Source organism: Bos indicus x Bos taurus, chromosome 2 (genome assembly GCF_003369695.1).
Source record: "Bos indicus x Bos taurus breed Angus x Brahman F1 hybrid chromosome 2, Bos_hybrid_MaternalHap_v2.0, whole genome shotgun sequence".
NCBI lineage: Eukaryota > Metazoa > Chordata > Mammalia > Artiodactyla > Bovidae > Bos > Bos indicus x Bos taurus.
In genome coordinates, this window is record NC_040077.1 from 92041244 (window position 1) to 92113332 (window position 72089).

The window sequence follows — 72089 nt, forward strand, 5'->3', positions numbered from 1 at the left end:
TCATTGTGGGAGAAGAGATAACACATTAAGTCCTAGCATGCCAAGTCCTCGCTTAGAAGTGGAGGTTTATCCCAACATTTGGTAGGATGGGCAGTAGTCCAATCATCGTCTAATTCCCCAAAACATCTGACAAACAAATGCACTGACAATTCTGTTGCCCCAGATGATGGATCTGGTGGCATATATTGATGGTTAGATAGGCAAGAAAATGGCTAAGTCACCTGAGGATTTATATATATATAAGTTGTAGCTTCATGATATTAACATAATGGATTGATTTGGTTTTCTTGATCTGATGGAGGAGACTTTTTTCCCTAGAAATCTTTACTTTAGGAGTCTTGGAGGTGAGTGTGTTAGTTTGCTAGGGCTGCCATAACAAAGTGCCATAGATTGAGTGGCTTAAGCAATAGAAATTTCTCACAATTCTGGAGGCTAGAAGTGTAAGATTAAGGTGTTGGCAGAATTGGATTGATCTGAAGGCTATGAAGGAGGAATCTGCTCCAGGTTTCTCTCCTTGTCTTATAGATGGCTGTTTTTTCCTCTGTGTCTTCACAGGTTCTTTACTCTGTGCTCTAATTTCCTCTTCTTATAAGGATGCTGGTTATACTGGATTAAGGCCCACCCATTTGACCTCAGTTTACCTTAACTACCTCTTTAAAAGCCCTGTCTCCAAATACAGTCATGTTCCGAGGTGTTGGGAGGTAGTAGAGAAGAGATGCTTAGCTTTAGAGCTAGCTTTCTAAATTACAATTTGAAAACGTTTGTCTTTGGTATACCCATAGTCTTTTTATTTCTGAGTCCTTTCTCCACTATGTTGTCATCATCTTGTTTATACTAATCAGACTTTCTGCCTCACTGTTCTATCTCTCTTCATTTAATGCTATGCTATCTCTGGAGAAAGAATCTGATATAATGAAGCAATTTTAACTCAGAGCAATTTGCATGGTATGTCATCTCCAGATAGTGTAATGAAAGGCTTTGTCTCCACTTAAAGGAAATTCACCCTTCAATGAGTACATCAACAGCTGTGTGTGTGGTGAGTGTGTGAGATTTTTTTTTCCTTGTCTCACCCCTGAAATAACAATAGGTAGCAAGGCACCTACTAAATTCATCTCTTTACAAGATTGGTTTTCAGATCAATGGGGGCATCACCCCACCCCCCACAAATCCCCCAACAGACACACAAGGGAAATAGGCAATGAACTCAAGCAAGAGTAATAGGGGAAAGTTTAATAAAGAGACTATTTGCGAAGGTGTAAGCAGGGTTAAAGAAAACCATTAGAGATGGAGAAATATCCCAGGGCAAGCAACAGCAGGAAGCTATTACCACCTCTAGATCTGAAGGTCAAGGGGAAGGAGTGCTCACCAGAACCCAGCAGAGCTAGGGTAGCTGGGGGTAGCTGTGGGAGGGCTCCCAGACAGAAGCTATGGGTTTGAAGGGAGGTAGTCTAGGGAATAAGTACTAAGCTTCACTTTCCTCCCACCCTCCTGTTTCCCCCAGCTGCAAGCAATTGGAAGCCAGAAGTTGAGGAAGTTGATGTGGTCTGTAGGGTCAGCCTCCCAAAGCTCAGAGCAGGGTGAAAAAGTCATTCTCACTCCACATGTTTCATTTCTTATTGCATATGAGGTAACTGGGACTCTCCTGGTGGTTCAGTGGTAAAGAATCCACCTGCAATGCAGGAGACATGGGTTCAATCCCTAGGTTGGGAAGATCCCTGGAAGAGGGCACGGCAACCCACTCCAGTGTTCTTCCCTGGAGAATCCCATGGACAAAGAGCCCGATGGGCTATAGTCCATAGAGTTGCAAAGAGTCGGACATGACTGAAGTGGTTGAGCACACACACACATGAGGCAAACTATTCAAGGCCTCGGAACAGTCAAAGGATGAGTGCTAATCCTACACCCCCATTTTTCTCCTTCTCTATTTTGACTGATGAAATGACTTAAGAAAAAGCTTCTCTTAATCACTGTCAATTATTTAGTCTAAAAGTTTTGTCATATATCCTACCACAGTGAGTTTTCATACTGTGTCTTGGGCATTTACTTTATTTCCAGCATCAAGATGTAGGAAGAATGTTCCTGTTTGTGTCTGTGCAGACTTCAGCTGTTTTTGTCTGACCTACATTCCTCTTCCTCTTTCCTGCTAACAGTACCTTGATTTGCCTTTGAAAGTGAAAGTGAAAGTCAGTCGTGTCTAACTCTGCAACCCCATGGACTATAGAGTCCATGGAATTCTCCAGGCCAGAATACTGGAGTGGGTAGCCTATCCCTTCTCCAGGGCATCTTCCCAACCCAGGGATCGAACCCAGGTCTCCTGCATTGCAGGCGGATTCTATACCAGCTGAGCCACAAGGGAAGCGCTTGTGATGAGCCTTTAGGGGCTGCTGCTGCTGCTAAAGTCACTTCAGTCGTGTCCGACTCTGTGCGGCCCCATAGACAGCAGCCCACTAGGCTTCTCTGTCCCTGGGATTCTCCAGGCAAGAACACTGGAGTGGGTTGCCATTTCCTTCTCCAATGCATGAAAGTGAAAAGTGAAAGTGAAGTCGCTCAGTCGTGCCTGACTCTTCGCGACCCCATGGACTGTGCAGCCTACCAGGCTCCTCCGTCCATGGATTTTTCCTGGCAAGAGTACTGGAGTGGGGTGCCATTGCCTTCTCCAGGGGCTATTTTTCCCTAACTCTTGGTTTAAGTGGTGGGGATGGGGCTGACCTTGTCCCTGGGCTCCAGGAATAGGCACATGACTAAGCTTAGCCAAACAGAGCTCTGCATCTCCTTTGCTAAAGGGATTATGTCAAAAACATTCTTGTGTTCCATAACAGCCTCATGCATAAGATGTAGGGCTTCTGCTAGTACAATATAGCCTTTATACGCTGTCAGGTTTGCAAGGTTTACAAACACAGGTTTGTAAGCTCAGTGTTCCTTGGAATAACTGCTTCATAGTGAAGCCAACACAGGAAACAGCAGAAAGGGGATACAAATAAAGATAGATTCTTGGATCTAGCTGTACCTAAAGTTCCCTTGAACTTAGTTTTAGTTTCATTATGGCTTATAATTTTCACATAAGCCACAATTCCTTAAGTCAGTTTGAGTTTCTGTCACTTATAATGGAAATTTCTGGCAAACATATTTGTTTATGTTGAGTTCTACACATCTTGTTTATCATCAAGTGGCATGGATTCAATTCCACGTTGCACTGCAGGCGTGGGTAGATTAGCATCATTGAAAATACGTTTGTTAGCAGAAAAATAAGATACTTTACAGGCTGCGAGCTGGCACTTTTTTCTTGAGAATAGATGTCACCTATCAGTTATAAAGAATATCACTTATTTGCTAAAATAATGCAAAATTCAGTTATGGGCCATCCAGAGAAATATGTAACAAATAATTTTTAGGTTTTTTTTTTTAAAGAATATCAACAAGGCTACTGGAGTGATGAAAGATACAGTGTGCTTAGAAATTGCTCTTGTTTCCTATAAATCTTTAAGCTACATTAACTGTATTCCAGAGCCTCATTCACTCAGTCTGGGAAGGATACACAGAATAGTTCCTGTTACATTTTCTATTCGTTTTGCTATTATTTTCTTTCAGGCCATAAATGTGTTTCCAAGGCTATTTCCAGAGCAGATTTTCAAAGATGAAGTAGGTATATATTGTGCCACATTATTGTTCAGGATTTTTCCACCCAACACTAAATAATTAAAGAATAAAATTCATCCAATCATTTGGCTGACTATATTGATACATGGCTATGAAGACATAATTTATAATGTAGATGCACATCTGTATTTGGATCTGGAGTCCACTGTAGCTTCACTGAGGGTCCTGACCTGTTGGGAAAGGTCTCATACAATGGAAGAGGAGGCTTCCTGGAAAGATGCTGGTTGAGCATGGGATTGTGTGATGCACTTTAAGACCTGATTTTTATGATCAAATTGCCCTTCAGAAGGTTGTGTCAATGCTCACTTCCACCAGCTGTGGAAAAAGTGCCCATTTTCTTACCAAAACTGAACATTAGATTTTATTTAATACCTTCAACATATTATTAATATCTTTTAAAAATTATTTAAATACTTTTTGAAAGTATTTTGTACTACTGGGTAGAACAAAAGAGTATGTCATGGTTTCACGTATCTTGTTTTTCTTTGCTTACTAGTAAAAGAACCGACAAATTGGAAAAGACCCTGATGCTGGGAAAGATTGAAGGCAGGAGGAGAAGGGAATGACAGAGGATGAGATGGTTGGATGGCATCACCAACTGAGTGGACATGAGTTTGAGCAAACTCTGGGAGATAGCAAAGGACAGGGAAGCCTGGTGTGCTGTAGTCCATGGGGTCACAAAGAACTGGACACAACTTAGTGACTGAACAACAACAATAAATTAATTCGGAGGGAATTCCTATTTTTATCACATTGAGTCTTCCCAGTCAGAAGGATTGTGTGCTGTTCCATTTATTCAAATGTTTTGTTATGTTTTAGTAAGTTTCATAGCTTTCTTGATATAGAATGTATGTATTTATTGTTATTTTTCCCTTGAAGTTTTCAAACATTCATTTTTTTCTCATAACATATAGAAAGCTATATGTTTTTCTTATGTTCATTTTGTTCTTGGCTGCCTTACTAAACTTTCTTATTAATCAAAACACCTTTATAGTTTATTCTCTTGGATTTTCTTAGTAATCAGTTATATTGGAACATATATCTGATGATTGTTTCTCCTCTTTTAAAAATATATAGCACTTGTTTCTTTCAAATGTCTTACTGAATATTGAAAACCCATGGGCATATTGTTTTCCTCCAAACTTTAGGGGATTCCTTCAGCTTTTTTGTAACTAAGATGATAATGTCTAGTGATATGAGGCAGAAACTTTTCATCTGGTTAAGAAGCATCCTTCTAGTTTTGCTTTAATAACATGTTTTTCTTTTTAAAAACATGAATCCATTGAAGTTCTTTTCAGCATCTTTTGGGATGATTGTATATGTCCCCCTTTTAGTTAATGAGATTTAGATTTCTTAATATTAAGAAATTCTTGCATTTGGGGAGTAAATCCCAATTGGTGAGTTATTCCTTTAATAAACCACTGGGTTAGATTTCTTTAGTACTTAGCTTGGAGCATTTGTATTGATACTCATAAATGAGATTTGGTCTGTGGACCTTGCTTGAGTTGATTTTGTTACCAGCATTCTCTCAGTTTCACAAAATAAACTGAAAATCTTCAGTCTGTATCTCAAGTGGTCCAGAGCTTGAGCGTTATCTACTTTTTAAAGTCATTGAACAGCTTGCTTGTACAACAGATGGGGTTCAGCCCTTTTGTACAGGCTAGTCCCCTGGTTGCATTTTCCTTTTCTTCCAAGGTTATAAGTCTATTCAGTTTTCTATTTGTTCCAGTTTCCTGAATCCCAGAAAACTGGCCATTTGAACCATATTTTAAAAAGGTACATGTCTTAGATGAATTTTCTTTAAAATTAAAAAAAAAAAATCTCATCTGTATCTGTCTTTTCTTCTAACATTGTGTACATATGTTTTCTTTTCCTCATGCTAAGATAGTCTTGCTCAAGTGAATGTTTTTTAAAGAATAAAAATAGAACTTTTATGAATTATTTACAATTTGTTTGTCTCTTCATTCAGCACTTTTTTCTGCTTTAAAATACGTATTAAATTTTTATATTCACAAGTGCCTAGCTCTGGATATGTACTCTTTTCCATTGAATTGTCTACCTTTGTACCTGTGCCAGTATAAAGTGATCTAATTGTTATAACTTAATAGTATGTTTTAATATATGGCAGGTCTAGTCTAAAAACATTTCTTCTTTTGGATGAACTTTAGTATCACTCTGACAACTTCCTGATAGTCCTCACCCCTGCTTCCTGAAGATTTTGATTCAGTGTGCCATTTGAGGAAACTGCTCATCTTCCGGCTGAGGGAGGGTTCAGACTAGGTTCACAGTGTCTGGATAATAAACCTAGTGTAACTGTCATGACACAATTCTAATCATTTAAGTTGGGAGTTTTGATAATAAAATGTAAAATTAATTTTTATGGCTTTATAACCACCCATCAAAACTTTGCTTTTATTTTTACATCAAATTGCTTATGAGAAGCTAACATCAAATACATCTGGACGTGCCAGTGAATCTATAATCTGGCAAATAACCAGTGGTTTTGTGGGGGTCTGGTGGCTCAGACAGTAAAGAATCTGCCTGCAATGCAGGAGACCTGGATTTGATCCCTGGGTCAGGAAGATCCTCTGAGAAGGGAATGACTCCCCACTCCAGTATTCTGGCCTGGAGAATTCCATGGACAGAGGAGTCTGGCAGGCTACAGCCCTGGGGTCACAAAGAGTCGGACACGACTGAGTGACTAACTCTTGTGAGATGAGGCTGAGACCAAGATTATTTATAACTGCATTCCTTAGGCATCAGAAAACATAAAGTCTGAGAGACTGAAATAGAATGAAGATTCCAGAATAATCTTCTGTAAGGCCTATACTTTTGTTTCTCTCTTTCTTTCTAAACACAAGAACACTAATCTAATTATATGATTAATTATATGAGTTGGGTTTTGACTCTGGCTTAGAGAATTTGGACAAAGCATTTAACTTCTCTGAGACTCAGGTTTCCATTCCTACAACACGGGAATGATGACTATTCTCAGCAAGTCATTGGTTTTTAACATATAAAGCGTGTGTAGGTATCAATATTGGGCTTCCCAGGTGGCACTAGTGGTAAAGAACTTGCCTGCCAATGCAGTAGACATAAGAGACACAGGTTCAATCCCTGGGTTGGTAAGATCCCCTGGATGAGGTCATGGCAACCCACTCTAGTATTCTTGCCTGGAGAATCTCATGGACAGAGGAGGCTGGCGGGCTGCAGTCCATAGGGTCGCAGAGAGTCAGATACAAGTGAAGTGACTTACCTTGCATGCAAACTGTACCATACAAATGTGAATTAACATATTTTCTGTCTCTTATCTCCTTTACCTACTTTAATCATCAAGGTATTCACTTCATCTTATCCATCAAATGTTTTTTGCCATCTCTGATTTTTCTTGATTTATCCTGAGTCCAAAACAGCTACTCATTTGCCTATCTTAGTTATTGTTGCTCTTTTAATTTTCTGTTGACCCAATTAGCCTTTGCAATATCTTTGCCCCCTTCTCAAGTAGTTCAGCTCTTAAGAATGGGGAAAACTCTTGTCACAAATTAATTTCTTATAGTCACCGAGGTTAACTCAAAACATGAAACAGTAAATTAAGAAATAAAGATGAATATTGATAAGAAATTTGGGATTAGTTTTATATCTGTCAAACTTTCTTTTGACTTTTAAAATAAAATGGTTTATGAAAGCTTTGAGTTGCTAGGCTATAGGATGCTCCCAAGCTCAGAATGAGGAACACGGAAGTCTGAATACCCAATCCTGTATGAAGTCAAAATTCCAAAGGAATTTGAGAGGTGGGGAGGTTAGACAGGGAGAACTTGTAAAAATTTGACAATGACCCTCAGCTTCACTTGGAAAATCACTTGGGATATTTTAAAAAAAGAAACAAATCAGAGGCCTTGCCTGGCCAAAATTTACAGCTTTTTATTAAGATTTTTAATCACTTTCATCCTTTTTGTCTTAGGCATTTTGTTTTCTCATACATGAAGTAATTTCATAAAACTTTTAGGAAAGAAACAATTATACACATACACACACACACATATATACACACACACTGTGCTTGTTTATTTCTGTTATGTGAATGATATACGGTCATAGGAGAAATTTGCAAAAGTGCAGAAAAACACAAAGGAAAATTAATCATTTGTAATACAAGCAAATTAACATTCTAGTGCCTATCCTTTCAACTTTTAACATATACTTTCTATTTTTTTCTTTGTAAATTTTTATATAAAAATGTAAACATTAACTTTGTACTCCTGTAATACATATATCTTGCTTTTTTCACTTACTCTAAAAACATTTTCTCATGATTCTATGGAATCCTTGACTTGTACTTCTGGTAATTACATTTTGAAAGTGTTGAACTCTAATGGATATAGTTTTCTTTTCATTTCTTTTCTTCATTTTGGCTTAAATGGTGAACATTTATTTTAGTTCTTAAAAAGAAAAAGCAAATTTTCAGTTTATACCAGTAGGTGTCATCCATTCACACAAAGCCCAACCAAGGAAAACTAATGTAATTTGACTTCTTTGTAGTGTCCATTAATATCAAGCTCCATTGTTGTATTCTGGCTTAGCTGAGCCCCTTGGGTGAAGGGTATTTAGGTTTTAAATAGAAACTGGAGAAGAGGTGACCTTTGCCCTTAAGTGAAAGTGAAAGTCACTCAGTTGAGTCGGACTCCTTGTGACCCCATGGACTATACAGTCCATGAAATTCTCCAGGCCAGAATACTGGAATTGTAGCCTTTCCCTTCTCCAGGTTATTTTCTCAACCCAGGGATCGGAGTCAGGTCTCCTGCATTGCAGGTGGATTCTTTACCAGGTGAGCCTCCAGGGAAGACCTGGTGCTTACAAAGAAAGCTCTCAAGGTGCTTACAAAGAAAAAAGAACAGTTTTGAAATGGAATGAATTTCATAAGCTTTTAATATTCTAAAAATATATCAATTACTGGGAAGAGGTTATTAAAATCTTACTCTGAGTTAGCCATTCAAAGAAGGTCTTATTTTTTTGAAAGAGGGTCAACAATCCAGATCCTATGTATAAGAATTCAAGATGAGTCAAAATATGATATATTTAAAAAATATCTAACACTTATGAAAAAGTTATGCCATTTAAAAATTGTAATAACTAGATTTTTTGGTATCATGTAACAGTTCTTAAGAGCGTTTATATCCATTATCTTTTTCTCACAAGAATCCTCTGAGGTTATAAATTAGTAAACTTGTGTTCAAAAAGATTAGGCCTGTTGCTCAGGGCCACACAGTTATTGAGTGACACATCCAGGTCTAGAACAAGTCTTCTGACTTGGTATGCCTGGGTTTATAGTGCGAACTGAGTGTTATCCTTTAGAGGAGGAGTTAAACCAAAGTGGATCTTCAGATATGTATTGTTTGCCCCCTCACCCCGCCCCCAGAGTGCTCACTCACAATGGATTTTAAATTTTTTGAATAAGTTGCAAAATTTTAAAACTGGGACGTTTCCTACAAAGACTGGAGTTTCATACATATATTTGGAAAAAAGCAGGAGCTATGGCTACTGGAGTTGTATTTCCTTGTAGCAATGGATCTGATTGGCTGCTTCTCCCACGTCCTCTCCTGTGTGGCCCAGTTTCCATCACTCCCTGTTGCCTTCTACCAGGCCCACTTCATTCATTTCTTTTATCTGCCGGCCTCCTTGTATACACATGAGCTTGCAAATCTTTTGAATTTCAGTCTTTCAGGAAAGACTATGTACTCCTTTCAACAATGCTAGCCATGTGAGGACAAGGGGCAGAGACAGGAGTGATGGAACTGTGAGTCAAGAACACCAAGGATACAGGCAACTGCCAGAAGCCAGGAAGAGGCAAAGAAAGGTTCTACTCAGAGCCTCAGAGGGAGCATGGCCTTGCTGACACCATGATTTTAGACTCTTAGCCTCTGTAACTGGGAGCCAATAAGTTTCTATTGTGTCAAGCCACTCAAAGAAAAAAAGTCACACAAGAAAAATGGTGCTGGTATGTTAGCCCATTTAACTTTTAAAATAACAGTGACATTATCTGCTTGGTCATTTAGGTGGAGTATTTCGAATGAAGACAGCAGAGGATGAAGCTCAAATTCTGGGGACTGTCAACATCAACATCAACATTGAGGAGGAGAGAGGAATTAGAAGGACTGGCACAGGAAAAAAGGGTCTGAGAGATGGAAGTTAAAAAGTAAGGAGCAATGATCTGACCAATCACTTTGAGGCAGACCACAGGTAGGCTGTGATGACCTGTTTGAAATTAGGAAGGTTAAAGTTTCCTTCTGAGAGTTAGACCTTATTCAACACAGAATATATCAGAATATTTTTAGTTCTGATAATTCCATCAGGACCAGATGGTACCGTTTTCAACATAAAGTAAGTGTAACATCAACACAAAGTAAGCATGGCATCAAATGATTCAGAGAGGTCAAGGAAAGGAAGGAGGGAGAGTGCTCTTTGGAGCTGGCAATGTGGAGGTCAGGGGTAGGCTTAGGGAGAGCAGTTCCAATGACATGATAAAGACAGAAACCAACAAACAGTGGATTGAGGAACATCTAGGAATTAGTGAAGGACAGGGACTGAGTGAGTCTGAGTGAGGTCTTTTTACTAAGAAAGAAGAGAGAGAAGTCAATGGCTGGGGCTGTATGGTCAGAAGAAATGTGCACATATATGTTAATGGTTGAAGCGATTCTAGCACACTTATAAACAGAAGGGAAGGAGCTATAGAAGGCCACCCAAGAGTGAAAGGTGGGACTGAGAGAAATATAAGCTTGGAGATTCTGGAGGAATTGGGATCTAGAGAAGTGCTTTGTGATGTTTGGGACAATGGCACCATTATCAGAATGGAGGCCAAAGTGACTAAGTGGGTTTTTTTTGTTGTTGTTGTCAAAAATATTGATTATATCACATTATAGTCACATCTTGGGCTTGCCTTGAGGCTCAGCTGGTAAAGAATCCGCCTGCAATGGGGGAGACCTGGGTTCGATCCCTGGGTTGGGAAAATACCCTGGAGAAGGGAAAGGCTACCCAATCCAGTATTCTGGCCTGGAGAATTCCATGGACTGTATAATCCATGGGGTGCAAAGAGTTGGATATGGCTGAGTGATTTTCACTTTCACTAGAGTTGGATATGGCTGAGTGACTTTCACTTTCACAGTCACATCTTACACTGATTTTTTTCGCCATTAACTGAAATATACTTTTAGTTTTCAGGGCTTTAGGGATGAATTAGTAACTTTTAAATGAGAAGCTATTATTTTGCTATTAAAATGGAATGTTTATTTGTTTAATGATTAGGGATGGACAAATGATCAGTTAAAAGAGATAAATCAAGATGATTATTATATTACTGAGTTAATTTCAATGTGAAATACAAACACATCTTGCTAACTTTCTGCTCTCAGATAATCATTCTAAGAGCAATATTGCTGATGGTTCCTGAGGTAATATAGTTTCTTCAAAAGTCGAGGATTCTTCAAACTCTCACTCATTCAATAAATAGTTATGGAGCATCTAGTCAGCTCCAGGCACTGTGTGAGACCATGAGGATATGGCTGAAGACAATATATCTCAGTCCTTGCTCTGATGCTGCTCACAGTCCAGCAGGGAAGCAAACAGGCCACTGCACTAGTGTAATGAGTCTTGGGATGAGGGATACAGAGGGAATTTAGGCAGATGCAGAAAAGCCACCCAATGGACTCTAACTATGGAGTAAATGGGTCAGGAAAGGCTTCTTTGATAAATTGATGGACATGTAAGCAAAGACTTGAAGTTTGGTAGGATTTTGGCAGAAGAAGGGAGGCTGGGGTGGGAACGAAGGAAGTGGGGACAAGAAGAGGCTCCTGGTGGTTGGAGGAAGAGTTTGCTGGGGAACTTGGAGAATGATATGTCATTTAGTGTGGCTGAAGCACTGAGTGCAGGAGGAAGAAAGAAGACACGTGGCAAGGCTGCACTGGAACCCTGTTGTAAAGGGTATTGTAAGGAGCCTGGGCCTTATCTAAGGCTGGCAGGAGGCTAGGGGGGGAGTGAGAATCAGGGAAGCAGCTGTATCAGATTTACATTTTACAAAGATGGCTTACTCTGGGTATAGTGTGGAGACAGATTGAAACCAGGCAAGAGTGGGACAGAAAGATCCAGAGAGAGATGCTGGAGACAAGCGAGGAAGAAAAACAATGTGGAAGAGAGCAAGAAAGTAGAATAACTGGGCTTGTTGGTGAAATAGTGGAGCAGAGAGGGCTGACATGCAGGTTCCCAGCTGACTGTACGATGGCGTTGCCCAACAACTGGAGACACAGGAGGAGAAATAATTTCGATTAGGAAGAATGCTTCTCTTCCAGTGCTTTTCTGTTTCAGATGAGCAAGCCAAGTTCAAATGAAGCAGAGATACTTTGGGGGTCCTTTTCAGCCCCACTGTTCAGATTCACTGGCCTTGGTGTGTGGGCTGTCTTACACCTGTGATTGTTGCTTTCAATAAGTTTCAAGCAAAGCAAAAGAAAGGTATTCACCTGCAGAACTTCAAACAAGCAAGCACATAGTCTCCCCAACCCCAGTGCTCTCAAAGCAAGTAATAATAAACACGGCACCTTTAATGTAACAGACTTTCCATTCCCACCCGCATGCTAGGCATCTGCACACACAAATCAAAACCCTCTTAAGTCATGGAATGAAAAAGTGAAAAAAGTAAAAGCAAACAAAGAGTTCTTCCTGTGGGGTGAATGGAAATTTCTGCCCAGTTTGTTTTCCAGGCACTTGAAAAGTAGTTCTGAATAATTAAAACCACAAGTAATTATTTTCTGAACTGAGATTTTTGAGATGAGGAGGTGAGGGAAAGATCCCTCAGAGGGGCCTTTGATATGAGTACCGTCTACATCGTTGATGCCGCGCCTGCTTTGCTTCAAGCTCAGTTTCAATCAAGAATCTTAAAACAGAGAAGTCAATTGGTTGGGAAAAAGCAAACAGATTCCTATCAAATGAAAATATGCATATTCAGTTGAACTAAAGCAGAACCCAACCATAGTTTGGGTAACTTTTCTCCCCTTGAGATAGAAACATTGCATCTCAATTTTTATAGGAAATCTCTTTTGCATTCAGATATTTGGGAACTTCATCAAGGACCTAAGTGTGTGTCTTCCACCAAAATCTGAAGCCAAAAATTCATGTTACCAGTAATTTCTGGCCAGATAAATGAAGACCAGCATGTGAGCCTATTGTGGTAATTAAGAGTATAGAATTCAGGATTTTGTTGTCTGTGTTTGACCTGACTCTATTACTTATCAGCTGTGTGATCCTGGACTACTTATTTAATCTTTCTAAATCTCAGTTTCTTCATCTGGGAAATGGGCATAATAATGAGATATACTTTAGAGAATAGTTGTGAGATAATTCATGTGGCACACAGTGTCTGGTACATAGCGTTGGATTGGCTAAAAGATTCATTTGGGGGTTTCCCATAAGATTTTATGCAAAAACCCAATGAACCTTTTGAACCCAATGAACTGAATACTTACTGTTTGTGCACATGTTCAATCATGTCCGACTCTTTGTGACCCCATGGACTGTAGCCTGCCAGCCTCCTCTGTCCAGGAGATTCTCCAGGCAAGAATACTGGAGTGGGTTGCCATTTGCTTCTCCAGGGGATCTTCCCAACCTAGGGATCGAACTCATGTCTCCTACATCTCCTGTATTTGCAGACAGATTCTTTACCACCTGGGAATTGAGCCACCTGGGAATCCCCAGCTACTCAATAAATGTTCATTATTAGATCCCCCACCCCCATTTTCCTCTGTGCAACTGCATCTGAACTCTCGAATTTGTAGCAGCTTTTATCAAATGAAGTAAAGTCTCTCCATTCTTAGTTCCAGAGCAAGGCCACAACTAGGTTGGAAAAGAAAGTGAAAGTGTTAGTTGCTCAGTCCTATCCAACTCTGTCGGAGAAGACGATGGCACCCCACTCCAGTACTCTTGCCTGGAAAATCCCATGGACAGAGGAGCCTGTTGGGCTGCAGTCCACGGGGTCGCTAAGAGTCGGACACGACTGAGCGACTTCACTTTTCACTTTCATGTATTGGAGAAGGAAATGGCAGCCCACTCCAGTGTTCTTGCTTGGAGAATCCCAGGGATGGCGGAGCCTGGTGGGCTGCCGTCTATGGGGTCGCACAGAGTCGGACACGACTGAAGCGACTTAGCAGCAGTAGCAGCAGCAATCCAACTCTGTGCGACCCCATGGACTATAGCCTGCCAAGCTTCTCCGTCCATGGAATCCTCCAGGGAAGATTACTGGAGTGGGTTGCCATTCCGTTTCCCAGGGGATCGTCCCAACCCAGGAATCAAACCTGTGTCTTTTGTGTCCTCTGCGTTGACAGGAGGATTCTTTACCACTGTGCTACCTGCGAAGCCCCAGTAAACCGTATCTCCTTCCTTTCCTTTCTCTCTGTCCTTGACAGCATCAAGAGTCCCACTGACATTGTACTGGAGTCCTTGCCCTCAGAGACAGCAGGGAAGAATAACTGACTTTTTCTAACTTAGTTGTGGTCTTGCTCTGTGGCTCAGACAGTGAAGAATCTGCCCGCAATGCTGTCTGGGATAGAGAGAAGGGAAAGGAAGGAAACAGGGGTAGCAGATTCCCAAGATACCTGTGGCCCCGTTGGTGCTAATCAGCTTCGAATAGCATCTTTCATACCCACCATGGAGGCTCAGGGGCCCTGAAAAAGGTATCTGGGAAGCCTCAGCAGCTTGGAAATCACTATAGGAACAGCCTCCTACCTTACCTTTAGAACCCCTTGACTCTGGTCCAGTATCCTTAATTGCTTTCTTATAGTCTATCCTGGATTCTGCTTCAGAGCCTGGACATTTGGATTGACCCCTTTGTTGCCCTGCCCAGCGGATTCCAGCACCTCACTTGGGTGTCAACTCTGTAGACTGAGGGTTGATCCTGCCCTGTTACTCCCTAGAAACCCAGCCTGAATCCAGCGTTCTGGAAGCTGGTTCAGACCTCTGAGTGTTAAGCTTGGCAGGCCTTGGCATGACTGGGTTCACCTGCTTGGTTAAGAGTGAGAATTCTGGAGCCACAAGCTCCAAATCCTAGCACTGCCACTTACTAACTAAATGACTTGGGCCACGTATTTTACCACTCTGTGCCTCAGTTTTCTTCATCTGTACAATGGGAGGATTAGTGTGAATGTGAATGTGAATGTGAAGTCGCTCAGTCGTGTCCGACTGTTTGTGACCCCATGGACTGTAGCCTACCAGGGTCCTCTGTCCATGGGATTTTCCAGGCAATAGTACTGGAGTGGATTGCCATTTCCTTCTCCAAATAGTAGTCCCCATCTAATCGGATGGTTAAGAGGATTAAATGAATTAATACATGTGTAAAACATTATATAAATATATAGCAAATAATCCACATAAATCAATGTGAAAAAACATAATATTAGCTGTATTTACATATTTTATACATATTAAATACATATTTTACATTTAATTTTATATGTTTTGCATTAACATGCATTGTTTCATACAAAGGGGCTTCCTGGATGACTCAGCAGGTAAAGAGTCTACCTACAATGCAGGAGACTAGAGAGATGCAGGTTTGATCCGTGGGTCGGAGAGGCCTCTGGAGGAGGTAAAGGCAATCCGTTACAGAATTCTTGCCTGGAAAATCCCATGGACAGAGGAGCCTGGCAGGCTATAGTCCTTGGGTCACAAAGAGCTGAACATGACAGAGCACATGTCACATTTCATATAAACATTTATATACATATAAACATAACTCTTTATATTATTATAACTGTTGTCTACTCTATCTCCTTGCACAGACAGACACTATGGGAAGGCTCTTCAGCTTTCTTGTCTTCATCTGAGGCCATAGATTCAGAATCCCTTTTCTCTACAGACTCTGCTGGGGCTTCCCAGGTGGCACTAGTGATAAAGAACCCACCTGCCAATGCAGGAGACATAAAAGATGCGAGTTTGATCCCTGGGTTGGGAAGATCCCCTGGAGAAGAGCATGGCAACCCATTCCAGTAATCTTGCCTGGAGAATCCCATGGACCGGGGATCCTGACAGGTTACAGTCCATAGGGACACAAAGAGTCGGACACAACTGAAGCAGCTTAGCACAGACTCTGCTATATTCTGCAAAACAAGGTTTCAGTTCAGTTCAGTTCAGTCGCTCAGTCGTGTACGACTCTTTGCGACCCCATGAATCACAGTACGCCAGGCCTCCCTGTCCATCACCAGCTCCCAGAGTTCATCCAAACTCACGTCCATCGAGTCGGTGATGCCATCCAGCCATCTCATCCTCTGTCGTCCCCTTCTCTTCCTGCCCCCAATCCCTCCCAGCATCAGAGTCTTTTCCAATGAGTCAACTCTTTGCATGAGGTGGCCAAAGTACTGGAGGTTTCAGCTTTAGCATCAGTCCATCCAATGAACACCCAGGACTGATCTCCTTTAGGATGGACTGGTTGGATCTCCTTGCTGTCCAAGGGACTCTCAAGAGTCTTCTCCAACACCACAGTTCAAAAGCATCAGTTCTTTGGTGCTCAGCTTTCTTCACAGTCCAACTCTCACATCCATACATGACCACTGGAAAAACCATAGCCTTGACTAGATGGACCTTTGTTGGCAAAGTAATGTCTCTGCTTTTGAATATGCTATCTAGGTTGGTCATAACTTTCCTTCCAAGGAGTAAGCGTCTTTTAATTTCATGGCTGCAATCACCATCTGCAGTGATTTTGGAGCCCCCCAAAATAAAGTCTGACACTGTTTCCACTGTTTCCCCATCTATTTCCCATGAAGTGATGGAAGCAGATGCCATGATCTTAGTTTTCGGAATGTTGAGCTTTAAGCTAACTTATTCACTCTCCTCTTTCACTTTCATCAAGAGGCAAGGTTTAAGTTAGATTAAAACTGACTCTATCACTTGGAAAATTACCATCTACAATGAATGCCATAAAAAATATTCTTTCTTAGATTTCTGTGTTGCTGCTCCTTCAGATATCATTATTTAAAGTTCTGTAGTGCATGCATGTGTGCTTAGTTGCTCAGTCATGTCTGACTCCTTGTGACCCTGTGGACTGTAACCCACCAGGCTCCTTTGTCCATGGGATTCTCCAGGCAAGAATACTGGAGTGGGTTGCCATGCCCTCCTCCAGGGAATCTTCTTGACCCAGAGACTGAACCCATGTCTCCTGCATTGCAGGAGGATTCTTTACCATTGAGCAACCAAGGAAGCCCGAAGTTTTGTAGTAATTTTATGTATTTCTTGTCCTACTTCAAAGGTTTTCTATCTCTGGAGCAAATAGCATAAGATAGAAATGCATCAAAATACATGCTATTTATCATATGGTTAATTTTAGGTCATGCTATACCCAACAACTATTCATTCAGAGGGAATAGGGTGGTTCTGAAAATAGCAGGTGTTGTCTCTTTCATTTGTTTTCTTGGAATTGAAATGAGGGCAAAGTTTTCCTTTGTCTTCCAAATCATCAATAATCCATGGAGTAAGGGGCTTCTCTGGTAGTCCAGTGGCTAAGAAGCCATGCTGCTAATATAGGAGGTACCCAGGTTCAATCCCTGGTCAGGGAACCAGATCCTATGTGCTGCAACTAAGATCCTGTGCAGCCAAATACATAAATATAACAAATTATAATAATCCATGAATTAAACTTAACCTCCATGAGCAATAATGCCACTGACATTGACATCACTTCAGAGACACCTCCTTGCCTTGATGGTAAGTGTGACACGACATCAACCCCCACCAAACCCACTTCCTTTCCAGCAAATAGAAAACAGTTAAGGACGTGAATTCACTGTCAGGCTTAAACACTGAAGGAGAAAACTGCATTTGCTTCTGGCAAACATGAAGTCAGACCTCCGGTATTTCTTTCTCTTCTGCATCCAAGTTGAAATTCTAGCAGGTAAGTGACTTATTGAATATGCATTATTAAGTTATAATTCAAGTGAACATTAAGAAAAATCAAAGGTGGAAAAGTTAGGCACCAAATAGAAAGTTTTTGTTTGTTTTTTAGAAAGTAAGAACAATTACAGAAAAGCCCAAGCCCATGGCTAACAGCATTTATGTCACTGTTTTAAGATGAAAAATGTCTCATCAGATCATTAAAATTTTAAATTACCTGCTTGAAGTTAACTTTTAGTGGATAAAATAGAAGAGTGGCTTACTGTTCTCAGAGGAAGATGAAAGGCAAAATGACTTGTGTCAACAGAATGAAAATTAAGTAGGCCTGGCATTTGACTGGGAGAAAATAAAATGGAAGGGCTTTGAAAAGAAGGAGTTTTATTTTAATCTTATCTGGGTGGTCTTGTCAGAAATGCCCTGGCTGCCACAGGGATTTTTTAGCACTAATGTCAAGGTCCTTGTGAAAGGCCAAGGATCAATGGACAATGTAAAACAGTCCTTAGCCTCTGAAGACACTAAAAAAAAACCATTCTGAAGTCCTCAATTCTTTCTCTTATATGGTGTATATCAGACTCTATTTGAATATTTTAAATAATGCTACCAACGATGAAATTAATATGTGTTTCTTCTACTTCTTATTGGGTATGTTTTCAATTATTTTCTTTTTATCTTTAAGTCTGGGCCATGTTCCCAAGGTTGGGAAAAAACAAAGTGAAATTATATTACTTTGGGAAGTTTTACTAACACTAAAAGTGCAGGCAGAATTTTGGTTGGTATACTTTTATTTAGAAATGTTTTGCAGTGGTACCAAAAGCAGACTTTATTTTTATCTTCAAAGAAAAAAAAAAGTGTATTGATCAAATATTTGAGCTTGTGGTGGCTCAAGGTGGCTCCGAAGCTCTTAAGAGGAATGAGGAATTATTTATAGGTCCCAAGGGTAGTTTGGGACCACAATACCTTTTCTACAGCCAGTGAAATCCTTTAGCTGCACAAGCAACAGGGAATAGCACAGGGATCGATGTTCATTCATTCATTCACTCAGCCGTTCATTCATTCAGCACCAAGAACTTGCCATGTAGGCAGTACTGTGCTGGCCTCTGTGTGTGTAATGATGAGCAAAACCAGGTTAGTCCCTGCTCTCATGAACCTAACTGAAAGGCTGGAGAGAGGCAAGTCAGATAATTTTGTGAATGAAATGACAATTACAGACAGAACTCAGTTCCATCAGGGGATGTAACAAAAAAAACTTGTGTAGACTGGGTGGATATGGAGGTGCAGGTGGGGGGGTGGGGTTCATTCAAGTCTTTTAAGTGGTCCTTGAGCTGAGATTTGCAGGATAAATAAGAATAAATGGGGAGAATGGTGGGACATTCATATCATGGACATTTCATATCATGAGAAGAGTAAGTGCAAAGGTCCTGTGTCAGGAAGGAATGAAGTAAGTCAGAAAGCAGGAAGAAGATGGATGTGCCTGAGGACAGAGAGGGAAAGAGTTGGCGATGGTGCAAGATGAGGCTGGAAGGGAAAGCAGAAGCTAGACTATTCAGACCTTATGTGCCACATGAAGGATTGTGGATTTTCTCCCAAGAACTTTGGTTCAAGTCATTGAAGGGGTTGTTTGTACTGTTAGAAAGTGTCCCAGTACGCCAAACCCGACTGGGTACTTGTGGTGATATTATGCTCAGGAGATTCAAATTAACAATGGTGTTACCACTGTGGAAGGATCGATCCAGCCTAGGTGGAATTATTTCCAGTTGTCAGACTAAGCTGATTAATACATTGTACTTCTGGAATGATATATATCTTAAATTTTGATGGAATAAAATCAACATTCCCTCTCATCACACAGAAAACCATGCCACACGACAAGCTGTTTTCCTATTTGGTGGCAAAATTGGAGCATGAATGGCTAGATGGAGATAGTAAACTGCTTAACAATTTTTTTTTCTAGCTGTGTTTTGCTCCTTTAATTTATATAATTGATTCAGCTGGTTCAGGGATTTACCATTGGTAAGGCATTCCTTATTAAATGAACTTGAGCATCTATGCTCCTAATTTAAGGCAATCACTATGCCTTTCTTGCAGTTAATTCTTGTTGGAGTATAGTCGCTTTACAATGTTGTGTTAGTTTCTGCTGCACAGCAAAATGAATCAGCTACCTGTATGCATATATCCTCTCTCTCTTTTTTTTTTTTTTTGGATTTCCTTCCCATTTAGGTCATCATATCCAAAGTATTATCACAATCCATTTATTCAGCAACTACTGTTTTAAAGACTCTAAATGCAAAGTAAAGACCAAAACTGCAGTCAACTAAGTTCTTGCAGCTCCCTTCCTTTGGCATATTTTTAATCCTCCCAACTAGGTAGGCTTTCTCATCCCACGAAGAGGTAGGCATTCTTAGATAATGTTTGAAGAATCTCAGGAAAGGCTAAGTGTTTGGTTACCTAGTATTTAGTGGCAGAACCAAGATTAGAATTCAAATACATCTGATTCCAATATCCACTATCTTTCTGTACCATGTTGAAGTAGTGGAGAAATAACATGAATCTCAAATAAGAGAAATTACCAGTTTTGTTATTTGGTTGGTGAGTTAAGAGGGAAAGAAATCTTGGTGATTCTCAGTCTTCTATTGATCTCAATGTAAAATTTAACAAAACCATCTTCTTTTAATGATTCTGGAACAATAGGAGGTTCTTTGTTGTAGAAGCATTTGGGAAAAGTGGGACCTTCTGTCTACATTTAGAAGACGTTCTTTCCAGAACTTATGGGCAATGGAGACCATGTGGGTGATCTGATGAATTCTGGTTTTGGAAAGACCACTTTGAAAGCAGTGAAGTGTGAATGGGCAAGATCAGGTGGTGTTTAATAAATGTGCATGTCTCATGGTGTGTTCTGGGTGGAAGCTGGAAGGGGAACCCTCAGGCTCATTTTGAGCCTTGATTTTGTCACCTAGGCATTGAAGCAGTGGTTCCTCAACTCCATCATCTGAGAGAAAAACCATCTCTTTGGTGTCTCCAGCATCTGCTCCTCCCCAGTGTTCAGGGGAGGAGTTGAGGCAACCTTTGAGCCTCCTCCTTCCAGTGTTTGTGCTACATTTAAAAAATCCAAATTGTCCATTTTTCTTTCAGTAGTTGAATTCACGCCATTTTCTCACTCAGTACAATAACTCTATGTTGATTTAGTGTGTTTGTGCTCAGTTGTTCAGTTGTGTCCAACTCTCTCTGATCCCATGGACTGTAGCCCGCCAGGCTCCTCGGTCCATGGGATTTGCCAGGCAAGATACTGGAGTGGGTTACCATCTCCTTCTCCAGGGGATCATTCCAACCCAGGGATCAAACCTGAGTCTACTGTGTCTCCTGCATTGCAGGCAGATTCTTTACTGCTGAGCCACCAAGCAAGCCCTATATTGATTTTACTCCTTCAACATTATGTTTATTTTGATTTTCCTTGGTTGTGGTATTTTCTTTTATTTTTGTTGAAATGAGGAAGTTTCTTTTACAGACTACAGAGGAAGTCTTCCCTCTGTAATTTGAAAGGTCTGCTACACTTCTTGGTTGACTAAGTCACTGTCATATTCAAAGCATCTTAATTGAATATCTATTTATTATTGTAAATAATAAATCATAATTTAATAATGAAATGATAAAATCATAATAAAATCAATAATGACAATAGGCTTGCTTGACATGTTTATCCCCCACCCCCTGCAGTGACATGGGAACTTCACGATGTTCTCTTTTCACTCTTATATTTTCTGTTTAGTGCACCCTTGCCCCTTACATGGGGCTTCCCAGGTGGCATTAGTGGTAAAGAATCCGCCTGAAAGTGCAGGAGACACAGGAGACTTGAGTTCGATCCCTGGACCAGTAAGGTTCCCCTGGAGGAGGACATGGCAACCCACTCCAATATTCTTGCCTGGAGAACCCCATGGACAGAGAAGCCTGGCAGGCTACAGTCCATAGGCTCACAAAGAGTCAGACATGACTGAAGTGATTTAGCATGCACACCCCATATGTGGGTTTTGTTGAAATAAATGAAAACTTGTAGTTGCAGATCATTGCTAAGTTTTCTCTAACAGAAATTCTCCTCTGATTGAAGGATTCTCTCCTTATACTCACATCACCTCTTTTCAATGGCAGCATCAGTCTTGCCATCTGCTCCTGCCTTGTCATCCCTGTTCTTATCCAATGTTCAGAAGACTTCTATTATTTTCTTCAGATACCTTGAAGTCTCTGAATTCCAGCATGGGTAAAGATGTTTTCCTTTTACTCTGATGAATAACTAATATCTTTCCTGGGAATAAGATTCCTGATCTGTCCTCTTTTCTCTTAAAATCTGTGGATATTCATTCACTGTCTGCTGGCTTCTAGGGTTGTGGGTAAATAGTTCCATGCTAGTCTGACTCTCATTACTTTGCAAGTAGCTTAAAAAAATTTCTCTGGAGTCTTGTTGCTTCCCCGGTGGCTCAGACGGTAAAGTGTGTGCCTGCAATGCGGGAGACCCGGGTTCGATTCCTGGGTTGGGAAGGTCCCCTGGAGAAGGAAATGGCAATCCACTCCAGCACTCTTGCCTGGAAAATCCCATGGACGGAGGAGCCTGATAGGCTACAGTCCATGGGGTCACAAAGAGTTGAACACGACTGAGCGACTTATTGGAATCAGGAATTCCACTAGGATATGCCTAATTCTGTGAGTGTTTTCATTAACATTGTTTGAGACTGAGTGAGTCTTTTCAAACTGAAGATTTCAGTTCTTTATTTTAAACTTTTGGGATATTTTTTTCTTCCCGTGGTTGTTTAGTCATATCTTTGTCTTTTTTTCCTTCTTTCTAGAAATGCTTATTACTTTCATGAAGGTCTTGAGATCCTTGTTGTTTCATAATTAGTGAACAAAATGACTTTCATAACTTGCAATTGGTATTAACAACTTCCTCAGATGAAATGGAATATTTTGGTTTTTAAATTGCTTGCAGAATATTCCAATTTCTTAGTAGAAACAAAATGCGAGTGTGTAGGGAGGATTTCAGTTCTCATCTAAGCTTTGCTCACTGTAGTATCCATAGACTTGCTTGACAAAAAAATTGGCCTCAGTATTCACAGTTGTAAACTGAACAAAACCCATAGCTTATGCTGACTCCCTATCCTAACAGCGTGACTTTTATACATAAAAGATGCAAAAGATAAAATTTCAAAGCTCAGTATATATATAAACATATGTATACACGTACATATACATATACACACGTGTATATACACATACACTTACACATCATTTCGGAGAAGGCAATGGCACCCCACTCCAGTATTCTTGCCTGGAAAATCCCAGGGACGGGGGAGCCTGGTGGGCTGCCGTCTATGGGGTCACACAGAGTTGGACACGACTGAAGCGACTTAGCAGCAGCAGCAGCACACATCATTTGCTGTCTTCAATGCCTGAATAAAAAGCCACGTTTACTCCATAAATGGCATCTCTGTGCTACTTCTATTCTAATAAATTGAGTCTATTAAATGACACATTTTGGTCATTCTAAGTAAAATAAGAATATGGCATTCAACACCTTTTAAGGAAAATTCAAAATTACACTTTGGAGTTTGTAACTTAAGTATGCAAAAAATATGTAACACAAATGAGAGCTGTTAGTCAACAAGTGATTTTTCCCATTAGTCTGGCCTGTATGGTTGATTGAAACAGACAGGCAAGTTTAGAGAGAGGCAGAAACCGGGATATGAACCTCCTCTGACTCTTGCAGACATACTGATGTCTGGATCTACTTTGCATGAAGAAAAGCCAAGAAGAATCAGGTTGTCTTTAAGGAAAGTAATGGACTCAAGAATTTTGAGTCAGTCAGCCACTAGTTCTGATAGTGTCTTTTGTTTGTCTGAGTGTACTGCCATAGACATGGCACTTCCAACAAGCAACAGACGATCACTTAGAAGGAACCTCTTCAAGTGTAAGACATCCAAGTTTTTACAGCCAGCAATTATACTCTCCTATGACTTAGAGCCAAAAAAATTCATTCATAAAAAACAACAAGAAACAGAAATAAACCTCCGCTGCTGCTAAGTCGCTTCAGTTGTGTCGGACTCTGTGCGACCCCATAGACAGCAGCCCACCAGGCTCCACCATCCCTGGGATTCTCCAGGCAAGAACACTGGAGTGGGTTGCCATTTCCTTCTCCAATGCATGAAAGTGAAAAGTGAAAGTGAAGTTGCTCAGTCGTGTCCGACTCTTCGACTCTTCGTGACCCCATGGACTGCAGCCTACCATTCTCAAATTCAAGCTTTGTTCATTTTGTACTATTTAGGACTGAAGCAAAATCTTCTTGGAGTTCCTGTTTGCACTTATTTAACTATGAGAGTTTCTTATAGATGTGAATATATCTGTTTACTTTTCTACAGGCAAGTTATTTACAATACTTATCAAGAATTTAGACCTCATTAGAGCAAGGACCCAGACTTTGTTGCAGGTTCAAGTACACAAGGCAGCTCAACACACAATGGTTTAAGGCTGTCTAGGGAAATGAGTGTATTAAACACAATGTAATTTCATATACAATAAATAATTTTATGTATTTTTTGGTGTATAATAACCTTTTCAATCATATAAAACATACGTGGCACCAACATCAGTTCAGTTCAGTCGCTCGGTCGTGTCCGATTCTTTGCGACCCCATGAATCACAGCACGACAGGCCTCCCTGTCCATCACCAACTCCCAGAGTTCACCCAAACTCATGTGCATCGAGTTGGTGATGCCATCCAGCCATCTCATCCTCTGTCGTTCCCTTCTCCTCCTGCCCCCGATCCCTCCCAGCATCAGAGTCTTTTCCAATGAGTCAACTCTTCGCATGAGGTGGCCAAAGTATTGGAGTTTCAGCCTCAGCATCAGTCCATCCAATGAACACCCAGGACTGATCTCCTTTAGGATGGACTGGTTGGATCTCCTTGCAGTCCAAGGGACTCTCAAGAGTTTTCTCCAACACCACAGTTCAAAAGCATCAATTCTTTGGCACTCAGCTTTCTTCACAGTCCAACTCTCACATCCATACATGACCACTGGAAAAACCATAGACGGACCTTTGTTGGCAAAGTAATGTCTCTGCTTTTGAATATGCTATCTAGGTTGGTCATAACTTTCCTTCCAAGGAGTAAGTGTCTTTTAATTTCATGGCTGCAATCACCATCTGTGGTGATTTTGGAGCCCCAAAAAATAAAGTCTGACACTGTTTCCACTGTTTCCCCATCTATTTCCCATGAAGTGATGGGACCAGATGCCATGAATGTTACTTTTCTGAATGTTGAGCTTTAAGCCAACGTTTTCACTCTCCTCTTTCACTTTCATCAAGAGGCTTTTTAGTTCCTCTTCACTTTCTGCCATAAGGGTGGTGTCATCTGCATATCTGAGGTTATTGATATTTCTCCTGGCAATCCTGATTCCAGCTTGTGCTTCTTCCAGCCCAGCGTTTCTCATGATATATTCTGCATAGCAATTAAATAAGCAGGGTGACAATATACAGCCTTGACGTACTCCTTTTTCTATTTGGAACCAGTCTGTTGTTCCATGTCCAGTTCCAACTGTTGCTTCCGGACCTGCATACAGATTTCTCAAGAGGCAGGTCAGGTGGTCTGGTATTCCCATCTCTTTCAGAATTTTCCACAGTTTCTTGTGATCCACACAGTCAAAGGCTTTGGCATAGTCAATAAAGCAGAAATAGATGTTTTGCTGGAACTCTCTTGCTTTTTCAAAGATTCAGCAGATGTTGGCAATTTGATCTCTGGTTCCTCTGCCTTTCCTAAAACCAGCTTGAACATCTGGAAGTTCATGGTTCACGTATTGCTGAAGCCTGGCTTGGAGAATATTGAGCATTACTTTACTAGCGTGTGAGATGAGTGCAATTGTGCAGTAGTTTGAGCATTCTTTGGCATTGCCTTTCTTTGGGATTGGAATGAAAACTGACCTTTTCCAGTCCTGTGGCCACTGCTGAGTTTTCCAAATTTGCTGGCATATTGAGTGCAGCACTTTCCCAGCATCATCTTCCACGATTTGAAATAGCTCAACTGAAATTCCATCACCTCCACTAGCTTTGTTCAGTCATGCTTCCTAAGGCCCACTTGACTTCACATTCTAGGATGTGCGGCTCTAGATCAGTGATCACACCATCGTGATTATCTTGGTCATGAAGATCTTTTTTGTACAGTTCTTCTGTGTATTCTTGCTATCTGTTCTTAATATCTTCTGCTTCTGTTAAGTCCATACCATTTCTGTCCTTTATCGAGCCCATCTGTGCATGAAATGTCCCCTTGGCACCAACATAAACACCACTTTAAGTATTTGGAACAATTATATACCTAATACATCTTGAAGGAAAAGAAATACTTGAAAATAACTTCTAAATCTAGGTTAATGTTAAGAACTTCTTTTTCTTCCTTTTTCTCAGCAAGTCTCTTTAGCTTCTGTGCTTCAGTTTCTATAAAATTAGGGAGTTGGGCTAGATTATTGGACTAAGGGGCTCTTTAGGAAGGGTGACTCTGGTTTCAGATTGTCTAGGTTCACATCATGGCTCTACCTCATTTTGGGCCCATTATTCAAGCCTCAGTTTCCTAATCTGTAAAATAGGGATAAATATAGAAAATCTGATGTCAAATACTGTTATAAACATCAAATGATATATTGAATGTAATGTATCTAAAACCTTAATACATGAGAAACATGCAATGCTTAGAAGTTGCAATTATCATTATTGTCATTTGGAAGCTTTGGAAGACTTAGATATTTGTATAACTCCAGAACCACTGGGCTTCAGAGAACTGGTTGGGAGTCATTCAGTCTGAGCCTTTGCCTTTGGACTTGGAAATAAGTGTTCTCCATTATCTAGTAAATAGGCTCTTTTGCTCTGTTTTCCTTGGTCACCTCCTCACCCTAATGAAGGACACTTACCAATCATGCTCATTTTTCATATCCATCTGCTCATTCATTCATTATTATTGAGTATCTAATATACTCCAGGTCCTGGGATTATTTAAGTGACCATGGTACAATCTTTATACTTGTAAAGCTATTGGTTAAATGAGGAAGATAGACAAAAATAATTATGATCTAAGCTTATACATATTATAAACATATCAATGTAAACAAAGATTAATTGAGAGCATAGAGATGGGAATCTTTGTCTAGGGGTCTCTGAGACCAGTTTAAACTTGTTCTTAAAGGATGAACAAGGATTTCTAAGCAAATAAAGTGGTAATAGGCTATTCTAGTCTATGGGGATAGAGGTAACCAAGTTAAAGGAATGGCCAAAATGTACAGTGCAGCTTGAAGCTATATGGTCCTTAATATCATGAAAGGGTTTTGTATCATGCCAAGAAAATTGGTTTTTTTAACCTCATAAGCAACAAGGTAATGGATATTTTTAACCTGGGGAGTAGCATGCTTTTTAGTAACACAATTTTGGAAGCAGGCATAGAGGCTAGATTTGGAGGGAGTGAGGCTGTTGAGAATGCCAGTCAAGAAGATGCTTCCACACATGAGGGAAGTTGTGAAATAGTCCTGGATTGGTGATAGGAATACAGAAGAGCAACTGAATTTGAGAGCAACTGGACTTGGTGACTAATAGGATCAGGACAGTCAGAGAGGCAGATCAGAGAGAGGGAGACCTGAGGAAGACTGAGGTCCTAACTCCTTAAAGGACAGGACTTGTTTGGGTTTGGTGAGTGAATGCTGAGTTCAGTCTGGAAATGTTACTCTTGATGTGTCAGGCACATCCTGAGAAAGATGTTGAAAGGAAGCCGGAAAGAAGGAACTAAGCCAAGGGAACGGTGGGCTGGAGATAAAGGTTACTGAGTAGAGAGTAGAGTTTATTTTAATCACTTGTAAATATCACGACAAAGTTTATAACATCTCTGGGATTTTCCCATCAGTTTTTACTAGAAGAAAACCAATCTTTCATTTAAAAGCATTACACATTTTGGAACACCAAAGGTTATTTTACCTCCTCTACAGAGTTCCTTGGAGAAAAAAGCAATTCACACAATCTATGCTTGTGTCAGTATGCACGCGCGCGCGCACACACATATACACACACTTTTGGCTTTTTAACTTTCTCCTTTTTTTCTTAAATTTTTTTACTTCCTTTTCTTCAAATGTTAAGACTTTGGATTGGGCTTATTTTGCCTACCCTTGCTACTGATTTAAATCTCTACTTTAGATTATGGATGCCTTTGAATAATAAGGTAAATATTGGAGAAGGCAATGGCACCCACTCCAGTACTCTTGCCTGGAGAATCCCAAGGACGGAGGAGCCTGGAAGGCTGCAGTCCACGGGGTTGCTGAGGGTCGGACATGACTGAGCAACTTCACTTTCAATTTTCACTTTCATGCATGGGAGAAGGAAATGGCAACCCACTCCGGTGTTCTTGCCTGGAGAATCCCAGGGATGGGAGAGCCCGGTGGGCTGCTGTCTATGGGGTCACACAGAGTCGGACACGACTGAAGCGACTTAGCAGCAGCAGCAGCAGCAGCTGTTTTTCTGGAGAAGGCAATGGCACCCCACTCCAGTACTCTTGTCTGGAAAATCCCATGGACAGAGGAGCCTGGTGGGCTGCAGTCCGTGGGGTCGCTAAGAGTCAGACACGACTGAGCGACTTCACTTTCACTTTTCATTTTCATGCATTGGAGAAGGAAATGGCAACCCACTCCAGTACTCTTGCCTGGAGAATCCCAGGGACGGAGGAGTCTGTTGGGCTGCCGTCTATGGGGTCGCACAGAGTTGGACACGACTGAAGCAACTTAGCAGCAGCAGCAGCAGCAGAAATAATGCATATATAAAAATCTGCTAATCAGGATTCTAAAAGTTTTAGCTGGTAGGTGTATAAGAAATGACAGTGTTCTTATGAGTGGTTTAAAAAAAAGTGGTAGAAAGCATATTTTATAAATGCTAGAATTTCTTAGTAAAAGCCCAAACGTAACAAAACCTTAACATAAACATTGCCGTTTTTAGCACTTTGCATCTTATGTCACATTTGTGTGCTATGCTAAGCTAAAGATTATCGTTATTGGATTACAGAAAATATTTTTAATAAGCCTATCAATAATTGCATACTCAGGAGTTCTTATCTTTCTATCACTCAGATCTTTGTGGAGGTTTGTGGTTAAAAGTCTGAGTTAAGGAGAGTTAAGTCAAATTGCTGATCTGTCTTGCACCCTCTGCACTGTGTGGGTTTTTAAAGTGTTTTTGCCAAAAGACTTTCAAACAAGCATAATATGACTGCTTATAAAGAGTCCTGGCAGAACGGGTTCTAGCAAGACAATCTGACACTGAAGAAATGAAATAGTTCAGATATTAAAAGAATCAGTTTGCAAATAAACTTCTGAACCATAGTGCAATTCTCAGGTGAACTTTTTTTCAGAGCTTTTTCTTAATAGCTGCCCCTAAAAGAAGATGCAAATGATTTTATCTTTTGAAATGTTTGAAGATCTAAAGAAATCATCTAATACAAAGATTTTGATTTTACTGTTAAAACCTTAGTCTACTAATATCAATGATAATGTTATAAAAATCATAGTTAGCAGCAGTGAACAGGTTTGAACCTCTGTTGCAAAGACTGAACCCTTTAGACATGGTGGTCAATGTGATTAAGTATAGTATCTATATTTTAGAGTACTGATAATCTAGGAGTAGCAACAAGAAGTGAACAGATATGGTAGCAAAACAAAAACGAAGTCTTATTATCCAGATTTTAAAACTCATCACCAGAGTTCAAGAGAGCATTATCCTATTTGTGTTTTTAACAATGCATTAAGTGCTAAATGTGATAGCATTGTGTTTCTATTACAAATATCTTCCCTGGTGGTTCAAATGGTAAAGCATCTGCCTATAATACAGGAGACCCAGGTTCTATCCCTGGGTTGGGAAATCCTCTGGAGAAGGAAATGGAAACCCACTCTTGCCTGGAAAATCTCACGGACAGAGGAGCGTGGTAGGCTACAGTCCATGGGGTAGCAAAGAGTCGGACAGGACTGAGTGACTTCACTTTCTATTACAAATCACTAACAGGCTCTGGTTATGAAACATCTGGGTGTATTAGAACAGTTATTGGTTCAGAGGCACCTATCATAGACATCCATTGGGCAAATTTAATGATTCTGCCCTCTGGAGGATACAAAAATAACCAGGTTTAAATCTGTCTTCCTCTCTGTAGATACAAGAACCAAGAGAATAGTCAACCATCTAAACAAATCTCTGGGCTTCCCAAGTGGCACTAGTGGTAAAGAATCCACCTGCCAATGCAGGAGTCTTAAGAGACTTGGGTTTGATCACTGGGTTGGGAAGATCCCCTAGAGGAGGGCATTGCAACCCACTCCAGAATTCTTGCCTGGAGAATCCAATGGACAGAGAAGCCTTGCAGGCTCGGTCCATAGGGTTGCACTGAGTTGGACATGACTGAAGCAACTTAGATGCACACCTACAAATAAGTCTTTATGAACCTGGTAGATATTTATAGTACTTAAAGAACATGCTTCTTTAATACTCAGGTAATATTCATTAGAATCTGACATCCCAGTTGAGGAGGTATCTTCTGTACTTGATTGTGTATTTGCATGTACTTGTCTGCAGAGGAAAGGCAACCCTAGGATCATGTCCCAACTATGAGCTGTGTAATCCTGGGTAATATACTCACTTTTCTGACCCCAGTTTGGCTTGATAAATTTAAATTTAAAATGAAAGGGTTAACTGGATCATTTCTAAGAGCCTTTTTGGTTCTTTAATATTCTATGCTTTATCTCCCTAGATTTATTATATCTCTGAGCTCTACATATTCATCCATCCATCCATCCATCCAATATTTATTGTGACTTACTACATACCAGGTGCTATTGTAGATACTTGCGATGGATCATTGGATAAAATCAACAAGGTCTCTGGTTTTAAAGCTTACATTATTGGGTAATAAACAAGTAAACAAACAAATCAGATAATGATACTTTATCTCAGGTAATATGCTAGAACATGACTTGGAATGGGGCTTCCCTGGTAGCTCAGATGGCAAAGAATTTGCCTGCAATGTGGGAGACCTGGGTTCAGTCCCTGGGTTGAGAAGATCCCCTGGAGAAGGGAATGACCATCTACTTCAGTATTCTTGCCTGGAAAATTCCATGGACAGTGGAACCTGGAGGGCTACAGTTCATGGGGTCAAAAAGAGTCAGATATGATTGAGCAACTAACACTTTCACTTGGATTGAGTGGTCAGTGGTTGCTGGAGAAGTAAGAAGCAGCCATATGAAAATAAGAGATAACATTTCAGACAAAGAAACAAGAAATTTAAAGCCCTGGAGTCCAACTTCTCATGTTTGAGGAATAGAAAGAAGAGCAGTGTGATTGCAGTGTAGTGAGTGACTGGTATTAAATAGTGTTAGCAAGACAGGGTAGATCATGCAAGTCATGGAAACCAGTGTAAGGAGTTAGATTTTCTTCTAACTGAGATGGGAGGCCCTGGATGCTTTGTTAGCAGGGCAAGTGCTCTATCGGATTATGTACATAAGAAGATTATTCTGGTTTCCCTGAGGAGTATGGATGGTGAATGTGCACGAGTGAGAACAGAAAGTTTGGAAGCTCTCGTCATGCCAGAGAGAGATGTTGCTAATTTGGACCAATAGCAGTTTAGATGGAGAAATGGGTAGATTCTATTGGATTTAAAACAGAGGTGCAGGAAATTAGGCTTTCTTCCTGTAGACAGATTTCAACAGTGATCCTCTAAGACTCAATATGAAGTGATCACTGTAAAGCTTCTTGTGGTTGCCTGCTTCCATTATACTTTCTCTGGTTGCTGCTAGTGGCACTTCAACCTCAGATTGTACCCCAAATCTTTCATGTGCCCAAGAGGTTGTGTGACCTTAGACAGACAATCTAATCTGTCTGGGTCATCAGTTGACTGTAAACGGAAAAATTGGACTTGCTGTATGATTTGTATGTTTGCTAGGTTTGACTGTGTCTGATACTGGGCAGACGTTGAATCATGTTACAGGAAACACAAGTGTGAAGGTGGAGCTGTTTACAGGATGCCTGAAACATGCGCAGACAGTGAATATGAGAACTTATGCATACTGGGGAATGGAGACGGTGATTTAGCAAGTGTGAGGAACATATCAAAGAGAGTGTAAGAGACTATTTTAGAGGATGATTTTATATTAAAATGTGGTATGTGAGAAGAAAGACATTGATGAGGAAGACGGTCACAATTTTCCACCACTGGCATGGCAGGAGAACTGACCAAAGAGATGTGATGCCCAATCAAAGCAGACACTGACTATAAAACTTGGTGCTATTGTACCAGTACTCCTGGTTGAATATCAGACTTGAAGATAACATCTGGGAAATGTGGAGAAAAGATTCTAGCTGCTTCTATAGTTATAAGGAACTAAAATATTCAGATTTTCCTTAAATTGTCTGTATATCCATTAAATGCTTTAGTCATGATTATAGGGATGACCTCCTTTTGATACTGTTTTTCAAATGCCATCAAAGAATGAGGAGATTTTGTGATGAGAGATTTGAGGTTCTACAGGATCCAGAGCAATTGTGAAGCAATTGATTACATGCCCTATCTGATTCCTGTAGTTGAAAAAGTTCAAATAGCAGATTAAGAGTTACTAAATGGTTTTCCAGATGGAAAGTTTAAGTGTTGGGTGTGTCTGCACGCTTAGTCACTCAATCATGTCCGACTCTTTGAGCTCGCATGGACTGTAGCCCACCACGCTCCCCCATTTATGGAATTTCCCAGGCAAGAATACTGGAGTAGGTTGCAATTTCCTCCTCCAAGCATTGGGTATGTGGACACTTAAGTCAGGCTTCTTACCACCACATTTAATAATAAAAAGGTGACAGGCAATTTATATATTAAAATTGATAAAATGAATAATTAAGAGTGTCTAGCAGAAGGTTCCCTTGTCTTTACACTGTCTCCATTTATTGTTTATAGATTTTTTTGGTGATGGTTTTTTCCCTTCTGTGATAACCTAGATGGGTGAGATGGTGGGTGCCGAGGGGGGCGGGTGAGTGGGCAAGAGGTTCAAGAAGGAAGGGATATATAGATACATATACATATATACATACATATAGCTGATTCACTTTGTTGTACAGCAGAAACTAACACAACATTCTAAAGCAATTATACTCCAATAAAAAAAAAGTGTCTCTAGATATGAGAATTTGGGATCTCCAGTTACTCCTCGCAGAGAAGGCAATGGCACCCCACTCCAGTACTCTTGCCTGGAAAATTCCATGGACGGAGGAACCTGGTAGGCTGCAGTCCATGGGGACGCTAGGAATCGGACACAACTGAGCGACTTCACTTTCACTTTTCACTTTCATGCATTGGAGAAGGAAATGGCAACCCACTCCAGTGTTCTTGCCTGGAGAATCCCAGGGACGGGGGAGCCTGGTGGGCTGCCATCTCTGGGGTCGCACAGAGTTGGACACGACTGAAGCAACTTAGCAGCAGCAGCAGAAGCAGCAGCAGTTACTCCCCGAGCTTACACCCTCAGCACTGTCACTCAAGAAAAACTTGAGTAGTCTTCCTCAGTTCAGTTCAGTTCAGTTCAGTCGCTCAGTCGTGTCCGACTCTTTGCGACCCCATGAATCGCAGCATGCCAGGCCTCCCTATCACCAACTCCCGGAGTTCACTCAAAACTTGTGCCCATCGAGTCGGTGATGCCATCCAGCTATCTAATCTTCTGTCATCCCCTTCTCCTCCTGCCCCCAATCCCTCCCAGCATCAGAGTCTTTTCCAATAAGTCAACTTTTCACATGAGGTGGCCAAAGTACTGGAGTTTCAGCTTTAGCATCATTCCTTCCAAAGAAAACCCAGGACTGATCTCCTTCAGAATGGACTGGTTGGATCTCCTTGTAATCGAAGGGACTCTCAAGAGTCTTCCTAGCCATACCTAAATGCTCTTATAGGTCAGGAAGATAGTCTCATTAATTTTCATTTCTCCTGACTTCCTGGAATAGCCCAGTAAGATGCTGGAACAGAGAGAGGATTATGGAAACATGGTTTCTCCTCTGAAGAATCCAATAGCAAAGTAATCTCTCTTGGTTGTTCATGGTCTCATCTGGTTATGTTCTCATCCTGAATCCACAGATAGTAAGTGTTGGAAAGGACTTTAAGATGTCTTGGTCCCAGTTCCTTATTTCACAGATGAAGAAACTACAGTCTAGAGAGAGATCCTTGTTACAGAGATTTGCAAATGGCAAAGCCAGAATTTTCCTCTGGTTTCCTTGGGAACCACTGCATTGTACTTCTCTCACTCTGCACCACCAACCATTATATTTCATGTTGTGTTGGGTTATAGGTCATAGTGTGGGTATAAAAGGAGGAAAAGGTGCGGACAGAATCATCTTCAGAAATAGAAGTGCATCTGTGTCTGGGTGAGCACAAGGGTGGCTGCAGACACTTTTGTTCCAAGATTCCTTTGTGGTTTACACACTGCCATTCTAAAGTCCTTGGGAAATTTGCTGTGAACATTTCTAAAGAAACTGTGAACCAGCTCACTGATTTTATCTTCTGCATCAAAGCAAGAGTAGTGCAACATAATTTACTTTCAGACAAATAAGTCCCCATGCAAATCATCTTTTATTTTAATCTAATGTAGATTGCACCTATTCTCATGTGATCAATTTTCCCCCTTTGCCTGTTGCTTATATTTACCCTCAATTTTTTAAATGAAACAAGCATTAGTTTTCTTTTTTGTACTTTGAAACCATTTTTTTTTCTAGAACAAAGCATCTATTCAGAAAAGTGAAAAAATAAAATGTGCAATTTAATGAATAACTACTAAGCATACTACCTTTGGAGAAGGCAATGGCACCCCACTCCAGTACTCTTGCTTGGAAAATCCCATAGACAGAGGAGCCTGTTAGGCTGCAATCCATGGGGTCGCTAAGAGTCGAACACGACTGAGCAGCTTGACTTTCACTTTTCACTTTCATGCATTGGAGAAGGAAATGGCAGCCCACTCCAGTGTTCTTGCCTGGAGAATCCCAGGGACGGGGGAGCCTGGTGGGCTGCCATCTCTGGGGTCGCACAGAGTCAGACACGACTGAAGTGACTTAGCATACTACCTTACTCCCACAATTACCACAGGTCCAGAAGTCAAACATTGTCAGCACACAGACAGCTTTCCGCTCTGTATTTCTTTCCTGATTCCAACTCTTCTTCCCCTTTGTACAGAAGCATCGTACTAAATTTTGTGACATTCATTTGGGTTTTATGGTCTGTTTCTATTCTTTTGGTCATTATTAAGAAATCACAACATGTGTACTTCATTTATCAAAGTTTCAAGTTACATATACATTTTCTGTCTGCCTAGACAATTTATTTTAGGTTGACAGTTTCATTCAGTACTCTAAAGATATAAGATGTAATCCCACTGTATCATAACTTTTATTGTGGATCTTGAGACACCACCTGTCAGTCTAACAGTTGCTTTTTAGAAAAAAAGTCAGTCTCTTTCCCCTGGTTGTTTTCAAGATTTTTATTATAATATGTCAACTAAAGAGCCTCTTGATGAAAGCGAAATAGGAGAGTGAAAAGGTTGGCTTAAAACTCAACATTGAGAAAACTAAGATCATGGCATCTAGTCCCATCACTTCATGGCAAATAGATGGGGAAACAGTGGAAACAGTGACAAACTTTATTTTTGGGGGCTCCAAAATTACTGCAGTTGGTGATTGCAGCCATGAAATTAAAAGATGCTTGCTCCTTGGAAGAGAAGTTATGACCAACCTAGACAGCATATTAAAAAAAGAGACATTATTTTGCCAACAGAGGTCCGTCTAGTCAAAGCTATGGTTTTCCCAGTAGTCATGTACAGATGTGAGAGTTGGGCTATAAAGAAAGCTGAATGCCGAAGAATTGATGCTTTTGAACTGTGGTATTGGGAAAGACTCTTGAGAGTCCCTTGGACAGGAAGGAGATCCAACCAGTCCATCCTTAAGGAGATCAGTCCTAGGTGTTCATTGGAGGGACTGATGTTGAAGCTGAAACTCCAATACCTTGGCCACCTGATGCGAAGAGCTGACTCATTTGAAAAGACAGTGATGCTGGGAAAGATTGAGGGCAGGAGGAGAAGGGGATGACAGAGGATGAGATGGTCGGATGGTATCACCAACTTGATGGACATGGGTTTGGGTGGACTCCAGGAGTTGGTGATGGATAGGGAGGGAGGCCTGGCATGCTGCGGTTCATGGGGTTGCAAAGAGTTGGACACGACTGAGCGACTGAACTGAACTGAACTGAATAGTAATCCCAATCACCTTAAACAAAGTTCAGTTATTGAGGTTTTTCTGGACCATTGGAGTGATTTGAAGGGGGGGCATAATCTGGGTGAAAGCTGGTTTACTTCTGCTTTACCTGTATTCTAAGAATGCAAACCTTGGGGATTTCACCTTACTAAGGAGAAATCTGATAAAATGTCTTTTACCAGATTTCTCACTTTCAGACTCTGGAAGTTGAGACATGAAAACGAAAATATAAATCTGAGAGAACAGCATACACTCTCAAAGTAAAAGCAAGTTCTAACCTTTGCTTTTCTCCTTTGATTCTGGTTCTTTAAATTTAATCTAGTAATTTCTTCTTTATTTTCACCATTTAATCTTTTAAATTAATAATTTTAGGCATTTCATTAAGCATTTTTGGTTATTTCGGTGTGGGAGTTAGTTTGAAAAATCTGGACTGCCATAACTGAAAAATAGAACACTCGTATATATTTTCACAATCAAATTCTCAAGTTGAAAATCTATTCCCTAACAATATGAGAGATAGAAAGCCTAGAGATATTAAAAAAAGTAAGTAACTATGGTAAATCTTAAATAAAATTGACACACTGGTGTAAGCAGAGTTGTGGCAAGTGAATTCTCCTGCATAATGCTAGTCCTGTTAAAAAGTGGAACAGTTCTTCCCAAAAGCAACATGGCCATGCAGAGTGTCATTAGAGTCTTTAAAAGATTTTTCCCACATGTTGAAATATTTACATGAAATCAAAATGCTGGAAATAACCCCAACCAGTCAACATGAGTGGAATGCTTTAACAAGTTATTCTAGATTGACATTCAGCCTTTTGTATAGGCATTAAAAAGGATAATTATTATGACTATGTAAAAAATAGAACATTTATAATATAATATTAAATGCCAATAGAAGAACATTAAGTAATACGTTTCTATATAAAATAAGTATATATCTGGAAGGTAAAGAGCAAAAAATTCACAGATAATATCTATTTCACTGGAATAGGAGCAAAAGGTAATTTTTTTCCTTAAAAATTCTTTGTACTTGTTACATAGTTTTCTCAAGAGTAAAACCAGGGATTTCAAAATTTAAACTAGCAACTGTCATGGTAATAATTTTTTCCAAACAATTTCAGTATGAAATTTAATCATATTAAAAATAAAAAAGGAAAAAGGAAGGCAGAGAGCTGTTTGAACTTATAACTCAGAATCTGCAACCGGTCCAAAACCATTTCAGCCTCTTTCTTCTGTGATCCCCTATGTAGCTCACAAAAACAACTTTGGCTTCCTATAAGCTTCAAATTTGTTTATTAAAATGAGACAGTAAATAGAAAATTTGGATCTTTATCTTTATCATCAGACTTTGATTCAGTTCTCAATGGATGAGGTTCAGAGAAGACATGTTTCTATCATTTGAAAATAATTTTCATTTGTTCTTTCACTCTCTTAGAGCATATAGTGTAAATATATAGTTATACATAATCATTCATTTTTAGTTTAAGCTGTTTTGTGCTTTAAAAAGTTTTTTTCCCTAAACTATGTTTTTCCCCGAATTTCTCATTGTTTGACTAAAGTGCTAATCCTCCTTCAATTTTAATTTTCAAGGTCACTTTCTCCAAGTGGCATTATCTGAATTCTTCAATAAAAATTAGGACCCATGTACCTATATTTGAATAGTACTCCATTTCTAGCATAAATTATGGTGCATGACTACATATTTATTTGTCATCTGTCTCCAATATCAAATCTGCCCAAAGGAAGGAACCACTTCTGCTTGATTTATACTATGTAAATGTATTATTTAATATATTAAATATTATGTACTTATGTATGATAAACAAGTCTCTGTTTAGGTTTTTTCCTAATTCACAGTTCTACCTTAATATTCTATATTTTGGTTGTGAAGTTCTTTCATTTTGTTGCAATGATGGTGACTTTATGAAGAGAAGAGATGACTTTTGTGTTCCAATATAATGATTAGAGGAACAAAATCATAAAATTTTGCTTTCTTTTTTTTGCCCAGGAGAATTCAATGATTCTGCTGCATCTGAGATGTTCATATTTCACAATGGAGGTGTACAAATTTTATGCAAATACCCTGATACTGTTCGACAATTTAAAATGCAGTTGCTGAAAGGGGATAATGTACTCTGTGATCTCACTAAGACTAAGGAAAATGAAGACACAGTATCCATCAGGAATCTGAATGTCTGTAAATTTCAGTTATCCAATAATAGTGTCTCTTTTTTTCTATATAATTTGGACAGTTCTTATGCCAGCTATTACATCTGCAAATTGTCAATTTTTGATCCTCCTCCTTTTCAAGTAGATATTCTAAGCAGAGAATATTTGAATATTTATGGTAAGATATTGCTTTCATCTTCTAGACTTAAGAGTATATATGCATTTTAACATTTTTCTCACTTGTGAAAACAGTTAAACAAACAAGTATCATATAAACTGCTGAGTTAGAAATAGGTCATATTGTCTTTAAAACAGACATGCTGTTGAAAATCAGGAAAAAAATTAGAACAAATGTCAAAACCCATGGCTTAAGAGCTATTACCTCTATTCACCTAAAGTTTAAGGTTTGGGTTTTTTGTTGGGGTGTGTGGAATTAAGTGAGATGATTGAAAACAATAGTTTTCTACGTTACTTTTCTTACTGTTTTGCAAGAACATAGACAGCAGAGTCTTCTCCATTAACCACATTTGTAGACATATATGTACATGGGGTCTTTTTGGTTTTATTTTTGGATCCTTGCTATCATACTGAGATGTTATTTATTTACTATTTACTGCATTTCATGGTTGTACTGAATAGAAACTTTATTTGATTAAATAGATCTTTTAAATTTAGTAAATGAACTTATAATTCAGCAGTGAAAGGGGAGATTTGATTCTGAGACTTTTTCCTTGTCTAACTAATCTTTTTTTTCAACCCAGAATCAGAGCTTTGTTGCCAGCTGAAGTTCTGGTTACCCATAGGATGTGCAGCTTTTGTTACAGTCTGCGTTTTTGGATGTGTCCTTATGTATTGGCTTACAAAAAAGGTGAGCAACGTCGATCTTTTCTTGCACTAGCTTTACTGGGGGATATCAGTAGTTCTTTACTCATCAGAGTATGTATTGCTTTTTCCAGAATAATTTGATTGACAGACAGATAATGTCTTTTCTTTAAGATGTGCCTATTAATTAAACTACTAACTTGGAACAGAAGCTTATTTACTTTATAGCCACTTCATTCCAAGAAGAGTTCAGTGGCTTCCAGAGAGATATGTCATTATTATTATTCCAAAATGCTAAGGGAAAGGGGCCATGGAAAGACCAAAAGGGAAAAGGAAGTTTAAAAGATTTTTTAAAAAGATGCTTCCGACTTTAAAAAATATTATTCCATGTGGACTGCAAATTTGATTCTAAGTTTCCAAAGTCAGGGCAGATGAAACAGTTATAAGCTTTCCTCAACTTGTCAATTAAGAAATAATCAGTGAGAAAGTCTTGGAAGATGCCATCAGTAGTTGAGAAAGAAACTGCCAGTTTTTTTACATGGTAAGTTATTAGGACTCTTTGCTTTTAAAGAAAATCACTGAAAAGCTATGCAGAAAGATAAAAGAACGATAACGAAAGTCTCTCTGTGCTGGCGAATATTCTTTTTAATCTATCACAAAATGGGTTCTCAAAGAAATTATACCATTCTGAGTATTATGCAAGGATGTTAGCACCTTCAAGCACATCCACAGTGTGATCATTGGCCATACAGTATGTGTATTTGTTTCCAGAAAGGAATTTGGAAAGAGAGACAAAGAAGGAAGAGAGTAAGATAAGTCCTGTGGTCTTAAGTCTATGGCGGAAGGAAAAGTAAAGGCATAAATGAGAAAAGATACAGAGCAAAAAGCCTTTTATTTAAAGTCCTTTACACATATGGTTCCCCTTGAAAGTGAAAGTCACTCAGTTGTGTCCAACTCTTTGCGACCCCATGGACTACACAGTCCATGGAATTCTTCAGGCCAGAATACTGGAGTGGGTAGCCTTTCCCTTCTCCAGGGGATCTTCCCAACCCAGGGATTGAATCCAGGTCTTCCAAATTGCAAGCGGATTCTTTACCAGCTGAGCTACAAGGGAAGCCCAGGAATACTGGAGTGGGTAGCCTATCCCTTCTCCAGTGAATCTTCCTGACCCAGAAATCAAACTGGGGTCTCCTGCATTGCAGGCAGATTTTTTACCAACTGAGCTATCAGGGAATCCCAAAGTCAAGAGCCTAAGTCTCATTTAATACTTTGTCACATACTTCTTCAACAAAGAATAGAAATCAGTAACACACACACACACACACACACACAAGAATGGAGATGGGGACGAGGAGAAGACAAACCACGTTTCTGACTTTTCTTGCAGAAGTATCCCACCAGCGTGCATGACCCTAACAGTGAATATATGTTCATGGCAGCGGTGAACACTGCTAAAAAGCCTGCACCCACAGGTACAGTGACACACGGGGATTTGGGAAGGGAAGAGTGTTCTTTACATGAAGCCTATAATTTTAATTTTTTATTTGAAAAGAAGGGAAGATGTCTTTAAGACAGAATTTTAGTATTTTCTGTAAAATGCCAAAGTTTCATTTTCACTGAATTGATGCTTTGTCTCATTCATTGAAAATAAACAATATGGTAGAGCTCAAAGTTTGCAGTAGGAGCCAAGTTTACAATAGCGGTTGGGTCAAACTCCATGGAAAATGTAGAATTGGTGCTCAATCTTGAAACATAAAGAAGAGTTTAGAAGGGGTATATGTTTCCCTGTGTGTGTGTATGTGTGTGTGTGTATATGTGTGTGTTTATAAGAGGCAGAGGAAAGGAGAAGTTTTGTTGAATGGGCTTGGCACATAAAGAACTTTTAAAGAATTTATGCTATATTTCTGTTACAGATGTGACCCGTAATTTGGAACTCCCTGGCACCCAGGCATGAACCACCTTGGCCAGTTCTCTACAACTTGAAGGGCAAGATTCTCTGTTTCCTGGACCACAGAGAGTCTGACTTGATTTGACTACATACATCTTCTGCTAGAGTTTTGTTCAGTCTGGACCACTGACTACGTCAGTCAATAGGGATTTCAACAGACTGCCTTAGTACTGTTGAGTTCTCTTAAAACAAATACCCTCTTGCAACTAGCTTTATAGAAAGCCCAGCTCATGTGTGCTCGACAAACAGACCTCACTGGGATGGAATCCCTGTTTTCACATCTGCTTATAGCAAAGCACCAGCCAGGAGAACAAACACATCTACAAAAATGTTTTAAAGATGTCAGGGGTACCAAATCTGCAAAGCAAATGGGCAGCTGAGAGCCAGAGTCTATCTGCATTTCACTACAGACTACCTTTTCTTTCTGTAGGAATGACCATTCCTTTCATAATCAGGCAGTAGAGGAAGATGCTTGAAAACTGTAGTTATTTTATTTTTGAGGTGTGGATGTGTAACAATAACATACTGATACGTTTGTACACAGCACTCTTTTCCAACTTCTTAACCCCAGTTGACCACTGCCCCAACAATTTAGATGCTTTCTTCTGCCCTCAATTTTCCTTTTAAAAATGCTTCTACCTAACTACTTGACAGGCATACAGAGTTGGGAGCTACTGTCTACATTTTTTCCTTCTGCTGCTCAGTTACATATATGTAGTTGCAGTCTAGTGAATATAACTTGCCTATATTCTCCCTAAATAAGCATAATTTTTGCTCCAGAGAGATATCTTATTTTCCCAAATTTCCCAAAATTTTCCAGATGTCCTTATAATGTATTCTATGAAAAAGATTTACTTTGCCTTCAGTTTACTTTCCAAATGGTTTACTTTGCTGACATGTTGACATCAGTGGTAGGAAGCACTGCTCAGAATCAAAAGTGACTTCATTTTTTGACACTTTTTTCTACTATTTTTATATTTTCACGGTGCTATTAATTACAAACCAGCCTGTTTTTGGATATCATGCTAAAATTTTGAACAAACTAAGAAAACCATCTTTCTTTGTCAAGCATTGTCCTGGAAGGTAAAGCCCATGATCCATTCAGCAGAAGGCTACAGTTCTTAGAGGTCACTGCCAAGCTTCAGCCATGATGCCGCTGTTCTTTACAGGTTGAAGTGGCCCCCATCAGCCTGGAGCAGCTATCCAGACCTGGATGGAATTCCCAGAATTGGGAGACTCTACTGAGCCAGGACAACCAGGTGGTCTTCCCCCTGGGGCTGAAGCCACCCTGGGAACCAGAGTGGGTCTGCTTGACTTTTCCTCCAGGATCTGTGATGAAACACAGATGTGTCAGGAAAACATCTGTATGATCCCCCCCTCCTAGTAACCATTCAGCCTGGAAACTGGCCCTGGCTCTTCAAGACAGTCTTCCTTTGCCTTCAGTTTGGCTGTAGAGATTCTTAAGTACATGCAACATGTGATTATTCTTAGCTGAAATATTTTCTTCACTTCCTGTCTGCATGCCCAAGGCTTCTGAAGCAGCCAATGTGTATGTGACATTTTCAATTTAGGTAAAAAGGGATTATTTAGTAGTTTTAGAATGTGTAGTTGCCTGCTTATCATTACTTTAAAAACGAGACCTGAGATGTCATTATGCATACTTATATTATTTTAAGCATGTGTGATGCTGGATATGTACAGTACAGTACTGAATGTGTAATTTGAATCAAGTACGATGTTCTACTGAGTTGGACAACCTGGCTGGCTTTGCAGAGGTGTTCCCAGAATTGTTTGTGGCTTTCTGCGTGGGGTGTCAAGTGAGGAGGACAGCCCTCAGGTGGTCCACTTCTCCTGGTTGTCTGAGTTGTACTCTGAAACACCTGCATCCTTAGCCCTGTATGTTTCAAAGGGAATTATTAAAGGATACAATTTCTGTGAAATAAAAGCTGGTTTTAAGAGGAGCTAATTATGAAATAGATTTTAGTAGTATTAGGAAGCTGAAGAATAAACATTTGATACTCAGCAACTGAAAATATCTGTTTTCTTGGAGGAGGAAAATGATTCCTGTAGCCAGCATGTGCAAATCTGACCTCGTTCTTAAAGATTGTCGTACAGCTTGGAACAGTTGTTCTTTCTGTTCTCATTTTTTTTTTAATTGAGGCCATCACAAACATATAGTTGGAAGGCCACCAAAATGCCCTAATAGGGCATTAGTTCTAAGTTTTTGACCTAATAGCCTATCACCTCCAACTGGTATGTATTTCCTGTAACAAACAAGCCCCTTTTCTCCATAAACACAATACTATCGTCAACATCAGAAAATGTGCATGGTTACATTGCTGCCCCTAATTCTCAGACCACATTCAAGTTTTTCCAGATATCCTTATAATATATTCTATGCAAAAGATTCTATCCAGAATCTCCCTTTGCATTTAGTCGTCACACCTTTGTTGCGAACTCTGGTCCGGACAGTTCCTCAGCCTTGATTTCTATGGCCTTGGCTCTTTCGAAGATTATAAGCAGATATTCTGTAGAGGGTCCTTTGATTTGGCTCAGTCTGGTGTTTCTTCATAATTAAAATCAGCTTTTATTGACCTTTAGCCAAAATAACATGGAAGCGATGCTGCTGCTGCTGCTAAGTCGCTTCAGTCGTGGCCGACTGTGTGCGACCCCATAGATGGCAGCCCACCAGGCTCCACTGTCCCTGGGATTCTCCAGGCAAGAACACTGGAATGAGTTGCCATTGCCTTCTCTGGGAAGTGATGCTACTTTCTTTTAATTGCATCTTGTCAGGTGGTTCGAAATCTCAACTTGTTATGTTACTGACAACAGGCATTTTGATCCCTTGACTAAGCTGGTATCTGTCAAGCTTCTCCTCTATAAAGTTAGCTCTTTTCCTGTTTATAGTGACAGTTTATAGGGAGGTACTTTCAAGTTTTGTGAATCATCTGTTCCTCATTGAATTTAGTCATTTGTCCATCTATTTAATATATATGTATGATTTCCTGTTTTATTCAGTGGCAAACATCTATTACTATCTTTAGTCTGTTTTGATGCTTGAATTGTCCCATCCTTGGCCAGTGGGCGCCTACTCAAACTGGCTCTGGTGTCTTTCAACCAGGTCTCCATCATCTTCTCAGCACTTCCTTGCTTTCTGGCAGAACAAGATCCCCCAGGCTCAGCTCGTGTTTTCCACAGTGCTGAAATCAGTTGTTTCCCCACGGATCCCTGATCTCTTTAAGTGGACAATGGTTTTTAGAAGCCAAGATTTAAGCATTAGTGAGTGTTCATTCCTATTGGGATTTCCTTGCTCCAGGATCCTTACTGGACAGAAATGGGACACACATACCCACATATACACAAATGTAGATGTAAATATGTGTGTGTGTATATATGTGTGTGTATGTGTGTAGATACAAATTGGACATGCTAAGTTGCTTCAGTCATGTCTGACTCTTTGCAACCCTATGGACTGTAGCCCACCAGGCTCCTCTGACCATGGGATTCTCCAACCCTGGAGTGGGTTGCCATGCCCTCCTCCAGGGGATCATCCTGACCCAGGGATTGAACCCATGTCTCTTACGTCTCCTGCATGAGCAGGCGCATTCTTTACAGCTAGCACCACCTAGGAAGCCTGGATGCAAATATACATGCATATATAACATGTATACCTAGGTCTGGATATAAATATGTGTATATATATATATATATACATTATATGCATACATATACACATTTACAATTGTGTTTATTTCTATACCCACATCTGCTGTTTTGAAATTCATGAGTTCACACCTATGCCTTTGATTCTAATGCAACACAACAAAGTTCATTCTAGATTTATTCCTTTCTATTATTTGTTCCTCTTATGACATTGAGAAATATGACTCTTATTATCTTTAATATGTCACTTGTTTGATCAGTCCCCCAGAATGAAACCAATCTCCCATCTTGGTTGCACCTCCTCTCCCCACCACATGATAGCCTCCTCTTTCTGTCTGGGTTCTCACTCCCTATGCTGGGTCCTCCCACCCCATGGATGCCCCTACTCCATGGATGCCCCCTTAACTCTGTTTGGGCTCTAACACCCCAGTCTGGGTGGTTTCTCCATCCTCAACTGGGGGCCACAGTGGCTCCCTTGGCCTGGGATGTCTAACCTATGGCTTGTGCTTTTTACTGGCTCCCAGAGCTTGCCCTTTGTGTTAAGTTCTGATTGCCTACAATGACTACTGGCTCAATTTGATACGCTTTATTGGCAGCCATTCCTTCCCTGTCTACCTGCTTACATCCCTACTGGCATCTCCTTCACTTCTCACATAAACTTCCTGCCCTAGCATCCTTGTCTCAGCTTTGGCTTCTGGGGTAACTCCAGCTTAGATAGCCTTTGATCCTCCAGGACTAGGGAAAGCCTATTTTCCCACTGTTGCTTGTAACTGGTGCTTCATCCTCTCCCGTTTGTTCCTTGACTCTGTACACCTTTGGAAAAATCTCTTTGTTGCCCTCTTCACTTAACCACTAAGTTGCAATCTGTTGCCCCTTCTACTCCCTTCCACTGTGTCCAGTGCCCTGGGACACAGAGTCCTCCTAGGATCTGACCTCCTTGCTTAGACGTATCATCTTGAATTCTGGTGAATACACTTCTCCACCTTGTAACATTCACATTCTTTATGTGAGGGGACCACTTGTTCTTTGGGTGCTCTAAATCGTCTTCCCATTTCCCACTCTGTTTTATAATTTTTCTCTTGTATTGGGTACATAAGATTTCTCTTCGTGCCATGGAAGACAGGCTATGCTCATCCTACCTGCTTGTCAACCTTTGTTCTGTGAAAATGAGAAACAGGGAAATTTGAAATTTTCTAGGAGGGTGACTGCATCAATATCAACATTTAATTCCCCTCCCATAGTCTATATTTTCAGTGAGAAGACGCTGGTGAATTTAAAGGGAAGCTACCCTTGGATGTCGTTCACTCTATGCCACCTTTTATTTTTCTCTTGCTGATTAGTGTTTGTGATTCAATATGAGTCTAAGCTATTCTCCACTTTGCCATATAATCCATCTAAAGGCAATAAGAGTGTCTATCAACAAACCTAAAAATTATCCCTAAAACCAACACTTGTGGATTCTTACTTTTTTGTCTTCCAAGTCAATCCATTCTTTTCTCATTTCAGGGACTGCTCTAACCATGACTAAAAATCTTCCTTTCTTTCCAAGTCTCCTTAGCATAGAGCTTTTTAAGAAAGTTTTCAACTTCAATTTCCTGATCTCTGCGGGATAACAGCCTTCACCAAACCATGGTTGTCTGTTACTGACCTCTGTCCTTAAGAAAGGGTGTCCACTGAGGCTGGGTTCAACAGAAGTGGAAAAATGACAGGTACCAATATTACTGTGTTGGATAATTGTTTTTTATAATATAGAAAAGAATCTTTTCTCTACAATAATTTTAAAGTCTCAAAAAGGCTTGTGGAAAAGGGAGCTGCCTGGCTGAATATTTTTTTTAATGAAACAAAACTAAATACAATTGTAAACTAACAGAAACTGAATTCACAGCCCTGCAAGAGGAGAAGGGAGTGACAGAGGATGAGATGGTTGGAGGGCATCAGTGACTCCATGGGCATGAGTTTGAGCAAACTCTGGGAGATAGTGAAGGACAGGGAAGCCTTGCCTCCTTGGGGACTCCTTCAGGGGACTGAAGAATCAGACATTACTTAGCCATTGACTAACATTTCAACAGCTTCTCCTTCTGCCATGACACATCTAGATACCTTTGTACTTCTCCATGCCAAGCACTCCTGGGCCAGCTAGTCTCTTTTCTTTCCTGTATGTAATATCACTATCCGCCCCCCATTCCCTTTCTAGCAAGTCCTTTCAAAAGGACTCTGTAAACTTTAACATACAAAAATTATATTTAGCCATTTTGAAAAAAAAAAAAAAACAAATCTCATTTTGTATGGGGGAGTTTTTAGTTTTCATGTACATGAAGATTATAATGGCATCTATGTATGGTTCTTTGCCAGAAACACTGAACCCTATTTGTGACTTCTCCTCAATACAGTCTCTCTCTACTCTGTCCTTTTGGCTTTAATTATGGGTCATGGTCCAAAATGACTGCAGCTTGTCTAATGGACATGACACTATCTTGCATTATTATTCCCTTACTTTGGAAGTCATAATGAAATGCTCTCTTGAGCTAAGCTAGGAAGACATAGTTGAATACCTCCCCCCCCATTTTAGGTCCAAAACATCAAAGACATTCTCTAAAACCCCCAGGATAAAACCCAGATATCTCCGAGCTTACTCAGAATTGCATTGAAAAACATAACATTGCATCAGAAATAAACGTTAACTGAAAATATCTTTCCAGTCTTTTGAGAACATGCCCAAATGGGGATGGGTTTCATTCACAAAGGACAGAAAAAATGTCATTAAAAAAACCCTGTCCTCCTCATCAGTGCCTCTTGCACGCCTGGGGGCAGCTCTGGAAGCAGTAGCCCCCTCCTTTCTTCTCCTAGAGCCTTCTCCAAGCAGCCTGCCCATCACTTCCTTTTCCCCTTTGCACTTTCCCATTCACAACACATGAAAAATAGCTCTTTCTTCCTAATTCACATTGTCCTTGTATTGGTTTCCTGAGGCTGCTGTAACAAATGATCATGAACTTGGTGGCTTACAACAACATAAATTTATTCTCTTAGAGTTTTGGAGGTCAGAAGTCCAAAATCAGCTTTGTTGGCCTACAGTCAATGGATGGACCAAGGCTGGTCCTTCTGGAGGCTCCAGGGAAGAATCCATTTTCTTGCTTTTGCAGTGCTTCCAGTGGTCTTCGGTTTGTCATCACTCCAATCTCTGCTTCTGTAGTCCCATTGTTGAGTCTCCCTCTGCCTTTCTCTTATAAGGATCCTGTGGTTGCATTGAGGGTCCACCTGGATGATTTCTCATCTCAAGATCCTTACCAAATGGCATCTGCAAATGTCTGCAAAGTCCCCTTTGCCTTGGAAGGTTATCCACAGATTTCAGGGCTTAAGACTGGGATATCTTTCCTAGCCCATTATTCTGTCTTCCATAGTCCCCTAACCATCAGGGTGTTGGGGGTGGGGAATCCCTTATGAACTTTTCCTTTCACTCTCAACTTGAGTCTGTATACTTTGGATGCCCTACCCCTTTCTTTAATTCTCTCTTTCTGAAATTTCAAACCCTTCTTTGACAAAGCTCCAGTTATTGCCTCTTTAGATTCTTTCCCTATCCAGTGGACAATATTCCTAATTCTTGGCCCTAGTGTTGTGATTAGTTTTAGGCTTCAGCTAACTGGATGGCTGAAGTTCATTACTCTTTGCAGAGCAGGTGCTGAGATGGAAGGAGGATGGGCTAGAATCGGTTTCAGTCCAGTGGGCAATAGTGAATACAGTTTTGTCAAGTCCAATTTCCTTTCCATTACATCCACCAAAAGGAGCTGTAAACCCAGTGGTTTGTTTACTAATTGGTCCACTAAAGTAAGCTGCTGCTGCTGCTAAGTCGCTTCAGTCGTGTCCAACTCTGTGCGACCCCATAGACAGTAGCCCACCAGGCTCCCCTGTCCCTGGGATTCTCCAGGCAAGAACACTGGAGTGGGTTACCATTTCCTTCTCCAGTGCATGAAAGTGAAAAATGAAAGTGAAATTGCTCAGTTGTGTCCGACTCTTAGCGACTCCATGGACTGCAGCCTACCAGGCTCCTCTGTCCATGGGATTTTCCAGGCAAGAGTACTGGAGTGGGGTGCCATTGCCTTCTCCGACTAAAGTAAGCAAATGCCCCCAAAACAAACTATGCTTGGGAATCAGTATAGTTTAAGCTCAGATTAAGAAAAGACTCAATTGCCTCACTTAGCCAGGAGTCATTTGGTCCTCACCACTATGAAATAAGTTTTTATCTTGCATCCTTTGGAAATGCCTGCCAGCATCCTAAAAGAAGCTGATGTTAATTTTTAATATCTGTTCACTTTATTAATGTGGGAAGTGGGCTAGAATTAATTAAATTATTTTGGGTCAGAGTTTCCACTCTAATGGAAATCAAGGTAGGGATCTTCTATTTTCCTCCATCCTATGATATATATTAAATGCCATGGGGTTTGAATTTATTTCCTAGCAATAGTCAAGAAAAATGGCGATTTCTGGGAAGCATTCTTCTTTTAACGTAAAGAAACCCAAGTGAATGAACATGAGAAATATGGGAACCACTGACTGCCGTCCAGTTGAAGCTTGAATTCAGCCTAACGTTTCCCAAACAGTACTTTGAGATTAAACCCTCTTGGTATGTGAGGACCAAAGGAGTGATTTAAAATAACCAAAATGCCTCTCCATCCTTCTCGTCCCTGTCTAATACCACTCTGTTATCCTAAAGGAATTTTATGTTAATTTCTGAATTTTAAGCAAAATGCTATAGAAATCCCACTGTCCAGATTTTAAAATGTCTAGAATATTCAATTTTACATGTGTGAAGGTGAGGCCTGAGATATCAAATCTGATCACAAGAAAAGATATTTATAAAGCTCAACAGAATAACCACAGAAACTCCACAGGCTCTGCAACCACAGAATCTACAAGGATCCACAGTCCAACTTTGTTGATGGTCTAAAGAAGTAAAATAATTTTTCATGGTTAACATTCCTAGTATCATAAAGAGACTAGAAACTGTACCTTTTATTTCCTTTGCTTATCTGTTTTCCCACTTGCTTTATCTTACACAACTCAATTTCACAAACCCTATATCCTCTCCCTAAACATTAACTCACCCCTCTTATCTCCCAACTTCTCCACCCATGGAGGAAGACTGAAGAAGACAAAGAAAGAGGAAGGGTGGGGAGCATGTGGAGAGACTCTATTGGGGCCCTTTTGTCAATTTCACTTTCCTTTTCTTTCTTCTCCTTCTTCACCAGGACTTGTTCCCACCTCCAAACCCCCACCTGCCCTCCAGAGCCAGTGTTCTCTCAACACCCCTCTCTGCTCTTGACCTAGGAAACACTGGTGTAACCCTCTTCTTCATCCAAGGATCTCTCTTCCTTCTAACCACACATGAGAAGTCTGGCCCAAAACTGGTTTTGAATGAAATGGTCAGTGGAAATGAAAGCCAGATCCCTGGCTTCTGGGACTCAGCTCCTATCTTCTACTACCCCAAAACTCAAAAGGGAAATGGAAATAAGACCATGTGACTGATACTCTAACCACTATAAATTTCTACCCTTTTAAAGACGGCTATTGCATCTTCAGCACTTCTCTCCAAGAAAAAAGAGAGTATGCTTTTGGATTTTTTCTCAGATGTAGTATTAATCTCTTAAGAGAATTTGTCCAGGTGGGCTTAAGTTCATAGTCATGAACTATAGATAACTGACATCAGCTGATCGGCATCCTGGCACGACTAAAATTGAGAACTTTTCCACTCTGACTGCCCTTCATTACCGCAGATTCATTGCCATGATCTTTGGACAAATGAACATGAGTCTAGACTAAGTATTGTGTTCAGGGCACAGTTTTGCCTGAGATGAAATTTCTAGGGTCTGAGTTTTGTCCTGTTTTAAATTTCATGTGCAGTGCTGCTGTAACAATCAAAGTAAGACTTCTTTAAATGTGAGGGAAAAACAAAATTGATGCCCATATCAGTGATAAAAATCCCAGGCAGTAGTAGTCAAAAGAACATAGACTCCACCAGATATCTGAGCTTAAATCCTTTCGGTTCAGTTCAGTTGCTCAATCGTGTCCAACTCTTTGCGACCCCATGGACTGCATCACGCCAGGCCTCCCTGTCCATCACCAACTCCCAGAGTTGACTCAAACTCATGTCCATTGAGTTGGTGATGCCATCCAACCATCTCATCCTCTGTTGTCCCCTTCTCCTCCTGCCTTCAATCTTTCCCAGCATCAGGGTCTATTCAAATGAGTCAGTTCTTCGCATTAGGTGGCCAAAGTATTGGCATTTCAGTTTCAACATCAGTCCTTCCAATGAACATTTAAGACTGATATCCTTTAGGATGGACTGGTTGGATCTCCTTGAAGTCCAAGGGACTCTCAAGAGTCTTCTCCAACACCATGGTTCAAAAGCGTCAGTTCTTCAGTGCTCAGTTTTCTTTATAGTTCAACTCTCACATCCGTACATGACTATTGGAAAAAACATAGCCTTGACTAGACGGACCTTTGTTAGCAAAGCAATGTCTCTGCTTTTGAATATGGTGTTTAGGGTGGTCATAACTTGCCTTCCAAGGAGTAAGTGTCTTTTAATTTCATGGCTGCAATCACCATCTGCAGTGATTTAGGAGCCCCCCAAATAGTCTGTCACTGTTTTCACTGTTTCCCCATCTATTTCCCATGAAGTGATGGGACTAGATGCCATGATCTTAGTTTTCTGAATGTTGAGCTTTAAGCCAACTTTTTCACTCTCCTCTTTCACTTTCATCAAGAGGCTCTTTAGTTCTTCTTTGCTTTGTGCCATAAGGGTGGTGTCATCTGCATATCTGAGGTTATTGATATTTCTCCCGGCAATCTTGATTCCAGCTTGTGCTTCCTCCAGCCCAGCGTTTCTCATGATGTACTCTGCATGTAAGCTAAATAAGCACGGTGAAAATATACAACCTTGATGTACTCCTTTTCCTATTTGGAGCCAGTCTGTTCCATGTCCAGTTCTAACTGTTTCTTCCTGACCTGCATACAGGTTTCTCAAGAGGCAGGTCAGGTGGTCTGGTATTCCCATCTGTTTCAGAATTTTCCACAGTTTATTGTGATCCACACAGTCAAAGGCTTTGGCATAGTCAATAAAATAGAAATAGATGTTTTGTTGGAACTCTCTTGCTTTTTCCATGATCCAGCAGATGTTGGCAATTTGATCTCTGGTTCCTCTGCCTTTTCTAAAACCAGCTTGAACATCTGGAAGTTCACTGTTTTCGTATTGTTGAAGCATGGCTTGCTTGGAGAATTTTGAGCATTACTTTGCTAGACTGTGAAATGAGTGCAATTGTGCGGTAGTTTGAGCATTCTTTGGCATTGCCTTTCTTTGCGATTGGAATGAAAACTGACCTTTTCCAGTCCTGTGGCCACTGCTGAGTTTTCCAAATTTGCTGGCATATTGAGTGCAGCACTTTCACAGCATCATCTTCCAGGATTTGAAATAGCTCAACTGGAATTCCATCACCTCCACTAGCTTTGTTCGTAGTGATGCTCCCTAAGGCCCACTTGACTTCACATTCCAGGATGTCTGGCTCTAGGTGAGTGATCACATCATCGTGATTATCTGGGTCATGAAGATCTTTTTTGTACAGTTCTGTATATTCTTGCCACATCTTCTTAATATCTTTTGCTTCTGTTAAGTCCATACCATTTCTGTCCTTTATTGTGTTCATCTTTGCATGAAATGTTCCCTTGGTATCTCTAATTTTCTTGAAGAGATCTCTAGTCTTTCCCATTCTATTGTTTTCCTTGATTTCGTTGCACTCATCACTGAGGAAGACTTTCTTATCTCTCCTTGCTATTCTTTGGAACTCTGTATTCAAATGGGTATATCTTTCCTTTTTTGCTTTTCGTTTCTCTTCTTTTCACAGCTATTTATAAGGCCTTCTCACAGAGCCATTTTGCAATATGGAGAAGAAGAATTAAGGATGTTAATTCTTTGCATGTTAAATTATTTGAACCTTAACTTGCAAGAGAATTTAATATTTGGACTTCAATTTCTTCTGGGAATTTCACAGTGGGAGGGAGTTTCTATGCAAAGTTCTGTCATCTTTATTTTGTTGGAAATTTCTGCGTGAAATATGTTGGTGTAGCATTTTAATTGTGTTGCCTAACCTCTGGTAAGCTACAGTGGGCAGTGTAGTTGGGCATCATTTGGGATGGGAAATAGAAGAAGAAGCAAAGTCTCAGCCTTGGATACAGTGTCGATTTGGAGTTAATCTCATTAGTATACTGTCTGGAGCATTTTTATGCTTCCCCAGAAGGTTACCAAAGGATCAATAGGTGATACTAAGGAAGCAACCCATGAAGGTGGAAATAAGACTGCCTTGATCAACAGCTGGTCTCCTCCCTTTCAGAGAATGATCACTGTTTTCGTTGACATAATTCATGATGAATCCCAGAGGAAGAGAGAAAAAATGGGGACTATTTGGAGGAACTAACCCTTCCCCTATTCTTGCTTTAAATTTTATATGGGAGTCCTTAATTGACACCCTCATCATTTACCTGTCTTCTTTCCTACTCCATCCTTTCTGATGGTAGGAGACATCCATTGGTACACACTGATCCATTTAGTGGAGCTGATCTATCACAAAGTTCCAAGCCCTGGGTGCTAATTTCTATCATGTCCTCTCTATCCTACATCAGTGGGAGGCAGAGGTCCTGGATATTGTTTTATTTTGAAGATCAAAGTTTTCTCCTTGAGTGGGCTTTCCTAAAGGTCTAATTGGTATGTGAATGAGAGATAGTAAAGAGTATCAGTAATCCATTTTTCTTGCATACACCACATACTGTACCTTAGCTTTCATTGTAATAAATCTAACATTTTGATCTTTTTCCCGTACTCAGTTGAGAGTTGGTTTTCTCAATTGGATTTTAACTCAGGTGTGGAGTAGAGGTGTTTTTTATTTTTAATTATGTTAAACCAGAGATGTAAGTGCAAATCACAAAGATATTAAGAGTAGAGTTTGTTAGAGACAATTCATTGATCTGAGGGTGCATGAAAGTGGTAGAAAACAAGCCAGCAAATGTAGTTTGAGCCAAACATGAGAATGACTTTAGATTTTTTATTTTTAGCAAAAAGGGGAAGCAATGGAGGTATTTGACCAGGGAAGAAACATTTCCAGAGGCAAATTTTACGAAGAATAATCTAGTTGTTGTTGTTCACTTGTTCAGTTGTGTCTTACTCTTTGCGACCTCATGAACTGCAGCACGCCAGGCTTCCCTGGCCATCATCAACTCCAGGAGTTTGCTAAAACTCATGTCCATTGAGTTGGTGATGCCATCAAACCATCTCATCCTCTGTCGTCCCCTTTTCCTCCTGCCTTCAGTCTTTCCCAGCATCAGGGTCTTTTCCAATGAGTCGGCTCTTTGCATCAGGTGGCCAAAGTATTGGAGTTTCAACTTCAGCATCAGTCCCTCCAATGAATATTCAGGGTTGATTTCCTTTAGGATTGACTGGTTTGATCTCCTTGCAGCTCAAGCAACTCTCAAGAGTCATCTCCAATACCACATTTCAAAAGCATCAATTCTTCAGCACTCAGCCTTCTTTATGGTCAAATTCTTACATCCATATATGACCACAGGAAAAACCATAGCCTTGGCTATACAGACCTTTGTCAGCAAAGTAATGTCTCTGCTTTTCAACATGCAGTCTAGGTTTGTCATAACTTGTCTTCCAAGGAGCAAGTACCTTTTAATTTCATGGCTGCAGTCACCATCTGCAGAGCCCAAGGAAATAATCTTACAGCTGTATGTAAATAGACTGAAGGCAGATGAAAGATGATAACCAAGAAGAGAGATAATGTCTGAGGAAACAGTCAAGAAGGAGAAATAATATCATAGACATGTAGCTTGATAGATCTATTGAGGGTGAAAGAAGTGCAGTTAATTAAAAAAAAAAATGCAGTTGTTCAGCTTTGGAAGTTTAGAGCAGAGGTTGGCAAGCTTTTTCTATAAAGGACAAAATCATATTTTTGGCTGCTTGGGCCATACAGACTTCATGCCATTTTCAACTCTCCACAGTTAGCATGAAAGCATCTATACACAATACATATTAATAAATGAACAATCAAGGCTGTATTCCAGTAAAGCTTTATTTACTAAGACTTTCAGCCTGTGGGCTGTGGTTTGCTGATCCCTGGCTTAGAAGACTATGGCACCAGAGCTGATATTAATTAAGCTGTCACCTCTGAGCTATAAACTTGTCCTCTTGGGATGCTGGGACTGGGACTCTGCAAATCACAATTCTGCTTTCCCTCTGCTCCCTGTGAGATCTGGAGCAGGGAGAAGGCACATGCTCCTTCGTGTTTTGATCGCTGTTCCCATCAGGGTCATTACGATGGTTCTGTACCCTGGAAACTGCAGTGGGTTCTGATTTCCAGTTTCTTCCCATACTTCTAGAATCAGCCTCTAATAGAGCTGCCTTAGTGATGTGAGCACCAGCCCACATAGCACCGTCTCCACTGGGGTTTGAATCTTGTCATCCTGAGGATCTTCCTCTGATTTCCTGAGCCATCAGTGCCAGACAGGCAGAGACCTCTCCTCAGACCCAAGATTCTAGGTTCTAATAACCCAAACTTTTCCCCTCTGTTCCAACAGCCCTACAAATGGTAGCTGCTTTCTGGACTTACTATCTTGAGTTACCTCAGAATCCCCTCTTACTCTGCCTTTTCAATCCTCCAAAGTCTATTTAAATTATTTCCTGTATTAAATTTTCTCTGTTGGAATAATTGGCGTGGTGTTCTGTTTCCCTCACTGAATGCTGATCCACGCAGGACTATATTTTGTATGTGCTCAGTCACTAAGTCGTGTCCTACTCTTTGCAACCCCATGGACTGTAGCCCACCAGGCTCTGACTCTGTCCATGGGATTTCCTAGGCAAGAATACTGGAGTGGGTTGCCACTTTCTCCTCCAGTATTCTGTATAGAATAGGGATATATGGGAGGATATAGATAGGAAATATGAGAATTGTACGCTTGAAGGAGTATACATTAAGTCTGCTAATAGAAACGGTGAGTTTGGGGTGCTGACAAATGAATCACTTCTAGATTTCTAGTTGGCAACTGGATATTGAAGAAAACAATATATTATTCACATGGAGGTGCTGTTCGTATGAGTAGAGATCAACAACTAGGAAAGTATGGCTAAAGCAGAAAAGAGAGAGAAATGGGAACTATCTTTGTTTTTGAGACAGATAATGAAGAGAAAGAAAAACAAAAAACAAGACAAAGAAATGATTATGTCAGAGGCAGAAGGAAAAGTTGCAGAAGCGAAAAGCCAAGAGTGAGTTTTAAGAAGGTGGTCAATCTGAGCAAATATTGTAAATATCAAGGGAGACTTACTAATGACTTCCCAATGGGTAGTTTTCATAGAGTAGAGTAGAGTAAAGTAGAATTGGAAGGGTTGGTAAGAGAAATGAAGCCAGTAAGAACTATCTTTTATTTCTTTTTAAAGTGAAGCCATTTGATGATGAAAGGAAGACAGATGATTATATACAGATCTACAAGCCCAAATAAATCAAAATTAATTAATTAACTTTTGGCAGAAAAGTTATCAGAGGTGAGGGGCAATGGGACACGCATAGGGTACAATGATAACACATGTAATACATGAGTGGAGAAAAGGGGTTGAGGATGGATGGATAGAGGATCCAACTGATATATAGAGGAAAAGCACCTCTTTCTCTGAGATCCAGACAAATTTCATGTGGGGAGGACAGAAGTTGAACTTGTTTTGAAAACTGAAACTGTCCTAATTCCTTGTTCCTAGACTTTATTTTTCTGGGCTCCAAAATCACTACAGATGGTGGCTGCAGCCAAGAAATTAAAAGATGCTTATTCCTTGGAAGGAGAGCTATGACCAACCTAGATAGCATATTCAAAAGCAGAGACATTACTTTGCCAACAAAGGTTCATCTAGTCAAGGCTATGGTTTTTCCTGTGGTCATGTATGGATGTGAGAGTTGGACTGTGAAGAAGGCTGAGCACCGAAGAATTGATGCTTTTGAACTGTGGTGTTGGAGAAGACTCTTGAGAGTCCCTTGGACTACAAGGAGATCCAACCAGTCCATTCTGAAGGAGATCAGCCCTGGGATTTCTTTGGAAGGAATGATGCTAAAGCTGAAACTCCAGTACTTTGGCCACCTCATGCGAAGAGTTGACTCATTGGAAAAGACTCTGATGCTGGGGGGGATTGGGAGCAGGAGGAAAAGGGGACGACAGAGGATGAGATGGCTGGATGGCATCACTGACTCGATGGACGTGAGTCTGAGTGAACTCCGGAAGTTGGTAATGGACAGGGAGGCCTGGCGTGCTGTGATTCATGGGGTCGCAAAGAGTCGGACACGACTGAGCGACTGATCTGATCTGATCTGATCTGATGTTACACAATAATGAGATCAGACATATTTTCCTACTCCTACGCTAGACAGTATTCAGACCAAGCAATAATAATAGATACTTATTCAGGGAGTGTGATTAGAGAATATGATGAAACTGTGGACCACTCTGTCTAGATCCCTCTTTAAGACTTCTACCCTAGCTGCTAGGTAGGCTATTGGCTGAATGTCTTTTTCTGTCTTTCCTTTCCAAGATCACCTCAGCTGCAGTTGAGCACTAATTACTTCATCAAAGCTGCCTTGACCATAACTTCCTTCCAGGGGTAACCTATATCCAGTGACATGGCCCAATAAAGGACATTTCTGATGAGTCATTTTAAATATGTAGAACTCACTATGGGGGATTTTCTGAGATTATGGAGACTGTATCACAGGTTGACTTCCCTCCTGGCCATTCTGGCTTGCCCCTTCCCCCACCTCTATTACACAGCTGTTGATCTCAAGGACACACCCTAATGACCATCTGAAATACTAAACTGCCCCAGGATCTGCTTTATGGAGAACCCAACCTGTAATGTCAGCTCTATAACTTACTTCTAACAGCTTGCTCATCAAGACCTACTTTAACAACCTTGCCTACTGTGCCTACTAAATCAACTTATTTTGTCATAAACTTTGCCCAGCCCCAGCCAATTTCTTGCCTTGGAAGACCTACCTTAAAGTCATCTTGTCTAGGCCCTAAAACACTATGGATAATTTATCTCAATTTTCTATTTTGAGACTCTCAAAGTGGTGTCCTCTGTTACTTCAATGCATTTAGTAGTCTGAGTTTGCTTGATTTTCTGATGATCTTCTAGAGAACTGATAGCTGAGAGTTTTCATCAGATATCATTATTCTTCCCTAGGTTTAGAAAGTCTGGTAGCTTCAGAGGAAAAGGAAAAGCTTAGAAAATATATCTTGGCCAATTTAATAAGAAATCAACTCTGAGAAGTTTGTTTCCTATCTTGACTTGGGATTTTGCAAGGAAGGATGATCTCCTAAGGGGTGACAGTGGTTCCAGAAACTTGGGATCAGATAATATGGTGTAGGACAGTCAGAGTTGGCAGCTGATATATTCACCTTGTAATTGGTGTTCCCAGAAGTCCTATGGAGCAGTTTGGGCTCTGGTGGAAGTGGAGTCACTGATATCTTCTTTGACTTGGCAGTCAAGTGCTTCCTTGGGTTTGAGATGGCCCTCTTTGATTCTGAGCACTCTCATCTCTCCTTTCCTCCCAGGCTTCTCATTTCAACTTCTCTGCTGTTTGTAGGCTCAGGAAGGAAAGTTTGTAGCCACAGAAAGCTTTTCTCTCTTCCATGTGTAAAACTTATTGTAGGAATTTGGGAGCACATAGACAAATACATTAATTTCCCTTGAAATAATCCTAGAGATATTACAAGGCCATTTATTATGTTAAGATGAACTTTGATGAACTCAAATATGATATGATCTTGGGAAAAAGTGTAATCTATCTTCCTGCCTTATCTATTCCTAAAATATTCAGAGGTGGATGTTTCCTATATAGTTATTTTTCATTAGTTCTCACTAGACTGTCTTTCTTATTTGTTGAAATTTAAACTAACTTCTTCCTGCCATTAACGAAAATGGCTCATTCAGTAACTATTACTGAACACCTCTAGGACAAGTCCACTAATCCTCTCATAAGGATTATATCCTTGAAGATGGTAAGTAAACCTTGTCTCTACCTTCTCTTCTTTAGGCCAAATGGACCTAATTTTTTCCTTTATCCAATTTCCAAGAGACAATTTCAATTTCCTTTCTTTAATGCATTATTGGTGAAGGTAGGGGCAGGGAATTAATTAAGTCAAGTTCAACCCACAAAAGATCTTTACCTCAAATTACCAGCTTCTAAGTCTTGAAACTTTTGAAGTTTAGGCTTATTTGAAGTCATCTGGGTTTTCCCCTCCTTTCATTATCTTTATTATCAACAGCAATCTCTGGTGCCCGGAGGCACTGAATATTACAATTTCAAATACCCCACCCAACTCACTTGAAAAGCACCTTGAGCCACAGCTGGCTGTGGGAGACATCTGGGAGCCCTATTTACTTACAGGCATAACAAACTTAGGACACCATGCTTAGAGAGAAAATGAGACTGAGTTCTGGTGCCTACACCCAAGAAACTTTGCCACCCCCACAAAGAACAAACTATAAGCTCTTGCTAAGCACTTTTCCCATGGTACAATTTGCTTTTCTAAAGAAGTGGTACTTAGTGTTGCTGTAGAACAAATTAACATAAGAATCTTTAAAAAAGACAAACCTGAATTCAAAACTGACACTTAAAAATATGTTGGGACACACTTTTTAATTACATGCTTGAAAGAAAGTTTACAATGTGATTATACAATTTTCACCAATAATTTGTCTAAAATTAGTCAATTTTCTATTCTCATAATTATTGTGAGCTTTTTGGCTTTCACACCTCACACCTCTTCATTTTCTCACAGTTATCACTAGCTTTGAATTTTTAAGTTTCTTTATATTACCACTTTCATTGTTGCCAACTTCTTTGTACTCATGGGGGAGGAAGCCGGGAGTGTGGATTGAAGCTTGGGGGTTTTTGCAGATGAACTGCTGCATCCCATCTCAATTATACCCAATCGCATTTAACCTCTGCATGTAATTTTTCTTATTTCTCAAAGCATGTTGCCTTTTGTCTGTGCATTTATCTTCACAGTGACTGAGTAGTCATTTCACTGCCAGTCAAACACACTCAAGGTCTCATTTTCCTCATTTACAAAATAGTTTCTAAAGTCGCTTCTAGTACTATAATTTTTACCCTTCTAGCATTTTAGAATCTTTAGCTCCATTCCCAGCACTTGAATTTCAGTGTTTTTTTAAAGACCTTACATGGTGAACATTTTGTAGATTATCAGAGCCTATCAGTTCACTGTTGAAAACATGTACTTCAGCTCTTCATTTTCCCAGGTGGGTGAGATGACCATTGTTGTATGTAAAATTTCATAAATTTCATCAGCTAGATACATTTCTATTTTTTGGTAAGGTCTGTACTTCTTAAAACTGCATCGTCAGGCACTCTGTTGCTTACTTCTCTAATTTCTGGGAAACTCTGAAAGCTCCCAAGCTTTCAAAAATCACCCAAGTCACAAGAGATTCTCTACTTCCATCTTCTACACTTCGACAGCTTTCTAAGGGAAAAGGTAGTCTGTTTTCTTCAATCATAAAGTGCCAATTTCCCCATTTTTTAGTACTTTATATTGTAACTTTTTTCCATCTTGAAAGTTAGATGAAAAGAAAGGGATTGACCCAATTAGAATGAGTTGAAAGGAATGACTTTGCAAACTAAAACAAGCAGTTTTACTTATGGCAGTTCTACCTGGGTAATATGTTTGAATCAGCGGCCACTTAATTCTTAGGTTTGCAGAATATGAATATATGTGGTACAAACTTCTTTTAAGTGATTTCAAAGTAAAACAAACAAACAACCTTTAAAAATGTTATAGATGGCAGTTTCAATGCTTCTTGGACTTAAATAGCAATTATAAGCGAGCAATTTCAAAATCAGAAAAATTGGGATGAAATTTTCCACAAAACATGGCACAGATTTTTATAAAGAGTATTTCATTGTAATCACTGTCTTTTGTTACACGCTGTCAGTCTTTTAACAATTTATAGTGATTTTAAGTAAAGCTATATTGGAAAATAAAAAAGCTACATAGTCTTCTTTTCTAGTACCTTTAAAAACTTACTCCAAGAGACAAAGAGCATTTTAATCTCTGAAGTATGTCAGGGCCAAAAGAGGCCAAGGGTGGGAATGGGGAAGAAGATGAGAATGAAGGAGATGAGCCAGATAACTGCCTAGGTTGGCATATACACATTTGAAGAGTTAGATGAGATTTGCCAGGACTACATAGGAAGCCCCATGTGTTACCTACATCCCAGGGCATGAGGAAGTCTAGAACACCTAAACAGATGTGAGATCAACTAACATCTGGAAGGAATGCCTACTCTCCAGAGTTAACAACCAGAGTGGGTAAATGTAGATAAAAGGCGGTGTGTCCAACAGCTCTAGTTTGAGGGAAAGGTAGCCAGAAGTGGTTAAAATTGATATAAACAAAAACACAGCAAATAGTATGGTGTGTTCACATGGAGCACAAACTAAATCTGAGGACAAGGAAGTCATTTACCCTGCTGGGCTTCTGACTTGGGACTTGAAAGTTTCCCACCGTCCAACTTCTGACATGACTATGTCTATTTAGTACCAAACTTACAGTGGGCCCCTGGAGTAGGAAACGGCAACCCACTCCAGCATTGTTGCCTGGAGAATCCCATGGACAGAGAAGACTGGTGGGCTGAAGTGACTTAGCACATATAGTGGGCAGAGTGAATGCAAAATGTATCAGGCTCAACAAGAGCTAGCTGAGCCTAAAAGTTCATAGCTATTGACCCATCACTGGCCCTGTCTTCCCTGCCCCCTACTGCTCCTTCCTTTTTGACTCTCTGTTTTTCTTCTTCACTGGCTCTTTTTCCAAGTTTTCTTTCTTGATATTCAATACATTTCCCCAAATTAATCTATTTTCCCTGAAGAGGATGGCCATATTCCATGTGCTTGGAAATCTCTTTTTGAATTCTCTCCATTTTATACATTATGTACAAATTATTCAGTCCTGGGAGGGAATATAAAGATGAGTATGATAGCCACTGAAATGTTCATTTACTCATTTTCCAATAACCATTTATTGAGTACTTAACAAGTGCTAGACATTGAGAAACTGAAAATAGGGAAATAAGATGAATTTCTTTTCCTCAAGGAATCACAGTCTAGGAAAGAAGGAAGACACATAAAGACCCCCAAAGACCTCCCAGAGGCTAAAGTGAACGACTGAGGGGCTATCAGACATGCAGGATTGTTTGACAACATCTTGTGGCCTAACATGACTCCTGTCTTTGTGTTACTTCCAGATCATTTGCTAAATTTTAGACTATATTTCACTTTGCTATATAGTGTGTATCTCTGTATGTGACATTTATTGTTGTTCAGTCAGGTCGTGTCTGACTCCTTGTGACACTGTGGACACCAGTTGCCTTTGGCCATGGGATTTCCCAGGCAAGAATGCTGGAGTGGGTTGCCTTTCCCTTCTCCAGGGGATCTTTCTGACCCAGGGATCAAACCTGTGTTTTCTGCATAGGCAGGCAGACTCTTTACCACTGAGCCACCAGGGAGGCTAAGATCAGATTTATATCCTCTTTTTTTTTCGTTATGGTGTTTTGTTACAGTGTTATAAATTAAAAAAAAATAAAAGAAGTGTGTATTTAAGGGAGGTGATTTTTGAGTTAGGAATTGAAACATAGAGTTCAATTTCCCTAACACTGAGAGGGAGAAAAAGCAGCAGAATATGTGCGGGACTTCCCTGGTGATTCGGCAATATAGACTCCACCTGCCAATGCAGGAGACACAGGTTTGATCCCTGGGTCAGGAAGATCCCCTGCAGAAGGAAATGGCAACCCACTCCAGTATTCTTGCCGGGGAAATCCTATGGACAGAGGAGCCTGGTGGGCTACAGTCCATGGAGATGCAAAGAGTTGAATACGACTTAGTCACTAAACCACTACCGCTATATGGTATGTGCAAATGTATAAGGGGATGAAATTCTTGGGGTGTTCAGATAAAACACCCCAAGGGATCATAGAGCACTTGGTGTGGTAGGAGGGGCCAGGGACTTCTGGAAGGAAAAGAACTGCTGGTCATACTGAGGAGACTGGACTTTATTCTGTAGTCAGTGAAGAAGCATTGGTGGTTTTTAAGGAGAGGAGTGACATGTGATGGGAGAATGGAAAAGATGGGATTGTAGTGAGGGAGGCGGCAAATTCGGAGACAGCTGCAATGGAGACTTGGACTGAGGCAGCAGTGGCAGCGGTGTAAGTGAAATAACCAATTTGGGCAACATCGAAGAATCGAAGTGCCGCGACTTCAAGAACTGTTTTTGTATAGCCAGTGAGGGAGAGAGCAGAGACAGGCTTTCATGTGGATAGTAGATGATGTCCTCATTCTCGCAGACATTGAATGTATGGTCGTTGGAAGTTTAGACTCTTTGGGGAGCAAAAAAGTCACCAGCACGTGAGAATTGAGGTAGCAATAGCTTACCTTCCCCCTTACAGTTCACAGATTGCCATGGATCACATTCCCTTGTTTGAAACCTTGTGAATGATGTCACAAGGCAACGCAGGAGTGAATGTCAAGGATGTGGTCTTGATGGTGAGGACTTTGCGGTGGAACAGTATGACAAAGGGTTCTGGGCTAGCAACAAGAAGATATAACATTAGTAGCTATTTATGTATCTGACACAGTAAAACCTAAATATATAAAGCAAATATTGGCAGACCTAAGGGAGACATAAACAGCCATATGATAAAAGTAGGGGATTACTAATGGACAGATAATTCAGACAGAAAATCTATAAGGAAACATTGGACTTAAGTGACACATTAGACCAGGTGGACTTGGACATTTATAGGACATTCCATCCAAAAGCAACAGAATACACCATTCTCAAGTGTACATGGAACATTCTCTAGATAGATATGTTAGACCACAAAGCAAATCATAATACATTTAAGATTAAAAATCATACCAAGCATCTTTTCCTGTCAGAATGGTATAAAACTAGAAATCAATTACCAGAAGAAAACTGAAAATTCACAAATATGTGGAGATTAAACAGCATGCTACCAATGAAAGATCAATGGGTCAGAGAAAAATCAGAAGAGAAAATTTTAAAAATCTCAAGACAAATAAAAATGGAAATACAACAAAGTGTTTGGGGTACAGGAAAAATAGTTCTAAGAAGGAAGTTCAGTGATAAATATGTACATTAAGAAACAAGAAAGATATAAAATAAACACTTAATTTTTTACCTCAAGGAATTAGAAAAAGAACATACGAAGACCAAAGGTAGTAGAAGGAAGGAAGTAACAAAGATAAGAGTGGAAATGAATAAAAACAGAGGCTAAAAGATAATAGAAAAGATCGGCAAAACCAAGACTGTTTGTTTTTTTTTTTAAAAAGATTAAAAAATAGACAAACTTTCACCTAGACTTACCAAAAAGAGAGGACTCAAAAATGTAAAATTGGAAATGAAAGAGGAGACATTAAATTGATACCACAGAAATACCAAGAATCTTAAGAGACTGCTATGAACAATCATGTACCAACAAATTGGATAATTTAGAAGAAATGGATAAATTCATAGAAATATATAAGCTACCAAGAATAAATTATTAAGATGTAAAAATCTGAGCCAACTGATTACTGGTAAGGAGATTGAGTCAGTTATCAAAAACCCCACAACAAATAAAAGCCCAGGACCAGAGGGCCTCACTGGTGAATTCTGCCAAGCATAGTAGAGGAGGGGACACTTTCAAACTCATTGTATGAGGCCAGCATTATCCTGATACCAAAATTGAATAAGGACATTATAAGAAAAGAAAATTACAGGACCATGTCCCTAATGAATATAGATGCAAAAACCTTCAACAAAATATTAGCAAACCGAATTCAACAATACATTAAAAGGATCATACAACATGATCAAGTGGAATTTATTCCATGAATGGAAAGATGATTCAACATTCATAAAATCAATATGAGACACTACATTAACAAAATAAAAGATACAAATCATATGGTCATCTCAATAGAGACAGAAAAAGCATTTGGCAAAGTTCAACATCCATCATGATAAAAACTCTCAAAAAAGTGGGTATAGAAGGAACATAACTCAATATATTAAAGGACGCATATGACAAGCCCACAGGAAACATTATACTCAATGCTGAAAAACTGAAAGCTCTTGCCCTAAGACCAGGAACAAGACAAGGGTACCTACTTTTGCCACTTTTATCCAACATAGTAATGAAAATTCTAGCTACAGCAAGTAGGCAAGAAAAAGAGATAAAAAGCATCCAAATCAGAAATAGAGAAGTAAAACTGTCTTTATTTTCAGATGACATGATGCTATATTTAGAAAATCCTAGAGACTCCATTGACAAAGCCTATTAGAACCAATGAACAAGTTCAGTAAAGTTGCAGGCTACAAAATCAATATACAACAATCAATTACATTTATATACATGAATATTGACCTATCAGAAAGAAATTAAGAAAACAATCCCATTTGCAGTTGTATCAAAAAAACAGCAAAAGATTAAAATACCTAGGAATAAATTTAACCAATGAGGTAAAAGACCTGTACACTGAAAACTATGAGATATTGGTGAAAACAACTGATGCTACAAATAAATTGAAAGATATCCCATGCTTATGGATTAGAGGGGTTAATATTATTAAAATGTCTATACTGTCCAAAGCAAAGGCCAAATTCCAAAGGCGGTTTTCACAGGAGAACAAACAATCTGAAATTTGTATGAACTACAAAAGACCCTGAATAGTCAAAGCAGTCTTGAGAAGAATAAAGTGGACAACATCACACTTTCTGATTTAAAACTATATTAAAAAGCTATGGTAACCAAAACATGTGGTATTGACGTAAAAACAGGCATGTAGATCAAAGGGAGAGAATGTAGAGCCCCAAAATAAACCCATGAACATATGGGCAGTTAATTTATGACAGCAGAGCCAAGAATGTACAATGGAGGCTCTTCAGTAAATGGTGCTGGGAGAACTGGACAGCCACATGCAAAAGAATGGGCCACCATCCTATACCACACACAAAAACTAACTCAAAATGGCCTAAAGGCCTGAACATAAAACCCAAAGCTACCAAACTCTTAGAGTAAAAACAGAGTAAGCTCCTTAACATAGACCTTTGTGATGATTTTTTTAGATTTGATACCAAAAGCAAAGGCAATAAAAGCAAAAGCAAATAAAAGGAACCACATCAAGCTAAAAATCATCCATCTGTCTGGCAAAGGAAACTGTCAGCAAAATGAACAGGCAGCAAACAGAATGGGGGAAAATATGTGCAAATCATGTGTCTGGTAAGGGGCTGATATTCAAAACATATAAAGAAGTCATGCAACACAATAGAGAAACAAAGAAACCTGCCTAAAAAAATGGGCAAGGAACCTGAATAAACATTTCACCAGAGAAGACATATCAAAAGTCAACAGGTACATAAAACATTTCTGAACATCAATAATCACCATGGCACTGCAAATCAAAGCCACAATGAGCTATCGCCTCAGACCTGCAAACATTTGCCTTCTCTATACTGGGAGTGTGGAGCTAGAAAAGAGGATCTCACATGCTCCTCTCCTTCCTCTCAACATATCCTTTGAGATTTCCTCATTCAAGATCTAACACTTCCACAGGTCAAGCTCAAGACCAAATCAAGGTCCAGCTGTCCTTTGGAATCAAATGAGCAAGAAAGTCAATTGTTGGATTATAACCCCACTTTTCCACTTTTGTTCACCAACCACTTTCCCTTCAAAAAAACAGAATTCTGGGCTCACATTCTGGCGTGGCTCTGACAGTAGCTAGAATGGTAAATTTTAACCTGTTTGGACTTCAGTGTTCTTCTCTACAGTTTGCTTCAGGTAAGGAGTGCTCTAGGTGACATATATGTTTTCTCAGCTCTGTCACCTTATGAGTAAACATTTATATTTCTTCCCCAAGTTAGTTTCCCTTTCTGACTAGACTGTTATTTCCTGGAAGGCAACGACTGCCCTGTTCATCTCTGAATCCCAGTGACCTGGCACGGGATCTGACACAGAGAGTGCAGAATTAATATTATTGAAAAAAATGACTGAATGTGTGACTTTCATCTTTTGCTAATGATACTATGCGCCATTCTCCTGCCTGCCTCCTGGAATGAAAACCTCCAAGGACTCTGTGATTCCCTTGTCCTTGCATAACCCCTCTACTCCATGTTGCCCTTGGCTGTTCAATTAGGACACAATTCTTCCCCTTGGGTGTCTGTCTTTCAGATCTGGCTTCCCTTTCCATGGGGTGCTGGACAGCCACCCAAATCTCTGCACGTCACCTTAAATTTAGATGACCTTAACATTATACTCATTCTGCTCTCATCTCTCCCTCCCAAACCCACCACACCTACCACCGCCATATTAAGCTTCCATGGTTTTTGGCTTAAAACTTCAGATGTCTACAATGGACATTTAACAATGCTTGTTTGAGTCTGATTCCAACCCACATTGGCACGAATGCTCTACTAACCTGTTATTCATAATCTTCTAAACATGTCCTGTTTCAGAAGGTTGCTTATTACTGTTTGTCCTATTCTGATACTCTCCCCACTCATTATCTGAGTGCACCTCATCCATCAACACCTAGCTTGTTACTCCTCTATCAACCTGAAGTCTTTCCAGGTTATATTCTAGCTCACAGTAGTGCTCTGTCCCTCACTCATCTGACAAATAATAGCATCACGTTTGTTATTAGGATTTTGCTAATGCTTTTGTCAGAGAAGGCAATGGCACCCCACTCCAGTACTTTTGCCTAGAAAACCCCATGGATAGAGGAGCCTGGTAGGCTGCAGTCCATGGAGTAGCTAGAGTTGGACAGGACTGAGCGATTTCACTTTCACTTTTCACTTTCATGTATTGGAGAAGGAAATGGCAACCCACTCCAGTGTTCTTGCCTGGAGACTCCCAGGGACGGGGGAGCCTGGTGGGCTTCCATCTATGGGGTCGCACAGAGTCGGACACGACTGAAGCGACTTAGCAGCATCAATGCTTTTGTCTTGTCATGTGATCAAGTCTTGTCACATGATCATGTCTTGTCATCTCAAGTATCCTGTGAGCTCTTTAAGGGTAGAGGATAGGTTTCATATATCATCATATTCTCTGTTGTCTGATCACCTGAACAACAATATTAAGAGCCAATATTCAGCTGAGTTCAGTCGCTCAGTCATGTCCAACTCTTTGTGACCCCATGAACCGCAGCATGCCGGGCCTCCCTGTCCATCACCAACCCCTGGAGTCTACCCAAACCAATGTCCATTGAGTTGGTGATGCCATCCAACCATCTCATCCTCTGTTGTCCCCTTCTCCTCCTGCTCTCAATCTTTCCCAGAAGCAGGGTCTTTTCAAATGAGTCAGCTCTTCGCATCAGGTGGCCAAAGTACTGGAGTTTCAGCTTCAGCATCAGTCCCTCCAATGAACACCTAGGACTGATCTCCTTCAGAATGGACTGGTTGGATCTCCTTGCAGTCCAAGGGACTCTCAAAAGTCTTCTCCAACACCACAGTTCAAAAGCATCAATTCTTCAGCGCTCAGCCTTCTTTATTAGTTGTTTGCTTATGTGTGCTAGCTGCTGCTGCTGCTAAGTCGCTTCAGTCGTGTCCGACTCTGTGCGACCCCATAGACGGCAGCCCACCAGGCTCCCCTGTCCCTGGGATTCTCCAGGCAAGAACACTGGAGTGGGTTGCCATTTCCTTCTCCAATGCATGAAAGTGAAAAGTGAAAGTGAAGTCGCTCAGTCGTGTCCAACTCTTCTCGACCCCATGGACTACAGCCTACCAGGCTCCTCTGTCCATGGGATTTTCCAGGCAAGAGTACTGGAGTGGGGTGCCATTTCCTTCTCCCTATGTGTGCTAGACACTACATCAAATGCTTTATATTAATTTTCTGTCTTATTACTCAAAACCACCTATATGATGGATGCTATTCATCAGAAGGGGAAACTGAAGCTTTGAAATGTTAAGTAGTTCACATTAGGTCAGCCCTAAAATGACAGAACTTTGCTCAGCTTTTATATAGTAGGCTCCTCCAAAAGTTAATTAATTCAACATTTGTTTTCTGTCTTTCCTCCAAGTGGCTGAAGCAGAAGTGATGAGAAGGCAGAGTTTTGGAGTGGGCTCTGAAACAGCCTTGAGGAAATTTAGGGGAAGTTTGTAATCGAACAGTAAGCCTGCCAGGGCCAGGCCTGTAAAAGATTGTAAGGTGAGGAAAACATGTTTCAGAAACCAGTTAGACCAGTATCTGGGAAAGTAACAAAATGTGAAAATACCCTGGTCGATAACCTGTGGAAAAGGAAAATGTTTGAAACAACTATTACTGCAAGCTTACATGTTTGTTTAACTAAGACATTTGGGTATCATGGGAAGTTCTCAGTTAGATTTTGAGGAGTAAGCATGCTAGTTAAAATTAAGACAATATTTTATAGTGGGAAAACTGTGACTACAATAGGATTCAATTACATGCAGCAGTTTGCATTTGAGAATGTAAGGTGTTTAGGGCCAAAAAGGGAGTTCAGACTACATTCTGGGTTCATTCTCACCCTTGGGAACTACAAAGCAGGAAAAATAAACTATTACTTTCCATCCAAAATACTTTCCTGGGGCCTCCCAGAGCTTCTTAGGGCGGGACAACCATAACAGATTGACATGACAGCTGGCTTCGGGACTAAAGCCCAGCAAGGCACGGTCTGGCTTTGTAATAACTGACACTCAGGTAACAGCACGTGGAAGGGAGCTGTAACCCTAGGCAGCCAAGTGACCTTGTGTGGAAGTAGAGGAGGCAATGGAAACCAATGAGTTTTGGTCAATTCCCTGGGAAAGAGCTCTCAAAAAGCTCTGAATCAAAAAGGAACCAAAAAGCTCTAACCTGAAAAGGATGGCAATTGACATTGATCAATACTTTCAACTACACAAGCGCAGTGTTCGGCACTTTATACCTGTTGTCTTATTGAATAGTCATAGCTGCATGAGGAGATGGCTTGGGTAGGTTAAGTTACACAAGTTCCCACAGCCAAGGTGTGGCAGAATAGAGATTTATAGCTGGATCTTTTGATTCTGAAGTTCATCCATATTATCTTTTGTTCACCATGAAAACTACCTGCTCCCTGGGCTCTAAAATCAGATCTGTTGCTTCACTGGTTGTATGGCCTTCAGAGGCCTCTTAATAGAGGATGCCGAGGTTGCTTCCAATGCTATGAATCTCTCATATTATCTAATAAAGGAATGAAGAAAAATCGGTAGAAATGGTGTGTTCAATCCCATGGTGGTCACCTCACCTAAATTTTTGTACCATGAAGGTTAGATAATGGTACAAAAGAATCAGAAGTGGAATTCATAGGAAGCCCCAAACTTGGAGCAGATAGTTAGCATGGTAATAAACACACAAAGGCCAACAGACTTTAAACAACCTAATTTCTCCTGATCTGGCCTGTCTTCCCGCAGGAGCTAGGACAAGCCTGGGATCTTTGGGTCCTTTAGCTTTTGTTCTACAAATGAGTGATATATTCCCAAGTCAACTGGACTGAGAGATCAAAAAGAAGGTTATGGAGAACGCATAACGCTATGTGTCTCCTACAAAATATAATATTGGTTGTCTTCACATGAGGGCTGCTTTGATTGTGTGGAAATCATTTTCAAGGAAAGGCTATTCAATGGACACAGAAGTTATCTTTCACAAGTTTGAATTAGTTTTATTTTAAGATAATACAACAAAGAATGAAGTGCTGATATATGTTACAAGATAGATGAATCTTGGAAACCTTGAAAATGAGGTGACCTGAATAAAAGGCTTAGCACTCATTGACACACAGAAGTTCTCAGTCAGTGGTGGCTATGCCAGCAGAATTCTGAAATTATCATTACTGTTTCTAAAAGTGAGAATGAATATGAAAGAAACTTTCTCGCAGTGTCTAGCCCATGGAAGACTCAATAAAATTTGAGTCCCCTTTCCACTTGTGAGAATTGTGTTTTTTTCCTTTTTTTTAGAAAAATATAACAAGTAAAAGCCATTTATATTAGCAAAGCAAGCAATTCAAAGCTCACCTCCCTCTCTTCTATTCACCCAACTTAAAAATGGAGACATCATTAAAATAAACCGGAGGGCTCAATTTCAAGAGAGAATTTTTCTCTTTCCATGAAGTCTCCAAGAACACATTTTACCCCCTTGTCCTGGAGTGGCCTCAGTTCAGGGACTTTATCCAGAACTGAAAGCAAGTGGAGTTCTTGTCTTGGTTATACAGTTACACGAGTCATATTGTTGCTTCATCTGGAAATTTATGTTGTTTTTCTTTAGAAGGCGTTCTGTTATGGACCACATGGTTTCTGACTTAGTCAAGTCCTAGTTTCTTAATCATTCAGAAAACTCTCAATTCAACCAGATAAAGTTAATCATGTATGAAGCCTCCTCCCCTTTCCTCAGTAAAATACCAAAAAAGCCACCAGCTTTTGTTGATTTCACTGTAGATAATTCATCCTGCCACTTAATGGAAGAAATCTACAAACGACTTCATCTGAGAATCACAATTGTGAATACTTTCACTTTCCCAGTTTAGATTTCAGAATTTTCTTGTATTTCTAACCTGGAAATCATGTATTAAGTACTTTTAGATGGGAGAGACCTGCTTTCATATGTTTTTGTATAGAAGTTCAGACAAGTTAGACAAAAACATGTGACATATTTAAATACCCAGGGATGAAAAGTAAAATAAACATTTGTATACAATAGGGTATGGGGACTGACTGCCGTATCAACACTTATTTTTTATTGCTGCCAGAACTCTGATTTCCGTAGCTGTGGCTATTTGAGGTCTTGGAGTTAATTTGAAAGCAAGCAAGCAAGCAAAGACTTGTGTGACTTGCAGAATCTTTGGAGATTTTATTGATTTCTAGATATTTGGCTAAATAGCTGGGTACAAGGGTCATGGAGTACTGCATCCTAACTCTAAGTGGACAAAATGAACAGAGACGAATCCTTTTCCCCGTCTTACCATGCCGGCCTACATCTATCACTAGGATGCTGGTTCTGTGAAATGCTCCTTTTCACCTGTGATTTCTTGGCATCTTGTGTCATTCAGCTTGTTTCCTCCCCCGTGTCTAGCCTTAGAAGATTGAAGACATCAGATAAGGAAACATGCATCTTTATTCTCCCTTATCTACATCCTTCCCCTTCCTACTCCTTACTATCAGGGTTGTGACTGGCAGCACTCAAAGTCAGTTTCTAGAATTCAGCAGCCAAAGAGGGGAGGGGGGAGAAAACCCACAATTAAGTTGTTTTGCTCCAACAGACCCATTTAGCCATTTCATTTCCAGGAAAGCATCTTACACAAAGAAGTCTCAGTGAGGGAAAATTTCTGAACATCTCCCATTTTTGAAGCTGGTTACTTAGTTCATCCTTATTGTGATGACTTTAATCTTCTGGACACTGTTGCTTCTTCTTCGTGACTTTGAAATTCCTGTTCTTTCTTCCTAATTCTAATGACAATAACACTGTTCAGAATCTTATCTTAGGACAATGAATAGC

The 72089-nt window shown here is 40.1% G+C and overlaps 1 protein-coding gene across 1 annotated transcript; it reads left to right on the forward strand.

Annotated features, from left to right (window-relative positions):
• The first annotated feature begins 17478 nt into the window (after positions 1-17478).
• Positions 17479-42840, forward strand: ICOS (inducible T cell costimulator). Its single transcript, XM_027565049.1, has 5 exons — positions 17479-17578; positions 37883-38221; positions 38805-38911; positions 40253-40337; positions 40779-42840. Exons 1-5 carry the CDS (start codon positions 17521-17523, stop codon positions 40817-40819), a joined length of 630 nt encoding a protein of 209 aa, XP_027420850.1. The 5' UTR covers positions 17479-17520; the 3' UTR covers positions 40820-42840.
• Positions 42841-72089: the final 29249 nt, after the last annotated feature.

Coding starts and splice junctions, on each gene's coding strand:
- ICOS (XM_027565049.1), top strand. CDS start 17,521: ATGAAGTCAGACCTCCGGTATTTCTTTCTCTTCTGCATCCAAGTTGAA. Junction 38,912..40,252: donor TGTATTGGCTTACAAAAAAG/GTGAGCAACGTC, acceptor CTTTTCTTGCAG/AAGTATCCCACCAGCGTGCA. Junction 40,338..40,778: donor TAAAAAGCCTGCACCCACAG/GTACAGTGACAC, acceptor TTTCTGTTACAG/ATGTGACCCGTAATTTGGAA.